This window comes from Tasmannia lanceolata, unplaced genomic scaffold (assembly GCF_043159265.1).
Source record: "Tasmannia lanceolata isolate RefF3 unplaced genomic scaffold, GAP_Taslan_0.1 ptg000029l, whole genome shotgun sequence".
Classification (NCBI taxonomy): Eukaryota; Viridiplantae; Streptophyta; class Magnoliopsida; order Canellales; family Winteraceae; genus Tasmannia; species Tasmannia lanceolata.
The window spans coordinates 8580328-8652416 of NW_027518706.1; the positions used below are offsets into that span (position 1 = coordinate 8580328).

General features: G+C 39.0%; 4 protein-coding genes and 1 long non-coding RNA gene across 5 annotated transcripts in view; 1 reads left to right on the forward strand and 4 right to left on the reverse strand.

Moving 5' to 3' along the window:
• Window positions 1-4500: 4500 nt before the first annotated feature.
• On the forward strand, window positions 4501-8799 carry LOC143859290 (disease resistance protein RGA2-like). Its single transcript, XM_077370002.1, has 2 exons — window positions 4501-7528; window positions 8220-8799. Exon 1 carries the CDS (start codon window positions 4553-4555, stop codon window positions 7514-7516), a length of 2964 nt encoding a protein of 987 aa, XP_077226117.1. The 5' UTR covers window positions 4501-4552; the 3' UTR covers window positions 7517-7528; window positions 8220-8799.
• Window positions 8800-23286: 14487 nt separating this feature from the next.
• On the reverse strand, window positions 23287-29207 carry LOC143859219 (disease resistance protein RGA2-like). The gene is made up of 3 exons (XM_077369914.1): window positions 26238-29207; window positions 24239-24285; window positions 23287-23935 (listed from the first exon to the last, which is right to left on the reverse strand). Exon 1 carries the CDS (start codon window positions 29151-29153, stop codon window positions 26250-26252), a length of 2904 nt encoding a protein of 967 aa, XP_077226029.1. The 5' UTR covers window positions 29154-29207; the 3' UTR covers window positions 23287-23935; window positions 24239-24285; window positions 26238-26249.
• A 9965-nt stretch (window positions 29208-39172) lies between these two features.
• LOC143859153 (disease resistance protein RGA2-like) lies at window positions 39173-42950 on the reverse strand. The gene is made up of 2 exons (XM_077369832.1): window positions 39955-42950; window positions 39173-39469 (listed from the first exon to the last, which is right to left on the reverse strand). The coding sequence occupies exon 1, from the start codon at window positions 42868-42870 to the stop codon at window positions 39967-39969; it is 2904 nt and encodes a 967-aa protein (XP_077225947.1). The 5' UTR covers window positions 42871-42950; the 3' UTR covers window positions 39173-39469; window positions 39955-39966.
• Window positions 42951-46427: 3477 nt separating this feature from the next.
• On the reverse strand, window positions 46428-50669 carry LOC143859272 (disease resistance protein RGA2-like). The gene is made up of 2 exons (XM_077369981.1): window positions 47622-50669; window positions 46428-46931 (listed from the first exon to the last, which is right to left on the reverse strand). Exon 1 carries the CDS (start codon window positions 50595-50597, stop codon window positions 47634-47636), a length of 2964 nt encoding a protein of 987 aa, XP_077226096.1. The 5' UTR covers window positions 50598-50669; the 3' UTR covers window positions 46428-46931; window positions 47622-47633.
• A 20213-nt stretch (window positions 50670-70882) lies between these two features.
• Window positions 70883-72089, reverse strand: part of LOC143859220 (uncharacterized) — a 3623-nt gene continuing 2416 nt past the window's right edge. Inside the window, exons 2-3 of the long non-coding RNA XR_013239194.1 lie at window positions 71847-72089; window positions 70883-71543 (exon numbers count right to left, since the gene is read on the reverse strand). The exon at window positions 71847-72089 is cut by the window's right edge and continues 598 nt beyond it. This is a non-coding gene — a long non-coding RNA (uncharacterized LOC143859220). The remainder of the gene's footprint in view (window positions 71544-71846) is intronic.

Here is a 72089-nt window from a genome sequence, read left to right on the forward strand (position 1 = left end):
AATGATGGAATGTTCTCTTTCAGAAATATCTTGGAATCAGATTCGGAAAAAACATGAAGTGATTCCCTGGACCAAGTCAATCTGGTTCCCCGGTCATAATCCCCGCCATAGCCGTATTGCTTGGCAAGCCCTTCACTATAAGTTGAGTACTATGGATCGTCTTCTCTTCCTTGGTCAATCCAGAAACACTAGATGTCTCCTCTGCAAGCAAAGCGCGGAATCTATTGATCACATCTTTTTCCGTTGCTCTTTTTCCTCCTGGATATGGTGATTCATTCTTGGGAGATTCAATTCTAGGAGAAAACCTCTTGAATCTCTTCTAGCTGAAGAATCTTGGATTAGATCAAAGTTTAGGGGAAAATCTACCATAGCCATGAAGATTGCTTTTTCGGCTTCGATTTACTGCATTTGGATGGAAAGAAACAAGAGGGTACTTTATCACAAAGAGCAGCACAAGTAATCCATTCTCAGGCACATTCTATCCATTGTCAAAGAGAAAATGATTTTCCTTAAGCTCCAAGATTCCCCTTCAGACAGAAATATAGAAATTTCTAAAAACCTTAGAATTTCTTATCAATTCCAGGATATTCAGCCAAAGCAATGCAAATGGGAACCCCCAGACTGTAACTCTCATAAGTTAAATTTTGATGCTTCCCTAACTGTAGACAAAGCAACTTTAGGTAGGCTTATCCGTGATTCATCAAGCACTTCGATCCTCATGTATTCCTTAGATGCTAAGATTCAAAATATTACTGACCTTGAGCTTGATGCCATTGCTCATGGGCTAAGTATGGCATCTGCTACTAGTGTTCAGAATATTTGGGTTGAAGCAGATTCTTTGCTTGCTGCTCAGATTATCAAAGGTGAAATCAGATGCCCCTGGAGGAAACTCAACACTCTAGATAATGTCCTTATTCTTCTTAGATCATTCTCCTCTTGGAAAATTTCCCATACATGGAGGGAAGCTACTAGAGCTGTTGATTTTTGCCTCAGGAAATCCCGCCCCATCTGGGCTCTATCTTGTATGAGGATTCCTCGGGATCTATCTACATCCGTTTGTAATATCAGATGATTCTTCAGAGGAGATGTCTTCTCGAGTGGGATGGAGGTTTGAAGGTCTGACCCCTGCCCGGTGTTCCCTCCACTTATAGCCGCATTTGGACATATATGCTTTGGTGGACTCCCTCTTCTTGGGTCTTATGGATGTTTCATCCTTGTGATAGGAATTGTACTTCCTTGATTTTATGGTTATTTGTATGTCTTTGTTGCCCTTGTGGCCCCCCTATGCAATCCTGTTTTCGTTTCAATATATCTGGTCGGGATTTGCCTAATCCCAGCTTGCCCATCAAAACAAAAGAAGATGTTATATGAGTGTTTGGTAAGATTAAAGGCGTAAGTTTTGTTATAGCGCATAAGATCAATCATTCATTTAAGAAACATCCACTTTTTCAATATAAAGAGTGGACTCTTTTGCTAAGTTAATGGGAGATTAAGAGCATAAATAGTAACGTGGTCTCATATTATAAGAGTAAGATTATCAAAACAGAATAAAGCAAACGTACCTAAAAGCAAATGAAAAAAAGAAAAACAAATACAAAGTGGGAACATAATATAGCAAAAGGAGGGGGGTCTATATAACAACACCTTCTCATATTATAACAGTAAGATTATCAAGTTGGAGACAGAATAAAGCAAACGTATAAGATTATCAAGTTGGGGACAGAATAAAGCAAATGTACCTAAAAGCAAAAGAAAAATAGATAAAAACAAAGACAAAGTAAGTGGGCACATAATAAAGTAAGGGCGCTGACGCTGATATCGCCCCCCCCCCCCCCCCCAAGGCTATGTTCTCCCCTCTAGACGGCTTCCTAACGTTAAACGTTAGGATCTAACGTAAATGTCACTTTCCCACCATTTGACCGGTCTCTCTCTCTCTCTCTCTCTCTCTCTCTCTCTCCACACACACACACAACAGGAACAGTTGGTGGGCCCAACAGAAACCGTTGGTCGAATGGTGGGCCCATCTTTGAACAACGTAGGCCCCGTCCATACCACACCATAGGATAATCCAAACCGTCCATTTGATGGCCCATAAACGTCAAAGGTTGCATCCCAAAATATCGTTTCCATAGGCTGATCCTAGCCCTCCAATCTAAATAGAAACTACATCTTATGCAACCTCTATAGATTGTAGGGTTGATCATCCTATGGAAAAGATTTTTGTGGCACAACCTATTTACATTGTGGCCGATCAAATGAATGGTTTGGATCATTCTATGGAGTTGGTCGTAAAGTAACATTAAGGCCCGTCCACAACATAGGACGATCCAAGCCGTCCATGGTTAGGATAATCCTATGGGTTGGTCGCACAATAACATTAAGGCCAATCGTAGGCCCCACCGATATTTTTTTCAAATTGAAGTGTACCGTCCACAACATAGGATGATCCAAGCCGTCCATGGTTTGGATCATCCCTTGGTGTGGTTCGTACAATCACATTAAGGCCCAATGTAGGTCCCACCCATATTTTTGAAAATGAAGTGTACCGTCTAGACCATAGGATGATCCGAGCCGTCCATTTGATGGGCCATAACGTAAATGGGTTGTGCCCCCAAAAGGTTTGGCCCATCAAATGAATGGTTTGGATCATCCTGTGGTCGTACAGTAACATTAAGGCCCGTCTACAACATAGGATGATCCAAGCCATCCATGGTTTGGATAATCCTATGGAGTTGGTCGTACACTAACATTAAGGCCCAATCGTAGGCCCCACCGATATTTTTCAAATTGAAGCATACCGTCCACAACATAGAATGATCCAAGCCGTCCATGGTTTGGATCATCCTATGGTGTGGTTCGTACCAATTTAGGCCCCACCCATATTTTTAAAAATGAAGTATACTGTCCAGACCATAGGATGATCCGAGCTGTCCATTTGATGGGCCACAATGTAAATAGGTTGTGCCCCAAAAATCATTTCCGTAGGATGATCACAACCCTACAATCTATAAAGGTTGCATAAGATGTAGTTTCTATTTAGATCGGAGGGCTAGGATCAGCCTATGGAAATAATATTTTGGGACGCAACCTATTTACGTTTATAGCCCATCAAATGGACGGTTTGGATTATCTTATGGTGTGGTATGGGCGGGGCCTACGTTGTTCAAAGATGGGCCCACCATCCCACCATCGGTTTCTGTTGGGCCCACCAACTGTTCCTGTTGTGTGTGTGTGGAGAGAGAGAGACCGGTCAAATGGTGGGAAAACGTTAGCCAGCCGTCGGGGGGATATCAGCGCCCTAAAGTAAAGGTACACAAAAGAAATAGAGAGCAAAACAATCAAATTAATAAAGCAAATATATCTTTAAAGTTGAGAAAAGAATAAAGCAAACTTAAAAGAAAAAGAAGAAGTCTATATAACACATACAGCATCTTATCTTATAGGACAAAGCTTGCAAGATATCTTTGTGATTCTACTCGCTCTAGCTCGAGAGAATTTTTTTTTCTGCAACCAAGGATCAAATATGGTGGATGCTATCGTTAATATACTGTTTGAGAATTTGAACTCTCTAATCCAAAACGAGTTTCAATTACTGGGGGGTGTTAAGAAAGATATGGAAAAGCTTAGGAGCAACATAGTGGGATTCAAACTCATATGGCATAATTTTGCACAATATCCTCTGCCTTGTTGTTGTTTTGGCATTGATTTAATCTGAGACATTGATGTTGGCAGTTGGTTTGCATACCCACTCAGCCAGTGATTCCACGCCACTTAAGAAATCAGCAACGGGGGACCAAAACAGAAGAAACAAAATCCATGTTCTAATAGTTGTGTGCCCTTAAAACCTTCTTTGGTCCTCATTGGGGCCATCAATTTTGGGTGATCTAAACCATTCATTTGTTGGGCCCCAACGTAGATAGGGCGTGCCCATAAAATCTTCTCCGTAGGTTGATCCAAATTTGTACCCAGTCCAATTATGTCGGCTCAGTGAGATGAATGTTATATGCAGTGTGAGGAAAAGGGCGTTTGGTAAGATTAAAGGGGTAAGTGTGTAATAGTACATAAGATCATTCATTTAAAAAAAAATTATGATAGCAAAACATGGCCTTAATAACAGTTGATTTCAGCACAATCAAATTCATGGCTGTCTCTCGTGCCAAATTTAGGTATTATCATCAAATTAGGGTTTTGCTTGGCACTCGTTAAGCATCATTTAATTGTTGGGAACATACACTTTTTCAATATAGAGAGTGGACTCTTTTGCTAAGTTAACGGGAGATTAAGAGCATAATAGTACTGTGGTCTCATATTATAACATAAAGATTATCAAGTTGTGGACAGAATAAAGCAAACGTACACAAAAAAAAAAAAAAAAATGCAAAATCTCATCAAATCCATAATCTTTAAAGTTGAGAAGAAAATAAAGCAAACTTAAAAAGAAAAAGAAGTCTATATATATAACACAGCATATTATCTTAAGCTTGGAAGCTATCTGTGTAATTCTACTTGCCCCAGCTCGAGAGAAATTTTGTTCTCCTACCAAGGATCAAATATGGTAGATGCTATCGTTAGTATACTGTTTGAGAATTTGAACACTCAAATCCAAAACGAGTTTCAATTACTGGGGGGTGTTAAGAAAGATATGGAAAAGCTTAGGAGCATCATACAAAGGATTCAAGTTATACTCCCAAATGGAGAGGCTATGGCAGCTAGGAATGAGGAGCTGAAGGATTGGCTCACAAAGCTTTCAGATGCGGCCTATGATGCGGACGATATCTTATCAGACTGGGCTGTGGAAGATCAACGATTAGAAGTTGAAAGCACAAGTGGGTGTGGCAAAATACAAGTAAGCAAAACCTTCTTTCCTTGTTTTCATTTCCAACGTAATACATTTCGCCATAAGATAGGAACTAGGATAAAACAGATCCTCGAGACATTCAACTCAATTGCTGAGGAGAGGCAAAAGTTCAATTTTGAAGTAACACCAATGAGTTCTGAGAGCGAAGAGAGAACACCTACTTTCTCCTTAGTAAATGAAAAAGAAATTTATGGGAGAGATGAGGATAAAAAAAAGATTGTGGAACTATTGCTAGCCGATGTGAGTAATGAAAATGATGTCCCTGTTATTGCCATTGTTGGCATGGGAGGCTTGGGAAAAACCACACTAGCTCAATTGGCCTACAATGACGAGAATGTAAAGGGCCATTTTGAGCTAAGAATGTGGGTTTATGTGTCTCAAGATTTTGTTGTTACTAGAATTGTAAAAGCAATTTTAGAATCTGCAAATGGAAGACCAACTGTTCTTACTCAGTTGGATGAGATGCAGAAAAGCCTCCGAGAAATAATATGTGAGAAGAGATTTTTGCTTGTACTTGATGACGTATGGAATGAAAATTCAAAAAAATGGGATGATCTAAAGAAGATCTTAACATGTAAAGGAAAAGGAAGCAAAATCGTTGTAACTACTCGTAAAGAAACGGTTGCATTGATGATGGGTGCGCTTCACGAATCCCCACACTTGACTGGTTTATCAGACAGTGATTGTTGGTCTCTGTTTGAGAATCAAGCATTTGAACCAGGGAGAAGTGAAGAGCATCCAAACTTGGTTACAATTGGCAAAGAGATCGTCAAGAAATGTGGGGGTGTTCCTTTAGCAGCTAAGGCATTAGGAAGCCTCCTACGTCTCAAAAGGGACGAACCTTTGTGGTCGTCTGTAAGAGACAGCCAAATATGGGAATTACAAGAAGATGACATTTTGCCTGCTCTAAGATTGAGCTACACCAATTTGCCTTCTCATCTAAGGCAGTGCTTTTCTTTTTGCTCTGTATTCCCTAAAGGCTATAGAATTGTGAAAGAAGAACTTATTCTTATGTGGATAGCTAATGGCTTTGTTACCCCTAAAGGAAGAATGGAGTTGGAAGACGTTGGAAATGAGATTTTCAATGATTTATTGTGGAGGTCTTTCTTCCAAGACATAGAAAAAGACTATGAGGGAAATATAAGTTGCAAGATGCATGACTTGGTCCACGATCTTGCACGATCTGTTATTGGGAACAAGTGTTATATCGTGGATTCGGAAAAAACTGATAATATCCCTCCGTCGACTCGATATGTCTATTCATTATTAGAATGTCCTGGCTTATATAAGGCCAAAGCCATACGGACGATGCTATTGGGCTTTGAATATAAATCCGGAGGCATGGAACCTTGGATCCTTAGAGACATCGAGAAATTTAGATACTTGCGATGCCTAGATCTAAGTATGCTAGATTTTAACCCACATTCAATATGCAACTTGAAACAGCTAAGGTACCTCAGCCTCGCCGATACTTACAACGAAACTTTACCTGAATCGATTATCTACCTACAAAATTTGCAAACATTGAAACTAAAAAACTGGTTGAGGCTCTGCAATCTCCCACCACTAGGGCAGCTTCCCTCACTCAAGAATCTTGAGATAGGAATGCCTTTAGTGAAGCAAATCAACAAAGAGTTTTACGGTCACAGCGCATTGAATGGATTTTCATTTCCATCTTTGAAAAGACTATCGCTAAGTAATATGTATAGTTTAGAGTTGTGGGCATCAGTAGAGAAAGGAGGAGCTTTCCCTTGCCTTAATGAATTGAAGATTGAATACTGCCCAAAGTTGATCACCCTGCCATGTTTTCTGCATCTTACCTCCCTTGTTATTAATCATCTTGATGAGATGTCATCCTTTCCAGAAAACTTTCTAAGACACGGTAATGCACTCCAACGTTTAGAAATTAGGGATTGCGACAAGTTGAGGAGTCTTCCTAGGGAGCTGGACAATTTCATTGCTCTCAAGTCATTGGTCATTTTGGATTGTATGGAGCTGGTGTCTTTGCCGGAGGGACTACGAAACCTCACATCTCTCGAAAAGTTGGAGGTTGGAGGGTGTGGGAGTCTAATATCATTGGCCGAGGAAGGGGTACTACGGGGTTTGAAATCTCTTCAGTCATTGGTTATTTTGGGCTGTAAAAAGCTCGTTTCTTTGCCGGATGACTTGCGGTATCTCACTGCCCTCCAAAATCTGGAAATCTGTTATTGTGATGAGTTTGAATCATTGCCAGATGGGCTGCTACGGCATTTGAAATCTCTTCAATCATTGCGTATCTCTAACAGTGATAAGCTCGTTTCTTTGTTGGATGACTCGCAGTACCTCATTGCCCTTCAAAATCTGGAAATCAATTTTTGTGATAAGTTCGAATCATTGCCAGATGGGCTGCAACATGTCACCACACTGCAACACCTATCCATTGGCTACTGTCCGATCATGCAGAATTTGCCAGAGTGGGTCGAAAAGCTCACATCGCTTCGATCTTTGACCATCAGAGGTTGTGGTAATATGACTTCATTGCCCGCCGGACTACAACGCCTCACCTCACTCCAAGAACTGTGTATTCACGGTTGTCGAAATTTGACGAGACGATGCGAGAGGGAGAGAGGAGAGGATTGGCACAAGATAGCTCATGTACCGCATATCACTATTGAATGAGGCGACTATAAGGTTCGTTATTTCCTCTTCCCCTCTTTTATCTTTTAATAACTAGTGTCCTTGCACTCTCTTTCTTTCCTTCATCTATCTAACTTATCTACACCAAATAATTAATGTTAATATACAAGCCAACACCTCAACTTATGTGGAAATGCATATGCTTTATTCCATCATTTATTCTTACAAATTGTCCAATGTATCATTCCTTTTTACTAATTAATGTATTTATCCATCAATTACTAATATCTAAATTATATTCAACACACTTAGAAAGAATCATGCCTTAGATAAAAAAAAACCTTAACTTTTTTAGCTACTCCCTAAATACTACTTATGTTAAGCTTTATTTATTCATATTCGTATGAAAACTTCAATTGTTTTTAACATGATAAAAACAAACAATCTTTTCTGGCAAAACAAATTATATTTTGTTAAAAATAGTTTTTGTCCAAATAAAAAATTCTTGTTTCATGTATGGACTTTTCAAAAACATTTTCCAAAAAAGTTACGGTTTGCCCTGTTTCTTGAGTTCTAACAGACACTATAGTTTGTTAAGGAGGGATTTTCATAAAGATTATAATCTCTTCTTTTATGTCATTTTCGTGAGCTGATCCTGTTATATTGTTTATCTATTTCCATTCCTCTAGTGTCCACTATTTTGTTTTCCTTTTTAATATACAGTTGGTTGTTTCTTGCTTTCAAGGTGTGAGAGTCAAGTAAACCAAAGCCTACTTCTGGGTGCCTCCTTACCTTGCTGTTTGCATTGGTTCTGCTCTCTGTTTGTGTTTGGCTACAATTAGGAGGGTTTTCTACAGCCTTATGGGTGGGTTTTTGGAAGAATTTTTTGTTCAGGATTTACTCTGCTCTTTTGGAAGAGGTCTATGCTGGTTTCTGTATATATGTTCATTCAGGTTATGGTTTGCAACAGCCTTGTGGATAGATTTGGCGTAGAATTTTCTATTCAGGATTGCTGCTTAGTGTTTGCTTCTATTTTCACTTCTGTAATAAAGGCTCTAGTGCGGAAGTTTTAAGGGTGGTCTCCTTGTAATTTGTGCAAGAGTTGTTCTCTTGTTGTTGTGTTCTTTTATCGTGTAATCCCATGTTATGTTCGAGGCAAGGCGTCTAGTGTGGAGAATGTGGTTTGTAAGGGATTTCTTAATTTCTTAATGTATTTCTCATAAACATGAACAATATCTCCAATTGTATTTTTCTAGAGTCTTACTTGTACCACTCAATTATGTTCCTTCTTTTCTTGATGCTTACTACTATCACTACATTTTCTACACTTTGTCTCTTTATTTACGTCCCATTTGGATTGCAAGAAAAGCATTTATGAAGGAAAATTTTTGTTACGTGCAACTTAGGGATAGGTTTGGTTGTTGCTAATTTTTAGGAAATTAAAAAAAAAGATTGAATATTTATTGTTACTAGGATAACCTATGGTGGAACGTTGTGGTAGGATAGGATGTTTGCATGTAATCTTAGTTTCCTATTTTCTAGGTTTTATTACTACTTTGTTCGTAGTTAGGGGAGTGGATTGTAATTGACTTTTTTTGCTTAATGAATGAAAAACTTGTTCCAGAACGTGTCTTGTGCACAAAGGAGGATTGATCCTTCCCTTGAAGTGGATCAAGAGGCCAATCTTCCCTCTGAGAAGATCAATACGTTGCGAACCGATCTAGGTTCGTAACAATTTTTCTTGGGAATTTTTTTTCTTTCCACAATTTAGAGGGAAATGATATGATTATAGTTAATTTATAAGGATATTATAATAACTTGAAGGTCCCTCTGAATAAAAATTCAATAGTGCCGCTTCAAGTTATCTTTTGTTGTGTGCAAATAAGCAAGAAATTATTGAATAATTTTCCTTTCCAAACTTTTCTAGAAAATTCCTGCAATGTGTTGGAAATTCGATTGGATCCTGCTATTGTTTTACCTAATTAAAATCTTTTATAAAGTTATACTTAGTGTGTTTTCAGTGCTATTTGGGCTCTGGCAAACAGGCTTAGGGTTGAACAAGAGAGAGGAGGTTACCTCATTAGATTAATTTGATTCATTCGAATGAGATTTTTTTAGTTTTGTTGTATTAGATGTTATATATTGACAACAACGCCATATGTTTAGCCTTAGGATTTTTATACCTTTACAAAAATATATTCGGGTTTTGGAAAGTGAAATGAACTTTTTCAAAACTGTACACGACCCATCGGATTCAACACGAGCTTTTCGATGTCACACATGATAGACTCCAACAAAACTGCACCATATATCTATGCACCAATCATTTATAATCAGATCCAAAGGATCCGGTAAACTATATGGGTCCGGTGACAATCCTAGTGTCAACGAGAAGGATCCAATAACGATCCGATTGAACCCCAATTCCAATATTCCTCGGACCCTACGTTTGGTGTGCAAATTCACATCCGTTCAAACTCATGCTGTCCATCGGAGCATCCAAGATCCGACAACAAGAAAAACCCAAGATGAACAAAAATCATATCAGGCCCACTATAAAATAATAGGGCTGCAGTGTGATTAACATCTGAGAATAGTTGAATGATAGAATGAAGGGCGCCCTTGCGAAACCAACTTCAAGGGCGTCCCCATTGTTCAGTTTCAGCAAAAATCAAAGTAATTTCTGTTTTTTCCTGCGCCACCTAATTTTTTGGGCACCATCTTAAGTGCACTTTGATGAAACTGACCAATGGGGGCGCCCTTGAAAGTGGTTTTTGCAAGGGCACCCTTCATTCTACCATTCCTCCTGATAACAACCTTGGTAAAGAAATGAGATGGAGTGAGAGACTAGAGAAAGCATAAGTGAAGAGAGCATGAGAAATGGTGAAAAAATAGGCTACTATAAATTGGTTTTCTTCCGTCTTTTAGGGGCTATTCATGCTCCGCTCACACCCACCTCTCTAGTCTCATCTCTCCTGGCCCTACAAATATTCCATGAAATATTTTTTCAGGTTGCCAAACATGCCCTAATATTTTTTTTCAAGGCCAAGGTTTCATCAATTACTTTGTAAGTCTTAATAAGGGTATTTATAGTCAAAATGGCTTTAAGAAATAGGGTTTCTAAGACACCAACAGAAACGACATTCGACAACCATTCTCTTGATTCTATTGTAGATTCAAGAATCAGAATGCATTTTTTAAATGCCCCGGCAACAAAATCGCGTTCAGCGAACTCACTTCCAAGAATGTTTTTTTTTTTTTTGGGAATTGCTAGCGTCCATCGCAAAAGGGTTTTCGCGGCTGGCCTGTCGCACATCGGACCAGCCACCTCGTTAATGAAGACAACAGCTTTTGTCTTCATTCACGAGGTGGTTGGTCTGACGTGCGCCAAAGCCTTTTTTGCTGGACCTTAGCAAATCCCTTTTTTGTTTTGTTACTTCGAGCAGAATGACGTTGAATGAATATCAGCGGAGCGATATTCCCCCCGCCCCGGTGGATATTTTCTGCCCCTTTAAAAGAAATCGTTTACTTTTATGATTTTGGAGTTAACGCTCGCTTCTCCACCCCTTCATACAAGTTAACGAAAACTGTTAAGGGAGGGGGGTGGGGGAGGAATATCCACAAGGGGGGGAATATCATTGCCCTTTTTTTTATAGGATATATCTGCATTAAATCAATCAAATAGCTCAGTAGTATAACATAATGAAGCATATCAATTGCTAAAATATTTCAATCATGGCTCATCGTCTCTTAAATTTTTACTATAACATGAATGTTATTACAAGTTCATAAATTCCCAAGACAAATGTATTGGTTTCCCGCCATGTTTACTGTATTTAAGAAAGAAAGTCCATATGATATTAAAAAAGATAACACTTCAACGTGGTTAAAAGATCTAAAATGTCCAAACTCGTCTAAAAATAACACGCATACTTTTAGTAGCATCTAAAGATTCACGAATATTCGTCTGGGTCCGGTGACAAGCCTAATGTCAACTGGACTGATACAACTAGGATCTGAGTCGATCCAAATTACAATATTCCTCGGATCCTATATTTGGTGTATGAATTCACATCCATTCATATCATACTATCATCAGACCATCCGTGATCCAACGGCAAAAATTTTAGAGTAATGCTAGAGAAACCGAGAGTATGACCTAAAAGGGGACCGAACAAATTGATTGACACCACGTCATCACAAGTGACGTGAGACTAGTAAAAGAAATTTTTTTTTTTAACACATGCCATTTTCTCATTGCAGGTCCACTGCTAGGTGGTACTCTCGGTCTCCATATCATTTTCCTTAAACTTATACTTGCAATTCAGTGTTGGAGAAATTTCTTCATTCGTGGATATGAGAAGAAGAAGAAAAATGAGATGCTTCAAGGCGCGTAGTCGCTTTCCTTAAGACAATATTCGCCCCCCGTCAAATCTGTGCAAGGGGGTCCGCGAATTTGCCTCCAAGATACAATAAAGCTGGTTCCAAACCAATTTGCTTGACGACGTTTTGCACTAACGACACCAAACCGAGAATCATCCTTAGATTTGACAAGTATGTGAGACCCAAGTGTTTGTTTCTCCAGAATAACAAACACTTGACAGATTTTCTAAAACACAAGTAGAAAACACTTTGTTGGGAAAATTACAAGAGAGAATCAAGAAACTAAAAGATCCATGGCTTTCTCAAAATTGAATATATTTAAATCTGGATGTTTTCCCTCTATTTATAGAGAACTTGTGTTCCTTCAAGTAGAAACACCCTTTGGAAACATCTCTTCAAAATTTCAAACCCATGTTTTTTTTATTGTGTCTTTTCACTTCTTGAATGGTCATGAATCCATACAGAGTGGCTTACCCACTCCACTAGCCACCTTGCTGAGATTAGTTGTCGTCCAAAACTTGAGGTGAATCCCAAGCAATCTGATCCAGATGGGTATAGAAGATAGCCTTAATTTCTCAAATGGAACCTCCAATGTCCATTTTCTCATAATTAAGGGCCGACCTCCATAGGAATGATGGGTTTGAAGGATATTTTCACAGTCTTTTGAATTCACAAATTTGAATAGGAAGAAACCTCCAGAGAGAGCTTTGAGTTCAAAATCTCCCTTTAAAATCCAGGATTTTGAAAGGTGCATTTTTAAGGCCGGAAAATAAGGTCTTTTACCTAAGTAATATCCAAGCAAACAATTTGACCATCGAGAAGAAGCTTCGGTGAATTCAGGGCTTTCAAAATCGAAACAGGGAGAGCCATCTTCATAAATTTCAGGAGTAGGATACTCGAGAGGGGGGGAGTTGGCTATAGACAGGTGAGGAGCATTAGAGAAGAGTGAGTTCCATGCCTGATGAACAGGAGGATCTGGCAGAGGGGTAGCAATGGGAGTTTGGTTTTCCCGCCCAATTCCAAGATTTGAATTAGCAGAAGAGAGTAAGTAATATGGGCAGTAAGGGGGGCCTCTGCTAAGTGTGCTCCCTTTGCCATTTTGATCTGCTTGTGGATTATATTATTTGATGTATCTTTTCTTTCTTGGGGCCGCTTTAGGTCCCCTCTATAATCAGGTTTTCTCTATCTATATATCTGGTCGGGGTCCGCCTAACCCTATCTTGCCCATCAAAAAAATATATATGGGCGGTAAGGGGTGAATTCCTTTTTCAATGACCTTTCTAGTAAATCACGATCAGGAGGCTAGGAAAAGATATTTGGTTTAATTCCGGAATATGCCCTTGTCTTCAACCTCATGGTTCTGGAATATGGCCCATCCTCAATCTCAGAATTCCTGGCCTTGGAAACGTTGAGGTCTCCTGAGGGATCCAATTTAGAATCCGAAGAGACTAAGAACTGATTAACGGTAGGTGGGGGAGGAGGTTTGAAAAGTTCAAAAGTTTCACGATCAACCATAGGCATGGTGGGGGGGGGGGGTGTTTGAGGAGGTTTTTTGGGTTTGATCTTTTTCTTTTATTGGATGAACTTCCCTGAGAGTCTTTTGAAGGTGAGTTCTTAGTGTGTGGGGGGGGGGGGGGAAACAGAGTTTGCATCAATCAGCCAATGAGGGATCCCCTCGTCAAGCCAGCATTCCTTAGAAGCATGGATGGCTTCCATAGCTGAGGAGTTCCCCAATACAGATTGTTCCATACCAGGAAGGATCTGTGGGGGGAGAATAGGGGACAAGAAGGGCTTGGGCCCTTGGTTTTCAGCCGGCAGGGGCCGGAGGAAGGAGCGGGTTTAATCAAACACCCATATAACATCCATCTCACTGAGAAGACATATATGGACTGGGTACAAGGAATACATAGACTGTCAAAGATTAGTGCCTCTTACGATTGCTGCACATGTTTTTATCTTTTGTTTATTTATTAAAGTTGTTTTTTGTTCCTAGTTTGAGGCTAAAGAATAGGGCCATACTCATACTTATCTTATCTTAGTGAGCTGTCATCTAGTGAGATGTGTGTGTGAGTTTGTTAGTAAAATAAAGATACATATCATATTAGTATCCAGTTTTTTAGGAGTCAGTTTCTGTATTCTGTTAGTGTTGCTTCTATATATTCTGATATTGATGTAACCGGAAACACACAGAGAGAAATAAAAACAGAGTTTTTTCTTTCTACTTTCAATACTCTTTTATCACATGGTATCAGAGCCACGGTTGAGGTTTTGATTCTTCTTGACTATCAAGTGCAGGTGTTTACTTGTTGGAGAAGATCATCCTTTATTTTAGATTCATCACTCAAAGTTCTTGCTCGTTGAGATGGATCTAAATGGTGGCGGAAACGGCTCAACACAATATGGCGTAGAGAAGCTTGTAAGTACAAACTACAAGTATTGGCGGCTGTGCATGGAAGCGTACCTCCAAGGTCAAGATTTATGGGACCTTACTTCAGGAAATGACAATATTCCTGAAGAGATTCCAGAAAATGTTGAAGCACGAAGGAAGTGGAAGATCAAATGCGGAAAAGCTATGTTTGCATTGAGAACTTCAATTTGTAAGGAATTAATTGATCATGTGCGAGAGATTAATACGCCAAAGGAGGTGTGGGACACGCTTGAAAGGCTCTTCAAAAGGAAGAACACGTCCAGGCAGTAATTACTCGAAAATGAGCTAGCGGGGCTGATTCAAGGTGATATGTCAATCTCACAATATTTTTTGAAAATTAAAAACTTGTGTGCAGAAATTTCAGAATTGGACATGGAAGAACCAGTCAGTGAGGCTCGATTGCGACGTTATCTCATCCGAGGCTTGAGGAAAGAGTACATGCCATTTGTCACTTCACTCCAAGGATGGGCAAACCAGCCACCCATTATTGAATTGGAGAATCTACTCTCCAACCAGGAAGCATTGGCTAATCAGATGGCAGGTCTAAAGGTGTCTGAAACTGATGATGTTCTTTTCTCTAAAGGAAAGGCGTGGAAGGAAAATTCATCAGGTGGAACTTCAGAACATACACCAAAAGACAATTTTAAGCAAAAGAAGTGCTACAGATGCGGGAAGCTTGGCCACGTCAAGAGGTTTTGCCGTGTGAAGCTTGAAGATGGAAACATGAACATTGATTGTGTTGTTGAAAGAGATCAGCCACCACAATGGGATAAATGCTTTTCCAGTGTAGTAGTTGGAAAGCAATTAGATGCAACCCCTCTTTCAGATTCAATTAAAGAATTGGTTGATGCCAATACTTCCATTAATTATGAGAAGGAATGGATCATTGATTCCGGATGTTCGCATCACTTGACCGGAAATGATTCATTATTCTCAAATCTTCATCAATATAATGGAGACCGAGCAATCGTCACAGCAGACAATTCGGTACATCCAGTGGAGAAAGAAGGTAGTGTGAATGTCAAGACTAGTGCTTCTGAGGATGGAGATATTGTTTTGACAAGTGTCTATCTTGTACCGGGGTTAAAGAAAAATCTGGTTTCAGTTTCTCAAATAACTGAATCTGGAAAGTATGTTCTTTTTGGGCTAAATGATGTGAAGGTCCTGGACAAATTGAAGCAGGTGGCTGGTGATGTTCTTTTCGTTGGGCAAAAGAAGAAATCCTTGTATGTAATGTCTGCAAGTGAAGCCTGTGTGGAGAAGACCAGTCAGAACAATGGTGCAACAGTTTGGCATGCTAGATTGGGGCATGTTGGCAACCAAATGTTGAGAGAGATTTCCTCTAAAAGATTAGTGGACGGGATCCCAGCTCTTAAAAATATACAGCAAGATGTAGTTTGTCAAGGATGTCAATATGGCAAATCTCATCGTCTTCCATTTCAGAGATCTTCAAGTCGAAGATCTAATCCACTTGAGTTGATTCACTCAGATTTGATGGGGCCAACCAGAACACCAAGCTATGGTGGGATTCGATACATGATGGTGTTTGTGGATGACTTCTTTAGATTCACATGGGTGTATTTTTTGAAGGAAAAAAAAACGAGGCATTTTCCAAGTTTCTCGAGTTTAAAAATTCTGTGGAAAAGGAGTTCGACTTAAAGATTCGATGCTTGAGGACTGATAATGGAGGGGAGTATATGTTGACTGAGTTCTCTAAATACTGCGACGATCATGGTATTCACAGGCAGATGACTTGTCGTAAAACCCCACAGCAGAACGGGGTTGCTGAACGGAAGATAGCACAACTCTCCGAAGTGAGTTTGTCTTGGCTGCATGACAAGAATCTTCCTCGCGAGTTGTGGGTTGAAGCAATGCGGTGTGCATGTCACGTGGTCAATCGGCTACCCTCATGGCTAGGTAACAATAAATCTCGTTTTGAGTGTTTATATAAAGTCAAGCCAAATGTGAGTTACTTTCGTATATTTGGTTCTATATGCTTTGTTCATGTTCCAAAAACTGATAGAACTAAGTTAGATCCAAAAGCAAAAAGGTGTGTCTTTATTGGTTATGATCCACATCGGAAAGGATGGAAGTGTATGGATCCAGAGACAAAGAAGTTTACTGTTTCTCGAGATGTTGTGTTCGATGAGATTTCGTCATACTATATTACACCAAAGTCCGTTCCAAGAATCATTGAAGATAGCGGTACCTGGGAAAATCAAGAAGTTTCTTCAGAGATACAACCAGCTTCTCATGGTGCATCCTCAATGAATCAAGATGAGTCTACGGAGAGGGGGAGTAATGATTTTCTGCAAAACAGGGTGCTGTCCTCAAATTTAGTGAACAATGAGCAAGATGTGTCTGCTTTACGAAGGTCCAGCAGAGAGAGAAAACAACCTGATTTCTTAAAAGACTATGAGGTACATCTAAATCATTGCTCAGTGACATCTTGTTTCTTTATGGGGCCACTTGAGTGCAATGAGCCTTCATGCTATGATGAAACAAAAGGAGTCACAGAGTGGGAATTAGCGATGCAAGAAGAAGTTTCGGCCTTGATGAAAAACAACACCTGTGATCTAGTTCCAAAACCAAAAGACATTGAGCCAGTCACATGTAAATGGGTGTACAAGCTGAAAAAGAAAGCAGATGGATCAATTGACAGGCATAAAGCTCGCTTGGTTGGTCGTGGTTTTTCACAACATTATGGGCTGGACTACGAGGAGACATTTAGTCCAGTTGCAAAAATGGTGACAGTTAGAGCAATTATTTCCTTGGCTGCACACAAGGGATGGAAGCTTTGGCAACTTGATGTTAAAAATGCATTTCTCTATGGAGAGCTAGATAGAGAGGTTGACATGGAGCATCCCCTAGGCTTTGTTTCAAATGAATTTCCTTATCATGTTTGCCGGCTCAAGAAAACATTGTACGGGCTTAAGCAAGCTCCGCGTGCGTGATACGGTAAGATTGCTCAATATCTTATTTTTTGTGGCTTCAAAGTTTCAAATCCATATTCAAGCATGTTTGTGAAAAAGGAATTGGGGATGCATGTGTTAGTACTTTTGTATGTAGACGACATGATTATCACTGGAGACAATGATGCAGAAATTTCTCGCCTACGGGATGATTTGTCAGTCAGATTTGAAATGAAAAATCTTGGTGAAGTTGCATGCTTCCTTGGTTTAGAAGTTGAGAAGACAGAAAATGGGTTCTTTGTATCTCAAAAGAGATATGCCAATTGTCTGATAGAATGTTTTGGCATGGGGGAGGCGAAGCCAAGAACTACTCCTATGGAACCATATCTGAAGTTGAAGAAAGATGAAGGAAAGCCAGTGAAGGATGCCCAAAAATTCCGACAACTTGTGAGTAGCTTAATTTACTTGATTATTACACGACCGGATATTTCATACTCAGTAAGTGTCATATCTCAGTTCATGGAAAATCCACAGGTTCCTCACTTGGATGCAGCAAGGAGGATTCTACGTTTTTTGAAAGATACTTGTGAGTATGGGCTGATGTACAAGAAAGGTGAAAATTTCATATTGACTGGCTTCACAGATGCTGATTGAGCAGGCAACATCAATGATCGGCGATCAACTACAGGCTATTGTTTTAATATGGGTTCAGCTGTGATTTCATGGTGTAGTAAGAAGCAACCTAGTGTTGCTCTGTCCAGCACTGAAGCAGAGTATGTGGCTGCAACGATGGCTGCCCAAGAATGTGTTTGGTTGAAGCGGATGATTGGTGATATCTATTGTGAAGCTGACTATGATGTTCCTATTCGGTGTGGCAATGAAAGTGCTGTCAAGTTGGCAGCAAACCCGGTGTTCCACGCTCGCACAAAACATATTGAAGTCCAACATCATTTTGTTAGGGAGAAAGTGCTTGAGCATCAGATAACATTAGAAAACATTCGGACAGGTGAACAGGCTGCAGATATTTTCACAAAGGCACTAGCAAAACCGAAGTTTGAGTTCTTTAGAGCTGCACTTGGTTTGATTGATCATAAGCAAGCACTAAGGGGGAGTGTCAAAGATTAGTGCCTCTTACGATTGCTGCACATGTTTTTATCTTTTGTTTATTTATTAAAGTTGTTTTATGTTCCTAGTTTGAGACTAAAGAATAGAGCCATACTCATACTTATCTTATCTTAGTGAGTTGTCATCTAGTGAGATGTGTGTGTGAGTTTGTTAGTAAAATAAAGATACTAATCCGATTAGTATCCAGTTTTTTAGGAGTAAGTTTATGTATTCTGTTAGTGTTGCTTCTATATATTCTGATATTGATGTAACCGGAAACACACAGAGAGAAATAAAAACAGAGTAATAAAAACAGAGTTTTTTCTTTCTACTTTCAATACTCTTTTATCACATAGACCCTATCTTTATGTCTCTCTCACAGGAAATAAAGATAACCCTTTCACGTGACGTGTCCAACACAAAAGATTAGATGCCCACTTCTTTTTATAAAGGGCTAGGGACCATTGCAAATGGCATTTTGCAGATCGACCTTATGTTGCGTGAGAGCAGCCACCACACATGAATCAAATGGCAAATCCCTTCTATAAAATAAGGATTTTGCTAACGAATAAGGGCACTCGTAAACATCATATAATTGCTCTAGGGATCATAGATTTATACATACTTTTAGAGGAAAATCTCAAAACATGTGTAAAAGTATGTGTAAAATCAAGTTCCCAACAAATAAATGATGCTTAACGAGTGCCAATCAAAAGCGAAATTTTATGATAATACCTAAATTTGGCACAAGCTACGACCATGAATTTGATTCCGCTGAAATCAATTTTTACTAAGGCCATGTTTTGCTATCATAATGTTTGTTTTTAAATGAATGATCTTATGCACTTTTACAAACTTACCCCTTAAATCTTACCAAACGCGCCTTTCGTCACAATTGGATATGGGCTGCTTTAATTAGGGGTGTTCATTCGGTTATAACCGAACCGAATAGACCAAAATTTGATAACCAAAATAATTTCAATTATCAAATTTCGATAACCGAACCCAAATTTCTAAAAACCGAACCGAAACCGAACCGATTAAAAATTCGGTTATTCGATTATAACCGAATAACCGAATAGTGGGAGAAAAAGAGGGAAAAAGCAAATTCTCGGTTTGGATCGGAGGGCTAGGATCATCCTATCGAAATGATTTTTTAAGCACAACCTAACTAAGTTGTGATCAATCAAATGGACGGTTTTGATCATCCTACGGAGTGCCCATATAGCACTTTTTAAAAAAGAAATAATGGTTTTTATCATAATTTCGGTTATTCGGTTAACCGAATTTTTTTTTAAGATAACCAAAACCGAATAACCGAATTTCCAAAAGAAAATAACCGAAACCGAACCAAAAAGGAAAAAAACGAACCGAACCGACCAAACCAATTCGGTTATAACCGAATAATGAACACCCCTAGCTTTAATAGTTATTTTGGTCATTTACTAAATTAAATTTCTAACTTGATGTAATGGCTACCAAATTTAGTTGGTGAGAAGGTTGTAAATGGGATGACTACGCCAGAAATAATACGGGTGAATATATCAGCTCCCCATCAATAATTGTTAAAGGGTCCAAAAACTAACACACTTATTGTGGTAGGACCCACAACCCATGTCCCACACATTGAAAATGTTCTCTCAGCGGCTTGGGTTAATATCATTTTCCATAATCTTTTTTTTTTCCGAGGGATTAGTCCCTTCCTAGATAGGGCATGCACACTATAGACCATTCATTTGTTGGGCCTACATTGTTTGTGTGATCTAAACCATTCATTTGCTAGGCCTCAAAGTCGATAGGGCACGCCCATAAAATCTTCTCCATAGGATTATCCTAATATTCCTAACAATAGGAAATATACAAAATTCTGCCCTAGCAGTTCATTAGTAGCAACACTTGGCAATGTGTATAAATACATAGTGACTAATATTCCACTAGGAAATAGCATTAGGCAGAAGTTTAAACTCACCCTGATTTCAAAGCTTTGTAGAAGGGCAACCAGTCTGTTCCAATTGTTAGGAATTAGTGGTAAAAACTGTCTAGATTAAAGAGAGATCTTAGGAAATGGATTAGAGAAAGTTTTGGTGTTCCTATAACGAAGCTGAATCTCACTTGAAAACTTACAATGAACTTGAAGCCATGATTTCTATAGACTAAATCTCCACCACCTTTGGCAGAAGAGCTTCACAGGAAGAAGGAGCAAAGTCAAGATGGCTCAGATAGGGTGATTGCAACTCCAAGAGGCTGTTTGGATGAGTGGATTTTAGAATCCAAGTTTTAGTTCGAAGGCGGTGTAAAATTCAGGATTTTACAATCCGTTATGTTGGATTTTAAGTAAGAAGTCCGTGTTTTAGAAATCTCTCTCTCCATCATGAGATTTCTAAAACATGAAAACACGAGAGACGATCTCCTACTCTCTCGCTCAATGAAAACTAAGATTTCTAAAACCTGGAAACACGGGGGACGATCTCCTACTCTCTCGCTCAACGAAAAGAGGGGGGAGAAACCAGAAAATGACGGACGGTCTCCTTCTCTGCTCTCCCATCCAGGATTTTGAGGAAATCCAAGATTTTAAAATGTTGATATCCAAACAGCCCCTAAATTCTTCCACTCTAATAACCAAATTTCAGCAAGCTCCAAACTACACCCATTAAATTTCTTCCCCTATAAGAATCATCTATTGAAGAAAGTATTCAAAAGGCATTTATAGATCATATCTATGTTATCCTTAACTCATCAGTCTGAGCTTGCTAGCCACACTAGGAGACCCTGCCATTGCTACAAGGCCATCTACCTTCAGTCTTGGCCGAAGAAAATGCTTTCCACACTAGCCAACGACCAGATTCAGAAACCCAACAATTCAGATGGAACTATGGAAGTACTCAGCTGACCTCCATTCAAATTACAGAAGAAAAAAAAAATGTTTCTCATTGATGAAGTAAAATCACTCAAAAGCATATGAATCCTCATTAACTCAAAATGAGAGTGGTAGATAATTAAATGTGAAACCCAAAATTTCAAACAAATCAAGCCAAACCCAGAAATCAAAAACTATCTAAAACAGCTAATTATGCTCATATTCCAATCGCACCCCTATGGTGGCCGAAATTGCGCGAAATTTCAAACTCAAACCATTCATTATCTCCTCAATACTCACATCCAAAATTGGGTATTTACAGATCAATTCCTCCATCTGTTTAATGTTCTTCTGAACCCTAGACGAGATGAAATTGGGATCGATTTTAATGGCTGGATTCCAAATGTCAATAAAACCATGATAAAACCCTAATTCTTCTCCTATTTCAAACCCATGTTTTTGTTTTAGACCCACTTCTCTTCCTTCTTCCTTTCCTGATATAAAACCGTCGTTAAATCTGTCTTTGAAACCCTCGTTCAAATGGGTCTTTTTTAGGTTTAGAACTGAATCTAAGAAGTCCTCGTTATTGATAAGAGATTCCATACTCGTAATAGAAATTGGTAATTGGTATGAAGTAGAGGGGGAAAGAAAAAGTACCTTATCTTTTCTCAAGGGTTTTTTTCTTTTTTTGGTGTAAGCCCTTAGTAATCCCTTATTTTATATGGTGCAAGCCCTTATGATCGCGTATTTTCCAGAAAGTACTGTACGGAACACACCATAGGATAATCCAAACCGTCCATGTGATGGGCCTAGGTTGTGCCCAAAAAATCATTTCAATAGGATGATCCTATCCCTCCGATCTATGTAGGAATTGCATAATATGGAACCTCTATAGATCGGAGGGTTAGGATCATCCTACGGAAATGATTTTTGGCAAAACCTATTTTTTTTAAGACTTCTATGGGTCCAGATCAGTACATGTCAAAAAATAAATAAAGAACGAAAGAAAAAGATACAAGAGATTTCTAGTTTTTCTTATCTTTGAAGAAAGGTGAAAAATTACACTGAAATTGCAAGGTTTCTCCTTGTATCACTACAATTTGGAGTTGGAGCAGAAGATGAGTGAGAGGCAAGGCCACAATGCCCACTTTGAACGTTCCATTTCTTAGTATTCTATTTCATTTTCCATAAAGTTTTAATTCAGAAGATGATCGAATAATGGTTTACTATTCATTTTGGTTGAGAATTTTATAATCCAATTATCTTTCTCTAGCTTAACTCTTAAATTTTAGACTTGGACGTTGAAATCACTACAAGAAAAATAGCCTATAGCGACGGCATTTTTTCTGTGTCGCCGGTTAACCGTCGCTACAAAATAAAAATAGCGACAACAAATTATATCTTCGCCAATTAATCGTAATCAGCTACGATTGATTTTAAACCGACACTGTATGTTGATGAGTTTGAAACTACAGGGTTATCGTTGAATATGTCAGAAAGTTAAGAGGGTGTAAATTCATGAAAAATTAAGGTACAAATGGCAAGTTGGCAGCAATGTGCAGGAACACAAAGATTATAAAATTGAGAAGATACTTAGAAAGTGGAACAAAGAAATTATAGGAAGTAGCCCCAAGAAAAAAAAAAACCAAAGCTGAACTTCGATGGTTGCTCCTTTAGCAAGACTGGTGGGTATTGGAAGAGTATTTCGAAATAAAATGGGAACATTTTGATGTCATATTCAGGACCCATTAGACAAAATGATTCTATAAAGGTGGGAGAGCTGTGTTCACCGAAATTAAGAAATGTTACAAAGGAATGGATGGATGATTGGTGGTAGAGAGGAAGACTTGATATAACCGTCATCTTTTTTCAAAAAATAAATTGCAATCTTCATTACTTATAAAATCTACTCTACCAAATCTTTGAGAATTTATCACTTATTAGTAGTAAGAACCTCGTTGGATTGGCCATGGCCCAAACAACTCCAGTCAGACACAATCTAACCAAAGCAATCTTGGCTATTAAATGTTAACTATTGCCAATAATCCTGGCCACTGATTAGCAACTCTTGGTCAGATTGTCAGAATTATCCAATCATAGCAGATTTTGGGCCATAAGCAACCCAATGGACAGGCCACATTGGATATTCCTCTTCGTGAAATATTTCACTCTTTTGAAACTTCAAACTTATTATCATAGTCAAAACCACTTTTTAAGAACTCGAACGAGAACTCAGCCTAGATAAATGAGTTGATGGACTTGGGAAGACAAATGTCAGAATTGGGTGAGAACTTGGCCACAGTAAAACAGAGTAGACTCGGGCGAGTAGAGATGGTTGACACAGGAAGTTTTTAAAGTGTCTAAAGGGATCACTTTGTAGTTTCTTTAAAAAAATAGAGGTCAAGTCTGATCCTTGGGAGTTTATAAGTCACATAAGAAATCATAGGTAGAACTTTGCACAGACCAGCTGCCCTTTTTCTGATAAAAGTATATCATTCTCGATGAAATTGTTAAGAAAAAATAACAGAATAAATTAACAATCCATGCGCCAATGATGTGTTTCCAAGTCACAAGTACGCTTGGTGCTAATCAACTGGCTGGTATAAATTAAAAGATGACAGAAACTTATTATATCAAAAGAAAAATTATTACCAGATATTTGGCATCGGACTCGAACCCAACATCTAGAATAGCCAGGATGTCTGGTTTCTCGCTCCAAAACCATCCATCCATGTCTGATGCATGTGGACCCAAATAAACCCGTTTTGTGTCTCAGGCTGCAAAATTATAGTTCACCCATGTCAATAATAATATTATTATTAGAGGTATGCTAAACTCAAGGGCGCCCTTGCAAAACTGGGCTGAAAGGGGGCCGCCATTGGCTACAAGTCACCAAAGTGCATTTAATAATCTTTGGCCTGCAGCCATCATAAATGCTAGATGGTGACGTGCAGCCAATTGGGGCGCCCTTTCAGCCCATTTTAGCAAGGATGCCCCTGAGTTTAGCATTCCTCTTATTATTATTATAAATGGTTTTTTTTCTTAATGAAATATCTGGACAAATACACCAAATCTCTTACCTTTGAACTCAGTAAAACAGTGGCAAGACAACAATGATTCCCTTCATCTGCAAGAAGAGTTCATTGAAAGCAGTTAGAAAAAGACAGAAAAGCAGCTCCAAAATAATAAAAATCAATAGCCATAGAGAAGGATGCTCCATTTAATGTCCTATAATGCTATTGTGTACATTACATAAAACATTAGCTTGGCGTTTTAATGTCCTATAATGCTATTGTGTACATTACGGTGAGCACTAGTGCAGCTGCATTTGGAGCAAAAAGTACAGTGAGGCCCATATGAATGGATGTGTTGGACCCCACCATAGATATGCCGTGCTCCAAAAATGAGGATGATCCTAACCCTTTGATTTGTGGAGGTTTAAAATGGACGACTGGGTATAGAAACCTCCACAAATCGAAAGATTATGATTTTCCTTCAGGGCCCAATTTTAGAGCACAGCATGTCTATGGCAGGGATGAATACCTGAATGGTTTAGATCATCCATACATGTGGGCCCGATGTGCTTTCAAGCTGCAAGTGCACCATATAAAAACTCACATTTCTATCTATCATATACTTTCATCATATATCTATCAACAACTAAGTTCAAGTTCTCTCCAGTTCGGGTTCCAAGAAATCTTATAGATTTATGCCATGTAACAGGGACACAAATTTGTTAAGAAATTTTCATGCTAGAGATGTGTGGGCATGCCCGTCTAATATTCCATGGAAGAAATAGGATACCATTATATAGTATCCTATTTTTTCACCATTTTTAGGAATTTCTCATGCTCTCTTCACTTATTCCTTCTCAAGTCTCTCCCTCTCCTTCCTTCTCCAACCATTTCTCACAATTAGGCCCACTAATATTCCATGGAAAAAATTTTCACCGGTGCCAAGCATGCCCTTAATGACTTTAACTTGGTAGTTTATGACAAATTCAGGTGTTGCTTATTGTAGAGACGGTTAGTTGCCCAAAATATCAAGGGCTCCCTGTACTTCGGTGATGTGCAGCCAATGGGAGAGCCCTTTCATCTCATTTTTTCAAGGGCTCCCTTCATTCTACCATTCCTCACTGTATATAGATCATTTCATTTCTTTACCAAGGTTATTATCAGATGTTAATCACACTGCAGCCCAATTTTTAACATTATATGGTGAAGAGATTTAATCTTTATGAAAATCCCTCATTTACAAACTATAGTGTCGATTAAAACTCAAGAAAAAGTCAAAACGTTAACTCTTTTGGAAAATGTTTCTGAAAAGTCCAACATAAAACAAGAATTTTTTATGTGGAAAAAAACTATTATTTAACAAAATATAATTTGTTTTGCCAGAAAAGATCGTTTATTTTTATCATGTTAAAAACAATTGAAATTTTCATAGGAATATGAATAAATAAATCTTTGGGACGGCAAAAAAAGAAAAAGATGTGCATGTAAAATTACCCACATTGTTGGTTTGATCCAAAGTATTCATTTGAAAGGCACCATTATGGATGGGGTGAGTACCAAAAATCAGCTCCAATGGATCATCTTAGGGTGTCCATTTAGGGGGTGAAAAATGGGCAGATTAGTGGACAAACAGTATCTGTCCATTTTCACCCCCACAAATGGACATCCTATGATAATCCAATGAAGTTGATTTTTGGTGCACACCCCATCCATGATGGAGCCTTTAAAATGAATGCTTAGGATCACCCCAACAACGTGGCCCCACCCTTATTTTATTCAAACGTTAGCAGCTAAGCTAGCTGCTAACATTAGCAGGAACCCTTTCCTATATTAGTAATTGATGGTAAATACATTAATTAGTAAAAAAGAATGATACATAGGACAATTTGTAAGAATAAATGATGGAAAAAAACATATGCATTTCCACATAAGTTGAGAAAGCAAAACCTAAAGGAAGGAGGTGTTGACTGTATATTAACAATATTTGGTGTAGATGAAGGAAAGAAAGAGAATGCAAGGACATTGGTTATTAAAAGATAAAAGAGGGGACGAGGAAATAACGAACCTGGCAATGGCATCATGTAATGGTGATATGCGGTACATGGGCTATCTTGTGCCAATCCTCTTCTCTCTCCCTTTCGCATCGTCTCCTCAAATTTGGACAATTGATAATAGACAGTCTTTGGAGTGCGGTGAGGCGTTGTAGTCCCGCGGGCAATGAAGTCATATTATCACAACCACAGATGGTCAAAGATCGAAGAGATGTGAGCTTTTCGACCCACTCTGGCAAATTCTGCATGATCCGACAGTAGCCAATGGATAGGTCTTGCAGTGTAGTGACATGTTGTAGCCCATCTGGCAATGATTCAAACTTATCACAAAAACTGATTTCCATATTTTGGAGGGCAATGAGGTACTGCGAGTCATCCAACAAAGAAACGAGCTTATCACCGTGAAAGATATCCATTGATTGAAGAGATTCCAAATGCCGTAGCAGCCCATCTGGTAATGTTGCCAACTCATCACAATAACCGATTCGCAGATTTTGGAGGGCAGTGAGATACCGCACGTCATCCGGCAATGATATTAGACTATCACACAGTCCAATCTCCAACTTTTCGAGAGATGTGAGGTTTCGCAATCCCTCCGGCAAAGACACCAGCTCCTTACAATGCCAAATGATCAATGACTTGAGAGCAACGAAATTGTCCAGCTCCCTAGGAAGACTCCTCAACTTGTTGCAAGCCCTAATTTCTAAATGTTGGAGTGTATTACCTTGTCGTAGAAAGCTTTCTGGAAAGGATGACATCACACCAAGATTATAAATCACAAGGGAGGTAAGATGTAGAAAACATGGCAGGGTGATCAACTTTCCGCAGTCTTCAATCTTCAATTCATCAAGGCAAGGAAAAGCTCCTCCTTTCTCCACAGATGCCCACATCTCTAAATTAGACATACGACATAGTAGTAGTCTTTTCAAAGATGGAAATGAAAATCCATTCAATGTGCTGGTACCGTAAAACTCTTTGTTGATTTGCTTCATTGAAGGCATTCCTCCTATCTCAAGATTCTTGAGTGAGGGAAGCTGCCCTAGTGGTGGGAGATTATGGAGCCTCCAACACTCTTGTAGTTTCAATGTTTGCAAATTTTGTAGGTAGATAATCGATTCAGGTAAAGTTTTGATGTTAGTATCGGAGAGGCTAAGGTATCTTAGCTGTTTCAAGTTGCATATTGAATGTGGGTTAACATCATATCTACTTAGGTCTAGCCATCGCAAGTATCTAAATTTCTCGATGTCTCTAAGGATCAAGTTTTCCTCGATCTCTTCAGGGATCCTGCATTGAAATTCAAAGCCCAATAGCATCGTTCGTATGGATTTGGCCTTATACAAGCTCGGACATTCTGATAATGAATAGACATATCGAGTCGACGGAGGGATATTATCAGGTTTTTCTGAATCCACGATATAACACTTGTTCCCAATAACAGACCGTGCAAGATCGTGTACCAAGTCATGCATCTTGCAACTTATTATATTTCCTCCATCGTCCTTTTCTATGTCTTGGAAGAAAGACCTCCATAATAAATCATTGAAAATCTCATTTCCAATGTCTTCCAACTCCATTCCTCCCTTAGGCGTAACAAAGCCATTAGCCATCCACATAAGAATAAGTTTTTCTTTCACAATTGTAGAGCCTTTAGGGAATATAGAGCAAAAAGAAAAGCACTGCCTTAGATGAGATGGTAAATTGGTGTAGCTCAATCTTAGAGCAGGCAAAATGTCATCATCTTGTAATTCCCATATTTGGCTGTCTCTTACAGACGACCACGAAGGTTCCTCCCTTTTGAGACGTAGGAGGCTTCCTAATGCCTTAGCTGCTAAAGGAACACCCCCACATTTCCTGACGGTCTCTTTACCAATTGTAACCAAGTTTGGATGCTCTTTACTTTTCCCTGGTTCAAATGCTTGATTCTCAAACAGAGACCAACAATCAGCGTCTGATAAACCAGTCAAGTGGGGGGATTCGTGAAGCGCACCCATAATCGATGCAACCGTTTGTTTACGAGTAGTTACAATGATTTTGCTTCCTTTTCCTTTGCATGTTAAGATATTCTTTAGATTATCCCAGTTTTTTTTATTTTCGTTCCATACGTCATCAAGGACAAGCAAAAATCTCTTCTCACATATTATTTCTCGGAGGCTTTCTTGCATCCCATCCAACTGTGTAAGATCAGTTGGACTTCGAGTTGCGGATTCTAAAATTGCTTTTACAATTCTAGTAACATCAAAAGTTTGAGACACATAAACCCACATTCTTAGCTCAAAATGGCCCTTAACACTCTCGTCATTGTAGGCCAATTGAGCTAGTGTGGTTTTCCCCAAGCCCCCCATGCCAACAATGGCAATAACAGGGACATCATTTTCATTACTCACATCGGCTAGCAATAGTTTCACAATCTTCTTTTTATCCTCATCTCTCCCATAAACTTCTTTTTCATTTACTAATGACACAGTAGGTGTTCTCTCTTCGCTCTCAGAACTTGTTGTTGTTTCTTCCAAATTGAACTTTTGCCTCTCCTCTGCAATTGAGTTGAATGTCTCGAGGATCTGTTTTAGCCTAGTTCCTATCTTATGGCGAAATGTATTACGTTGGAAATGAAAACAAGGAAAGAAGGTATTGCTTACTTGTATGTTGCCACACCCACTTGTGCTCTCAACATCTAATCGTTGATCTTCCACAGCCCAGTCTGATAAGATATCGTCCGCATCATAGGCCGCATCTGAAAGCTTTGTGAGCCAATCCTTCAGTTCCTCATTCCTGAATGCCATAGCCTCTCCATTTGGGAGTATAAGTCGAATCCTTTGTATGATGCTCCTAAGCTTTTCCATATCTTTCTTGACACCCCCAACTAATTGAATCTCGTTTTGGATTAGAGAGTTCAAATTCTCAAACAGTATTTTAACGATAACATCCACCATATTTGATCCTTGGTGGGAGAAAAAAAATTCTCTCGAGCTAGTCCGAGTAGAATCACACAGACTTCTTCTTTTTCTTTTTAGTTTGCTTTACTCTCTTCCCGACTTTAAAGACATACTTTCTTTAGGGAAATGTTATCAGCACTACTGTATTTTGATGAGGGCACTCTCACTTTATTAAAAGTACGGTATGGTCCGCACCATAGGATGATCCAAACCGTCCAGTGGATGGGTCACAGCCTAAATAGGTCATGTCCCAGAAATCATTTACATAGGTTGACCCTAACCTTCCGATCTGAATGTTAGAGGGTTGATCCTAACCCTCTATAGATCGGAGGGTTAGGATCAACCTATGAAAATAATTTTTGTGGCACGACCTATTTAGGCTGTGGCCCATCTAGTGGACGGTTTGGATCAGCCCTATTTACTAAGGCCATGCTTTGCTATCATAATTTTTTTTCCCACTAAATATTAGCTTAGGGTGGGAATGGGACAGAAGAGGGGGAGAAAAGGCTGGAAAAAGGGGAAACTGACTCTAATAAAAATCCAATTTTTTTTTTTTTTCCAAATTTGGGTGTGAGGCTGGTTATAGGCGACTAACAGAGAAGATTGGATATGGGCTGCTTTAAGAGGTATTTTGGTCATTTACTAAATTTCTAACTTGATGTAATGGCTACCAAATTTAGTAGGTGAGAAGATCTTAAATGGGGTGACTGCCTACTTTAGTAGGTGTGAAGGTCCTAGAAGGGGTGTCTCCAGAATTAATAGGGGTGAATACGTCAGCTCCCCATCAATAATTGTTGGTAGGGCCCACAACCCATGTGCCACACATTCAAAATGTTCTGGGCGATTGTGTTAATATCATTTTCCAGTATCATATTTTTTTTCCGAAGGATTAGTCGCTTCCTAGATTGGGCGTGCACAATATAGACCATTCATTTGTTGGGCCCACATTGTTTGGGCTAAACCATTCATTTGCTGGGCCTCAACGTAGATAGGGCATGCCCATAAAATCTTCTCCATAAGATTATCCTAACCAGTGATCCGTGGAGGTATAAAACCGACGGCACAATATAGAAACCTCCACGGATCAGTCAGGGTTAGGATCATCCTAAGGAGAAGATTTTATGGGCACGACCTATCTACGTTGGGGCCCAACAAACGAATGGTTTAGATCACCCGAAATTGTGGTGCCCAATGAGGACCAAAGAAGGTTTTAAGGGCACGCAACTATTAGAACATGTATTTTGTTTCTTCGGTTTTGGTCCCCATTGCAGTTTGCAAATGATGCGGCAATCACTTATTATGATATTGGCACTCCTGACACTATTAAATTTAGAGAAATTATATGGTGCACGGTCGCGCATGCACGTGCAGCCTAAAAAAAAAAAATGAAACATTGTTGATTTACTGGCTGAGTTGGGTATGCAAACCAACTGCCAACATCAATGTCTCAGATTAAATCAACGCAACAACATGGCAGATGATATCACCACTACCGTATTTTGAAGAGCATACTCCTCACATTAGAGGGTTGATTCTAACCCTCTATAGATCGGAGGGTTAGGATCAACCTATGGAAATCATTTTTGAGGTACAACCTATTTAGGCTTTGGCCCATCTAATGGACTGTTTGGATCATCCTATGGTGAGGTCCATGTGCAATCATCAAAATATGGTAGTGTTGATGTCATTTCTCTTCTTAAATGAATGATCTTATGCACTGTTTGGATCATCCTCTGGTGCGGCCCATATAACATCCATCTCACTCACAATACATAAATGGACTGGGCACAAGGCATAAATAGACCCTATCTTTATGTCTATCTCACAGGAAATAAAGATACCACTTTCACGTGACATGTCCAACACAAAAGATGCCCACTTCTTTTTATAAAGGGATTTGCTAGGGGCCATTGCAAATGGCATTTTGAGGACCTGATGTTGCGTGAGAGAACCCACATCACATGAATCAAATGGCAAATCCCTTCTATAAAATAAGGATTTTTATGCTAACGAGTGCCCTTACCCAAATAAGGGCACTCGTAAACATTATATAATTGCTCTAGGGATCATGGATATATACATACTTTTAGGGGAAAATCACAAAACATGTGTAAAATCATGTTACCAACAATAAAATGATGCTCAAGGAGTACCGAGAAAACAATAATGTTATGATAATACCTAAATTTGGCACTAGCGAAGACCATGAATTTGATTGCGCAGAAATCAATTTTTATTAGGCCATGTTTTGCTATTTTTGGGCGATGATATTTTCACTCTCCCTGCATTACGCGCACGCTCCCCTTGTAACATTATTTAACGGAAAAGTGGGCAACTTTAGGGTGTGTTTGGCGTACCGTTTGAAATAGCGTTTAAAACACCGTTTTGCAAAACGGCGTTTTAGTTCAAAACAGCGGTTTGCCAAATGGCGTTTTCATGTTTGGTTGGCCAAATCAAAACGGTGTTTTAAACAGCAAACGGAGGTATTGTGTGTTTGGTTGCAAATGCCCTAAAACGGAGTTTTAGTAGTAAAATGACCAAAAAGGGCAATGTTTGGTTGCCCTCAATGTACTCAACTACTCTCTCATTAGGCCCAATATTAAAAGGTCATTAGGATCTTATTCAAACACTATTAAAATTAAACATCATTGCCAACAAAAAAAAATCGCTTTACCTTTGGGGTTCTTCTCCTTCTTCTTCTTAATGGACGGATTTGCTGGATTTGACGGACGAGTGGAGGCGCTGAGGCAGTGAGGAGTGAGAGGGTTTGCAACTTTGCAAAGTAGATGAAGAAAGTAAGAAACTAGGGTTTCTTTTAATTCTTTTGTCTTTAAAAAATCAAAATTAAGAGATCCTACAATGATATCAGCAGCCCCTTGTTTTGAATTAAATATTAACAATTTAACAAATTTGTGTCCTCAAGAATGATATTAACACCTCCACTTTTTTTGTATTTGACGCATAAAATCGCACTCATATACATAAAAATAGGTTTTGGTGAGGGCAAACACGTAAAAACCCACAGCCTAACAACTCCGTTCAAAACGGCGTTTTGCAAACGGACCTCCCCCCCTCCGTTTGCAAAACACCGTTTTGAGGGTTCAAAATGGTGTTTCAAACAATGGCTGCGCACCCAAACACTACTAAACGGCCATTTGGCCCCAAAACGGTGTTTCAAACGCCAAACGGTGTTTTAAACGGTACGCCAAACACGCACTAATGCTTTTTTACGTCAAATCACGTTAAAAGGGGAGCGTGCAAGTAATGCAGGGGGAGTGAAAATCTCATCTCCCTAATTTTTTTTCCCATTAAATATTAGCTTAGGGAGGGAATGGGAGAGAACCGGGAGAGATCGAGTGATAAGAGGGCAAGAAAAGGCTGAAAATAAGGGACACAAACCCTAATGAAAATCCAATTTATTTTTTCAAATTTGGGCGAGAGGCTGATTATGGGCGACTAACAGAGAAATATTGGATATGGGCTGCTTTAATAGTTATTTTGGTCTTTTACTAAATTAAATATCTAACTTGATGTAATGGCTCCCAAATTTAGTCGGTGAGAAGGTCTTAAATGGGGTGACTATGTACTTTTTTTTTGATAGGTTTTAAAGCGGCGGAGGTGCAACACGAGGACTTCCCAGGTAGGCCACCCATCTTAGTACTATTCTCGCCCAAGCACGCTTAACTTCGGAGTTCTGATGGGATCCAGAGTGACTATGTACTTTAGTAGGTGTCAAGGTCTTAGAAGGGGTGTCTCCAAAATTAATAGAGGTGAATTTATCAGCTCCCCATCAATAATTGTTAAAAAGTAACACACTTATTGTGGTAGGACCCACAACCCATGTGCCACACATTGAAAATGTTCTCTCGGCTGTTTGGGTTAATATCATTTTCCATTATCTTTTTTTCCCGAGGGATTAGTGCCTTCCTGGATAGGGCATGCACAATATAGACCATTCATTTGTTGGGCCCACGTTGTTTGTCTGATCTAAACCATTCATTTGATGGGCCTCACCGTAGATAGGGCATGCCCTAAAATCTTTTCCATAGGATTATCCTAACCACTGAAAAGTGGAGGTATAAAAGGGACGGCACATTATAGAAACCTCCACGGATTAGTCAGGGTTAGGATCATCCTAAGGAGAAGATTTTATGGGCACGCAATATCTACGTTGGGGCCCAACAAATGAGTGGTTTAGATCACCCAGAAATTGTGGGCCCCAATGAGGACCAAAGAAGGTTTTATGGGCACGCAACTATTAAAACATGGATTTTGTTTCTCCGGTTTTGGTCCCTATTGCAAATGATGCCCCACTTATTATGACTACTTGCAGACCCGTGCGATGCACGGGGCGAGGAACAAAATATGCTTTAAAACTGTTTTAAAATTAAAGATGCATTCTTAAAAAAATCCATGAGGATAAATGTTGACAACCCTATAAAAATAAAAGAAAGAAAAGCTAAATGTACAAACAAATTAGTAATTAAAAATAAAAGAAAGAAAAGATAGAATTATCAATTCTTTAGTTTTGAAGCAACACTACCAATAAAAGAATGAAATTGATAAGATTATAGATGCAACCATAAAAAATAGACCAAACCATCTTTGGATAGAAGCAAAACTGATCATTAGTTGAAATCTATTGGTAAAGATGTATATTCCAATAAAAATGAGAAAATGAACATTGAGTTCACAATTTACCTACACCGGGTGCACATGCAGGCTAAATCGACGATATATAATCAAGCTTATCATTATCGGCCGGGGCCATTTCAACAGCAATATAAAGAGAAAGCCATTTCAACTGCAATATACAAAAACATGGAAATAGACATTCAAAAGTGCCAATCTAAAACGGCGCTACTCCCAAATCTCGCCACGTGTCGTCCATGCACCAATGGAGCCTAACCATCATGAAGAAAGGTGCTGATAAACGGCATGACCATACGATTACGACACGTGTCACCTTCTTGCCGTCCAAGTGTGGGACCCGAAGGACATAGGCGAAAATCATGTTGTATATACCACTAAATTTTAGAAGCGTAGGAATATGAAAAGGAAGGGAAACGTGGGCGTTGGAATAGGAAGGGTTGCTTCCTTATTCCAAAGAAACTCTTGCTAAAAAATCTTTCCTTTCACTGAATAGGAAACATAATAGCTGTATTAAAACCTTTTGCTATAATTGCAAATTTATAGCAGCAATGAAAACGGAAAAAGAAACATTATTGAAGAAACGTTTGAAAAAGGAATAAGTGGCTTTTTTAATATTCTGAGTAGAGAGAGAGAGAGGGGTGACACGTGGCACCACCACGGCTTAGAGGATTCCGCTTTACTTTTATATATATATATATATATATATATATATATATATATATATATATATATATATATATATATATATATATATATATATGATAACAGCGCTCCAGACATTATTAAATTTAGAGGCGGTATGCAACCAACTGCCAAGATCAATGTGATTAAATGAATGGGGGAGTGCCTCAGGAGCCAAAACATCAAGGCAAAGGATATTGTGCAAATTATGCCATATGAGTTTGAATGATACTATTTGTTAGTCGGGATTTGCTAGCATCTAGCGCAGAAGGCATCTCGTGGATGGGCTGTTGCATTTGAGAGCAGAGGACAAAATATGCTGAAAAGTAAGCTCGTGTGGCTGTTCTCACATGCAAAAGCCCATCCGCGAAATGCCTTCTCCAATGGACGCTAGGAAATCCCTTGTTAGTCATGAGAAGTTTTTTTTTAAATGGTAACAATGTAAAGTTTGTTACTCGCTTTTCTTGGGTTAACATTGAGTGATAAAGGACTCTTTAAGCAAATGGGGGAAATTTGATTTTTTCTTTTTCTATTTTTGGTAGGTGCTAATATTCCTAACAATAGGAAATATACAAAATTCTGCCCTAGCAGTTCATTTAGGGCTGCAAACAGGGTCGGGTTGGGTCGGGTCTTTCAAAACCCTAGCCCAACCCTCGAAGCCATTATCTCAGCCTTGACCCGTCATGACCCTGAGTCAAGGCCGAAAAACCTCAACCCATTGCCTGCCCTACAGGGCTCAGCGTGGCCCTGGCCCGTCCTGATTGGGCTGGGCCGGGCCAGGCTGGCTCTGATTGACCCTACTACAAATACCTGTTAAGAGTGCCAAAAATAAAGCAACCACATATCATATAGGACAAAATTTTCAATAAACCGAGAAGGGAAACAAAATAAGACTATGAATTCAACAACATGACGGGCAGCAGAGACAACTAACAATAATAATCTAAAGAAACATCAATACAAGATAATAGAAAACATTAGCAAAAGAAACATGCACAGATGGTTCAATTATATAATAGAAAACTTAGGGTTGGGCTGACCCGAGGCATGAACCATGAACCCGACCCGACCCGACCCTGAGTCAGGGCCTAAAAATGAACCCTGACGCGCCCTCAGGGTTGGAAAATCCAGCCCATACCCTATTTTCCCTGTTTTTTTTAACCCTTTCTTATGTCACTGATATAACATACAATAAGACCCGTTTGGATTCCAGGAATTTCCGGAGAAGTTTGGGAAGGAAAAATATTTCTAAAATTTCCTACTTTTTGAACCAACCTTAATTTATAGAGGAATGCCAAACTCAAAGGTGCCCGTACAAAAGAGAGATGAAAGGGCACCTCCATTGGTTAATGTCAAAGAACATTAAGGGAAGTGATACATCTGCCCCTTTTGATTACTTGGGAGACTCAGCAGCAGTGTAAGTGGCAATTAGCCCCATTGATAAATCTCATATGAAGTACATCCAGCCCCTCTGCAGTCGTTGATACACTGCTGATGCCTGATGGGTATCCCAAGTAATCAAAAGGGGCGTATATATCACTTCCCAACATTAATTGCACTTTGGTGGCATTCAACCGACAGGGCCGCCCTTTCATCTTATTTTTGCAAGGGCACGACTGAGTTTAGCATTCCTCTAATTTATAATAATTTGATTAAAGGTAGCAATGCGCCTGGGGACGGGCCATGTGTATAGTAGCTGGCCGTTCTAGGCATAACCCAGTGGTTTGGGCAGGCTTGGGCTAGAGGTCTGCCCATGAAACACGTCCTACGATTTTTGTTATTTTTACCAAAATATCTCTAACAATTATATAGCAGCTAGTTTTGGGGATATTTTGGTAAGCTGAACAATTTTTATCAAAATACGCCCTCAAAAAATAGTTTTGGGGGTATTTTTTAATATTGCATACTTTATTATTCAATTAGGGAGATGATTTTTTTCACCCACATGTAAGATCTTGAAATCAATAGACTACAAGAAAAAGGGTCTATATAGGACGGCATTTATTCTGTGTCGCCTGTTGCTACAACATAAAAATAGTGACAGCAAATTATACCTTCGCCAATTAATCGTAATCATCGATTGATTTTAAACCGACATTGTATGTTGATGGGTTTGAAATAACCCGTTGAATGTGTCAGAAAGTTGAGGGAGTGTAACTGCATTTTTCCCAATTTTTATTAATTTTTTGATAATTCATGAATTCTAGATCTATAATTGCTCCAATCAACTTTAATTCAAAAAACCTAAAAATTATAGAAAATCTTTCAGATAGATAGGAGGTTATGAAATTAGATAGAGAGAGGCTCTAGGGCTTGGTGGTCAATGTCTAATAGTCAAGTCATTTCAAATGGTAGTAGGGAAATGTTTGGAGAATGACAGAGTGAGGTTTGAGGTTTTGGCAAGATACTTGGTTAGGTAAAGTCTAGAACCAAAATGCCAAGATAATCTAAATGCTACGAAAAGGTAGTGGAACATGTGCATGTCTTTTACAACAATTGTGATGTCAAGGTTAAGTCATTCTACTTTTCACTTCTCCCACATGAGGATTCAACATACCTTTTGGTGAAGGTGTTGAAATCCCTACAAGAGTTTAAGCATTCGTATGGACACCTATGCTAATGAATATTAACACTCAGAGATGGTTTTAAAAGAAAGGAGTTTCAGTAGGCAAATATATGTAGCATATGCAGAGAAGAAGGGGAATCAGCAAACCATCTCCTGCTACATTGTAAACGTGTAACATTCATATGGACAAAGGTAGGTCAATGGTTCAAAATCAAAGGTATTGCTAACTAAAATTAGAGCTGATGGAAGGATGAAGTTGCTCTTGTAAAGATAGTGTGATTTAACTTTTATAGCTTAGATGGACTGAATTTGACGCATAAACATTTTAAGTGATACGTTTATGGGCTAAATGCATGAAAATTCAAAGATTGTACAATTGAGAACATACTTATGCCATGTTCGTTCGGATTATGACGAAAGATTGTTAGTCCAAAACCTATTATTGTACTCAAGATTACATTTAAATTTGAGTCCAATAATAGGTTTAGGGCTGACAATCGGTTGGATTATGATAGATGGAAACCACCTCCCACAAACCTAATCAACCTGAACTTCAATGGTTGCTCCTTTAGCGAGATTAGTGGGTATTGAAAGCGTATCACCTCAAAACCTAATCAAGCTGAACTTCGATGGTTGTTTCTTCGCAAGACTAGTGTATATTGGAAGGGTATCTCGAAATAAAAATGTGAACATTTTAATGTCATATTCAGGACCAATTAGACAAAATGATTCAACAAAGGCAGAGGTGAGAGCTCTGTTCACCGAAATCAAGTTATGTTACAAAGAAATGGATGGAAGATTGGTAGTAGAGAGGAAGACTTAAAATAACTGTCATCTTTTTCAAAAAAATACATTGCAATTTTCTTTACTTATAAATTCTATCCTTCCAAATCTCTGAGAATTCATCACTTATTAACAATAAGAACCTCATTGGATTGGCCATGGCCCAAAACTACTCCAGTCGGACTATCCCAACCATCCAACCAAATCAATCTTGGCTATTAAATGTTAACTATTGGCAAGGATCCTGACCACCAATTAACAACTCTTGATCAGATTGTTAGAATTATCCAACATGGCAGATTTTGGGCCATAAGCAATCCAATGGAAAGGCCACATTGGACATTCCTCTTCATGGAATATTTCACTGTTTAAACTACATACAAACTTATTATCATAGTCAAAACCAGTTTTAAGAACTCGGACTCGAACCAGATCTGAGCCTACATAAATATGAGTGGGTTGACTTCGTAAGGCAAAAGTCGGACTTGGGTGAGAACTCGGCCACACTAAAACAGAGTAGACTCGGGCGAGTAGAGAAGGTCGACACAGGAAGTTTTTAAAGTGTCTAGAGGGATCATTTTGTAGTTTCTCTAAAAAAATAGAGGTCAAGTATTCTGATCCTTGGGAGTTTATAAGTCACACAAGAAATCATATGAAGAACTTCGCGCAGACCAGCTGCCCTTTTCTGATAAAATAACAGAATAAATTAACAATCCATGCGCCTTTCAGCCCATTTTAGCAAGGGTGCCCCTGAGTTTAGCATTCCTCTTATTATTATTATCAATGGTTTTTTTTTCTTAATGAAATACTTGGACAAGTACACCAAATCTCTTACCTTTGAACTCAGTAAAACAGTGGCAAGACAGAAAAGCAGTTCCAAAATAATAAAAATCAATAGCCATAGAGAAGGATGCTCCATTTAATTTCCTATAATGCTATTGTGTACATTACATAAAACCTTACCTTGGTGTTTTTCTAGTTTTCTGGCATTACATATACACTATTAATTTATTTCTATTTATTTAGTTGCATTTTCTGAGTTCTATACGGTGCAGCAAAAAGTACAGTGAGGCCCATATGAATGGATGTGTTGGACCCACCATAGATATGCCGTGCTCCAAAAATGAGGATGATCCTAACCCTTTGATTTGTGGAAGTTTAAAATGGACGACTGGGTATAGAAACCTCCACAAATCGAAAGATTAGGATTTTCCTACGGGGCCCAATTTTGGAGCACAGCATGTCTATGGCAGGGATGAAAACCTGAATAGTTTAGAGCATCCATACATGTGGGCCCGATGTACTTTCAAACGGAGATACTGTTAATGTTCATGAGAAATACATTTTACTAGATTTTGATGAAGAAATCAAGAAAGCACTTTCAAACCACATTCTCCACACTAGAATCCACATCTGAAATCTATTTAAAAATCCAAGAGGAGGACTAGAGTCCTTGCCTCGGACATAACATGGGATAACACAATACAAGAACACAACAATCACAGAACAGCTCTTGCACAAATTACAAGGAAACAACCCTTAAAACCTCCACAACAGAGCCTTTAGTACTAAACTGAAAATAGAAGCAAACACTAAGCAGCAATCCTCTTCTCCAAGAGCAGACCATAACCTGAATGAACATATAGAAATCAGCATAGACCTCTGCCACCAGAGCAGAACAAATCCTGAACTGAAAATCCTCCTAATCTCATCAACATATGCTAACACCATGGGATGGAGGCACCCAGAAGTAGGCTTTGGTTTACCCACAACGGGCATCTTTTTATTTTCGTTAAAAAAAATAAAAAGTTAGAGGTTTTTTTTAGCTAGATCACGATTCTTTCTAAGTTGAATAAAATTTAGATATTAATAATTGATGGATAAAGACATTAATTAGTAAAAAAGAATGATACATTGGACAATTTGTAAGAATAAATTATGGAAAAAAACATATGCATTTCCACATAAGTTGAGAAAGCAAAATCTAAAGGAAGGAGGTGTTGACTGTATATTAACATTATTCGGTGTAGATAAGTTAGATAAATGGAGGAAAGAAAGAGAGTGCAAGGACACTGGTTATTAAAAGATAAAAGAGGGGATGAGAAAATAACGAACCTTGCAGTGGCCTCATTCAATAGTGATATGCGGTACATGAGCTATCTTGTGCCAATCCTCTCCTCTCTCCCTTTCATATCGTCTCCTCAATTTTGGACAATCGCTAATATACAGTCTTTGGAGTGCGGTGAGGCGTTGTAGTCCGGCAGGCAATGAAGTCATATTAGAACAACCATAGATGGTCAAAGATCGAAGCGATGTGAGCTTTTCGACCCACTCTGGCAAATTCTGCATGATCCAACAGTAGCCAATGGATAGGTCTTGGAGTGTGGTGACATGCTGTAGCCCATCTGGCAATGATTCCAACATATCACAAAAACTGATTTCCAGATTTTGGAGGGCAATGAGGTACTGCGAGTCATCCAACAAAGAAACGAGCTTATCACTGCGAAAGATATCCAATGATTGAAGAGATTTCAAATGCCGTAGCAGCCCATCTGGCAATGTTGCCAACTCATCACAACAACCGATTCGCAGATTTTGGAGGGCAGTGAGATACCGCACGTCATCCGGCAATGATATTAGACTATCACACAGTCCAATCTCCAACTTTTCGAGAGATGTGAGGTTTCGCAATCCCTCCAGCAAAGACACCAGCTCCTTACAATGCCAAATGATCAATGACTTGAGAGCAACGAAATTGTCCAGCTCCCTAGGAAGACTCCTCAACTTGTTGCAAGCCCTAATTTCTAAATGTTGGAGTGTATTACCTTGTCGTAGAAAGCTTTCTGGAAAGGATGACATCACACCAAGATTATAAATCACAAGGGAGGTAAGATGTAGAAAACATGGCAGGGTGATCAACTTTCCGCAGTCTTCAATCTTCAATTCATCAAGGCAAGGAAAAGCTCCTCCTTTCTCCACAGATGCCCACATCTCTAAATTAGACATACGACATAGTAGTAGTCTTTTCAAAGATGGAAATGAAAATCCATTCAATGTGCTGGTACCGTAAAACTCTTTGTTGATTTGCTTCATTGAAGGCATTCCTCCTATCTCAAGATTCTTGAGTGAGGGAAGCTGCCCTAGTGGTGGGAGATTATGGAGCCTCCAACACTCTTGTAGTTTCAATGTTTGCAAATTTTGTAGGTAGATAATCGATTCAGGTAAAGTTTTGATGTTAGTATCGGAGAGGCTAAGGTATCTTAGCTGTTTCAAGTTGCATATTGAATGTGGGTTAACATCATATCTACTTAGATCTAGCCATCGCAAGTACCTAAATTTCTCGATGTCTCTAAGGATCAAGTTTTCCTCGATCTCTTCAGGGATCCTGCATTGAAATTCAAAGCCCAATAGCATCGTTCGTATGGATTTGGCCTTATACAAGCTCGGACATTCTGATAATGAATAGACATATCGAGTCGACGGAGGGATATTATCAGGTTTTTCTGAATCCACGATATAACACTTGTTCCCAATAACAGACCGTGCAAGATCGTGTACCAAGTCATGCATCTTGCAACTTATTATATTTCCTCCATCGTCCTTTTCTATGTCTTGGAAGAAAGACCTCCATAATAAATCATTGAAAATCTCATTTCCAATGTCTTCCAACACCATTCCTCCCTTAGGCGTAACAAAGCCATTAGCCATCCACATAAGAATAAGTTTTTCTTTCACAATTGTAGAGCCTTTAGGGAATATAGAGCAAAAAGAAAAGCACTGCCTTAGATGAGATGGTAAATTGGTGTAGCTCAATCTTAGAGCAGGCAAAATGTCATCATCTTGTAATTCCCATATTTGGCTGTCTCTTACAGACGACCACGAAGGTTCCTCCCTTTTGAGACGTAGGAGGCTTCCTAATGCCTTAGCTGCTAAAGGAACACCCCCACATTTCCTGACGGTCTCTTTACCAATTGTAACCAAGTTTGGATGCTCTTTACTTTTCCCTGGTTCAAATGCTTGATTCTCAAACAGAGACCAACAATCACCGTCTGATAAACCAGTCAAGTGGGGGGATTCGTGAAGCGCACCCATAATCGATGCAACCGTTTGTTTACGAGTAGTTACAATGATTTTGCTTCCTTTTCCTTTGCATGTTAAGATATTCTTTAGATTATCCCAGTTTTTTTTATTTTCGTTCCATACGTCATCAAGGACAAGCAAAAATCTCTTCTCACATATTATTTCTCGGAGGCTTTCTTGCATCCCATCCAACTGTGTAAGATCAGTTGGACTTCGAGTTGCGGATTCTAAAATTGCTTTTACAATTCTAGTAACATCAAAAGTTTGAGACACATAAACCCACATTCTTAGCTCAAAATGGCCCTTAACACTCTCGTCATTGTAGGCCAATTGAGCTAGTGTGGTTTTCCCCAAGCCCCCCATGCCAACAATGGCAATAACAGGGACATCATTTTCATTACTCACATCGGCTAGCAATAGTTTCACAATCTTCTTTTTATCCTCATCTCTCCCATAAACTTCTTTTTCATTTACTAATGACACAGTAGGTGTTCTCTCTTCGCTCTCAGAACTTGTTGTTGTTTCTTCCAAATTGAACTTTTGCCTCTCCTCTGCAATTGAGTTGAATGTCTCGAGGATCTGTTTTATCCTAGTTCCTATCTTATGGCGAAATTTATTACGTTGGAAATGAAAACAAGGAAAGAAGGTACTGCTTACTTGTATGTTGCCACACCCACTTGTGCTCTCAACATCTAATCGTTGATCTTCCACAGCCCAGTCTGATAAGATATCGTCCGCATCATAGGCCGCATCTGAAAGCTTTGTGAGCCAATCCTTCAGTTCCTCATTCCTGAATGCCATAGCCTCTCCATTTGGGAGTATAAGTCGAATCCTTTGTATGATGCTCCTAAGCTTTTCCATATCTTTCTTGACACCCCCAAGTAATTGAATCTCGTTTTGGATTAGAGAGTTCAAATTCTCAAACAGTATTTTAACGATAACATCCACCATATTTGATCCTTGGTGGGAGAAAAAAAATTCTCTCGAGCTAGTCCGAGTAGAATCACACAGACTTCTTCTTTTTCTTTTTAGTTTGCATTACTCTCTTCTCGACTTTAAAGATATATTTTCTTTTGGGAAATGTTATCAGCACTACTGTATTTTGATGAGGGCACTCTCACTTTATTAAAAGTACGGTATGGTCCGCACCATAGGATGATCCAAACCGTCCAGTGGATGGGTCACAGCCTAAATAGGTCGTGTCCCAGAAATCATTTACATAGGTTGACCCTAACCTTCCGATCTGAATGTTAGAGGGTTGATCTAACCCTCTATAGATCGGAGGGTTAGGATCAACCTATGAAAATAATTTTTGGGGCACCACCTATTTAGGCTGTGACCCATCTAGTGGACGGTTTGGATCAGCCCTATTTACTAAGGCCATGTTTTGCTATCATAATTTTTTTTCCCACTAAATATTAGCTTAGGGTGGGAATGGGACAGAAGAGGGGGAGAAAAGGCTGGAAAAAGGGGAAACTGACTCTAATAAAAATCCAATTTATTTTTCGAAATTTGGGTGAGAGGCTGGTTATGGGCGACTAACAGAGAAAGAAATTTCTAACTTGTTGTAATGGCTACCAAACTTAGTTGGTGAGAAGGTCTTAACTCTTAAATGGGGTGACTACGCACTTTAGTAGGTGTGAAGGTCTTAAAAGGGGTGTCCCCATCAATAATTGGGTCCAAAAAGTCACACACTTATGGTGGTAGGACCCACAACCCATGTCCCGACATTTTATAACGGATGAAATATTAGTCTATTTTATTTCGACGAATTTCGAACGAAATTTCAAAATTTCGCCTGAAATTTCGGTTTCGGTCCGAAACCGAAATTTAAAACCTTGGACAAAATATGCTGAACAGTGAGCCCGTGTGGCTGTTCTTACATGCAATTGCCCATCCACAAACTGCCTTCTGCGATGGACGCTAGCAAATCCCTTGTTAGTCATGTAAAGGTTTTTTTTAAAATGGTAATCATGTAAAGTTTGTTACTCACTTTTCTTGGGTTAACATTGAGTGATAAGGGACTCTTTAAGCAAATGCCGGAAATTTTTTTTTTTTTTTTTTTTGTAGGTGCTAATATTCCTAACAGTTCATTAGCAGCAACACACACAAAGAAAAAGCACGATTCTCTTCTCTGACTCTAACTAAGGTTTTAAATTTTGGCCGGATTTAGGTCAAGACCGAAACCGAAATGCACCGGAACCGAAATTGACGAAATGTACAAAATTTCAGTCGAAATTTCGTCAATTTTGGCAAAATATTAAAAAAATATTAATTTTGTAATCCTTTACCGAATTTCAACTGAAATTTCGGCGAAAACTAGGGCATGTTTGGCAACCTGAAAAAATATTTCATCAAATATTCATAGGGCAGGAGAGAGGAGACTAGAGACGTGGGTGTGAGCGGAGCCCCTACTCTGTTTGGTTGCCGGGTTTTTTTTGTTCATGGGAGTAATGTGGAAGAAAAAAATACCCTGGGAGATAGGTGGGAAAAAAAAGTCCTAGAAGTATCCTGGTAAAATAAAAATCCCATGTTTGGTTGACCGGATTATGGTGGGAAAAAAAAAACCTTTTGTTTGGTTGCTTGAAATGTTGGGTAGAAAAAAAATCTTCTCAAGCTTATTTTTGGTACCTGAGTTTATTTTTGTTCCTGGGGTTATCTTGGGATGGGATGAAAAGGCAATCATTACAAAAGTAGGATTAAAAAATTCACCCCACAAGTAATCATTACAAGAGTGGGATTAAAATAAACCTAGTGCTAAAAGGTAACCAAACATGGGATGGGACCAAAATTTAACTAACTCTCTCACATAACTCCCAGTAACAAAAAAAACCCGGCAACCAAATAGAGCAAAGACAGAAGAAAACCAATTTATAGTAGCCTATTTTTTACCATATTTATGGATTTCTCATGTTCTCTTCACTTCTGCCTTCTCAAGTCTCTCTCTCTCCCTCTCATTTCTTTACCAAGGTTATTATCAGGAGGATTGGTAGAATAAAGGGTGCCCTTGCAAAAACCACTTTCAAAGTGCACTTAAGATGGTGCCGAAAAAATTAGGTGGCGCAGGAAAAAACAGAAATTACTTTGACTTTTGCTGAGACTGAACAATGGGGGCGCCCTTGAAGTTGGTTTCGCAAGGGCGCCCTTCATTCTATCATTCATCTATTCTCAGATGTTAATCACACTGCAGCCCTATTATTTTATAGTGGGCCTGATATGATTTTTGTTCATCTTGGGTTTTTCTTGTTGTCGGATCTCGGATGATCCGATGGACAGCATGACTTTGAACGGATATGAATTTGCACACCAAACATAGGGTCCGAGGAATATTGGAATTGGGGTTCAATCGGATCGTTATTGGATCCTTCTCGTTGACACTAGGATTGTCACCGGACCCATATAGTTTACCGGATCCTTTGGATCTGATTATAAATGATTGGTGCATAGATATATGGTGCAGTTTTGTTGGAGTCTATCATGTGTGACATCGACAAAAGCTCGTGTTGAATCCGATGGGTCGTGTACAGTTTTGAAAAAGTTCATTTCACTTTCCAAAACCCGAATATATTTTTGTAAAGGTATAAAAATCCTAAGGCTAAACATATGGCGTTGTTGTCAATATATAACATCTAATACAACAAAACTAAAAAAATCTCATTCGAATGAATCAAATTAATCTAATGAGGTAACCTCCTCTCTCTTGTTCAACCCTAAGCCCGTTTGCCAGAGCCCAAATAGCACTGAAAACACACTACGTATAACTTTATAAAAGATTTTAATTAGGTAAAACAATAGCAGGATCCAATCGAATTTCCAACACATTGCAGGAATTTCTAGAAAAGTTTGGAAAGGAAAATTATTCAATAATTTCTTGCTTATTTGCACACAACAAAAGATAACTTGAAGCGGCACTATTGAATTTTTACTCGGAGAGACCTTCAAGTTATTATAATATCCTTATAAATTAACTATAATCATATCATTTCCCTCTAAATTGTGGAAAGAAAAAAAATTCCCAAGAAAAATTGTTACGAACTTAGATCGGTTCGCAACGTGATTGATCTTCTCAGAGGGAAGATTGGCCTCTTGATCCACTTCAAGGGAAGGATCAATCCTCCTTTGTGCACAAGACACGTTCTGGAACAAGTTTTTCATTCATTAAGCAAAAAAAGTCAATTACAATCCACTCCCCTAACTACGAACAAAGTAGTAATAAAACCTAGAAAATAGGAAACTAAGATTACGTGCAAACATCCTATCCTACCACAACGTTCCACCATAGGTTATCCTAGTAAAAATAAATATTCAATCTTTTTTTTTAATTTCCTAAAAATTAGCAACAACCAAACCTATCCCTAAGTTGCACGTAACAAAAATTTTCCTTCATAAATGCTTTTCTTGCAATCCAAATGGGACGTAAATAAAGAGACAAAGTGTAGAAAATTTAGTGATAGTAGTAAGCATCAAGAAAAGAAGGTACATAATTGAGTGGTACAAGGCTCTAGAAAAATACAATTGGAGATATTGTTCATGTTTATGAGAAATACTTTAAGAAATTAAGAAATCCCTTACAAACCACATTCTCCACACTAGACGCCTTGCCTCGAACATAACATGGGATTACACGATAAAAGAACACAACAACAAGAGAACAACTCTTGCACAAATTACAAGGAGACCACCCTTAAAACTTCCGCACTAGAGCCTTTATTACAGAAGTGAAAATAGAAGCAAACACTAAGCAGCAATCCTGAATAGAAAATTCTACGCCAAATCTATCCACAAGGCTGTTGCAAACCATAACCTGAATGAACATATATACAGAAACCAGCATAGACCTCTTCCAAAAGAGCAGAGTAAATCCTGAACAGAAAATTCTTCCAAAAACCCACCCACAAGGCTGTAGAAAACCCTCCTAATTGTAGCCAAACACAAACAGAGAGCAGAACCAATGCAAACAGCAAGGTAAGGAGGCACCCAGAAGTAGGCTTTGGTTTACTTGACTCTCACACCTTGAAAGCAAGAAACAACCAACTGTATATTAGAAAGGAAAACAAAATAGTGGACACTAGAGGAATGGAAATAGATAAACAATATAACAGGATCAGCTCACGAAAATGACATAAAAGAAGAGATTATAATCTTTATGAAAATCCCTCATTAACAAACTATAGTGTCTGTTAGAACTCAAGAAACAGTCAAACCGTAACTTTTTTGGAAAATGTTTTTGAAAAGTCCATACATGAAACAAGAATTTTTTATTTGGACAAAAACTATTTTTAACAAAATATAATTTGTTTTGCCAGAAAAGATTGTTTGTTTTTATCATGTTAAAAACAATTGAAATTTTCATACGAATATGAATAAATAAAGCTTAACATAAGTAGTATTTAGGGAGTAGCTAAAAAAGTTAAGGTTTTTTTTTATCTAAGGCATGATTCTTTCTAAGTGTGTTGAATATAATTTAGATATTAGTAATTGATGGATAAATACATTAATTAGTAAAAAGGAATGATACATTGGACAATTTGTAAGAATAAATGATGGAATAAAGCATATGCATTTCCACATAAGTTGAGGTGTTGGCTTGTATATTAACATTAATTATTTGGTGTAGATAAGTTAGATAGATGAAGGAAAGAAAGAGAGTGCAAGGACACTAGTTATTAAAAGATAAAAGAGGGGATGAGGAAATAACGAACCTTGCAGTGGCCTCATTCAATAGTGATATGCGGTACATGAGCTATCTTGTGCCAATCCTCTCCTCTCTCCCTCTCGCATCGTCTCGTCAAATTTCGACAACCGTGAATACACAGTTCTTGGAGTGAGGTGAGGCGTTGTAGTCCGGCGGGCAATGAAGTCATATTACCACAACCTCTGATGGTCAAAGATCGAAGTGATGTGAGCTTTTCGACCCACTCTGGCAAATTCTGCATGATCGGACAGTAGCCAATGGATAGGTGTTGCAGTGTGGTGACATGTTGCAGCCCATCTGGCAATGATTCGAACTTATCACAAAAATTGATTTCCAGATTTTGAAGGGCAATGAGGTACTGCGAGTCATCCAACAAAGAAACGAGCTTATCACTGTTAGAGATACGCAATGATTGAAGAGATTTGAAATGCCGTAGCAGCCCATCTGGCAATGATTCAAACTCATCACAATAACAGATTTCCAGATTTTGGAGGGCAGTGAGATACCGCAAGTCATCCGGCAAAGAAACGAGCTTTTTACAGCCCAAAATAACCAATGACTGAAGAGATTTCAAACCCCGTAGTACCCCTTCCTCGGCCAATGATATTAGACTCCCACACCCTCCAACCTCCAACTTTTCGAGAGATGTGAGGTTTCGCAGTCCCTCTGGCAAAGACACCAGCTCCATACAATCCAAAATGACCAATGACTTGAGAGCAATGAAATTGTCTAGCTCCCTAGGAAGACTCCTCAACTTGTCGCAATCCCTAATTTCTAAACGTTGGAGTGCATTACCGTGTCTTAGAAAATTTTCTGGAAAGGATGACATCTCATCAAGATGATTAATAACAAGGGAGGTAAGATGCAGAAAACATGGCAGGGTGATCAACTTTGGGCAGTATTCAATCTTCAATTCATTAAGGCAAGGGAAAGCTCCTCCTTTCTCTACTGATGCCCACAACTCTAAACTATACATATTACTTAGCGATAGTCTTTTCAAAGATGGAAATGAAAATCCATTCAATGAGCTGTGACCGTAAAACTCTTTGTTGATTTGCTTCACTAAAGGCATTCCTATCTCAAGATTCTTGAGTGAGGAAAGCTGCCCTAGTGGTGGGAGACTGCAGAGCCTCAACCAGTTTTTTAGTTTCAATGTTTGCAAATTTTGTAGGTAGATAATCGATTCAGGTAAAGTTTCGTTGTAAGTATCGGCGAGGCTGAGGTACCTTAGCTGTTTCAAGTTGCATATTGAATGTGGGTTAAAATCAAGCATACTTAGATCTAGGCATCGCAAGTATCTAAATTTCTCGATGTCTCTAAGGATCCAGGGTTCCATGCCTCCGGATTTATATTCAAAGCCCAATAGCATCGTCCGTAGGGCTTTGGCCTTATATAAGCCCGGACATTCTAATAATGAATAGACATATCGAGTCGACGGAGGGATATTATCATTTTTTTCCGAATCCACGATATAACACTTGTTCCCAATAACAGACCGTGCAAGATCGTGGACCAAGTCATGCATCTTGCAACTTATATTTCCCTCATAGTCTTTTTCTATGTCTTGGAAGAAAGACCTCCACAATAAATCATTGAAAATCTCATTTCCAACGTCTTCCAACTCCATTCTTCCTTTAGGGGTAACAAAGCCATTAGCTATCCACATAAGAATAAGTTCTTCTTTCACAATTCTATAGCCTTTAGGGAATACAGAGCAAAAAGAAAAGCACTGCCTTAGATGAGAAGGCAAATTGGTGTAGCTCAATCTTAGAGCAGGCAAAATGTCATCATCTTGTAGTTCCCATATTTGGCTGTCTCTTACAGACGACCACAAAGGTTCGTCCCTTTTGAGACGTAGGAGGCTTCCTAATGCCTTAGCTGCTAAAGGAACACCCCCACATTTCTTGACGATCTCTTTGCCAATTGTAACCAAGTTTGGATGCTCTTCACTTCTCCCTGGTTCAAATGCTTGATTCTCAAACAGAGACCAACAATCACTGTCTGATAAACCAGTCAAGTGTGGGGATTCGTGAAGCGCACCCATCATCAATGCAACCGTTTCTTTACGAGTAGTTACAACGATTTTGCTTCCTTTTCCTTCACATGTTAAGATCTTCTTTAGATCATCCCATTTTTTTGAATTTTCATTCCATACGTCATCAAGTACAAGCAAAAATCTCTTCTCACATATTATTTCTCGGAGGCTTTTTTGCATCTCATCCAACTGAGTAAGAACAGTTGGTCTTCCATTTGCAGATTCTAAAATTGCTTTTACAATTCTAGTAACAACAAAATCTTGAGACACATAAACCCACATTCTTAGCTCAAAATGGCCCTTTACATTCTCGTCATTGTAGGCCAATTGAGCTAGTGTGGTTTTTCCCAAGCCTCCCATGCCAACAATGGCAATAACAGGGACATCATTTTCATTACTCACATCGGCTAGCAATAGTTCCACAATCTTTTTTTTATCCTCATCTCTCCCATAAATTTCTTTTTCATTTACTAAGGAGAAAGTAGGTGTTCTCTCTTCACTCTCAGAACTCATTAGTGTTACTTCAAAATTGAACTTTTGCCTCTCCTCAGCAATTGAGTTGAATGTCTCGAGGATCTGTTTTATCCTAGTTCCTATCTTATGGCGAAATGTATTACGTTGGAAATGGAAACAAGGAAAGAAGGTATTGCTTACTTGTATTTTGCCACACCCACTTGTGCTTTTAACTTCTAGTCGTTGATCTTCCACAGCCCAGTCTGATAAGATATCGTCCGCATCATAGGCCGCATCTGAAAGCTTTGTGAGCCAATCCTTCAGCTCCTCATTCCTAGCTGCCATAGCCTCTCCATTTGGGAGTATAACTTGAATCCTTTGTATGATGCTCCTAAGCTTTTCCATATCTTTCTTAACACCCCCCAGTAATTGAAACTCGTTTTGGATTAGAGTGTTCAAATTCTCAAACAGTATACTAACGATAGCATCTACCATATTTGATCCTTGGTAGGAGAACAAAATTTCTCTCGAGCTGGGGCAAGTAGAATTACACAGATAGCTTCCAAGCTTAAGATAATATGCTGTGTTATATATATAGACTTCTTTTTCTTTTTAAGTTTGCTTTATTCTCTTCTCAACTTTAAAGATTATGGATTTGATGAGATTTTGCTTTTTTTTTTTTTTGTTTTTTTGTGTACGTTTGCTTTATTCTGTCCACAACTTGATAATCTTTATGTTATAATATGAGACCACAGTACTATTATGCTCTTAATCTCCCGTTAACTTAGCAAAAGAGTCCACTCTCTATATTGAAAAAGTGTATGTTCCCAACAATTAAATGATGCTTAACGAGTGCCAAGCAAAACCCTAATTTGATGATAATACCTAAATTTGGCACGAGAGACAGCCATGAATTTGATTGTGCTGAAATCAACTGTTATTAAGGCCATGTTTTGCTATCATAATTTTTTTTTAAATGAATGATCTTAGATTAAATCAATGCCAAAACAACAACAAGGCAAAGGATATTGTGCAAAATTATGCCATATGAGTTTGAGTCCCACTATGTTGCTCCTAAGCTTTTCCATATCTTTCTTAACACCCCAAGTAATTGAAACTCGTTTTGGATTAGAGAGTTCAAATTCTCAAACAGTATATTAACGATAGCATCCACCATATTTGATCCTTGGTTGCAGAAAAAAAAAATTCTCTCGAGCTAGAGCGAGTAGAATCACAAAGATATCTTGCAAGCTTTGTCCTATAAGATAAGATGCTGTATGTGTTATATAGACTTCTTCTTTTTCTTTTAAGTTTGCTTTATTCTTTTCTCAACTTTAAAGATATATTTGCTTTATTAATTTGATTGTTTTGCTCTCTATTTCTTTTGTGTACCTTTAATTTAGGGCGCTGATATCCCCCCCGACGGCTGGCTAACGTTTTCCCACCATTTGACCGGTCTCTCTCTCTCCACACACACACACACAACAGGAACAGTTGGTGGGCCCAACAGAAACCGATGGTGGGATGGTGGGCCCATCTTTGAACAACGTAGGCCCCGCCCATACCACACCATAAGATAATCCAAACCGTCCATTTGATGGGCCATAAACGTAAATAGGTTGCGTCCCAAAATATTATTTCCATAGGCTGATCCTAGCCCTCCGATCTAAATAGAAACTACATCTTATGCAACCTTTATAGATTGTAGGGTTGTGATCATCCTACGGAAATGATTTTTGGGGCACAACCTATTTACATTGTGGCCCATCAAATGGACAGCTCGGATCATCCTATGGTCTGGACAGTATACTTCATTTTTAAAAATATGGGTGGGGCCTAAATTGGTACGAACCACACCATAGGATGATCCAAACCATGGACGGCTCATTCTATGTTGTGGACGGTATGCTTCAATTTGAAAAATATCGGTGGGGCCTACGATTGGGCCTTAATGTTAGTGTACGACCAACTCCATAGGATTATCCAAACCATGGATGGCTTGGATCATCCTATGTTGTAGACGGGCCTTAATGTTACTGTACGACCACAGGATGATCCAAACCATTCATTTGATGGGCCAAACCTTTTGGGGGCACAACCCATTTACGTTATGGCCCATCAAATGGACGGCTCGGATCATCCTATGGTCTAGACGGTACACTTCATTTTCAAAAATATGGGTGGGACCTACATTGGGCCTTAATGTGATTGTACGAACCACACCAAGGGATGATCCAAACCATGGACGGCTTGGATCATCCTATGTTGTGGACGGTACACTTCAATTTGAAAAAAATATCGGTGGGGCCTACGATTGGCCTTAATGTTATTGCACGACCAACCCATAGGATTATCCTAACCATGGACGGCTTGGATCGTCCTATGTTGTGGACGGGCCTTAATGTTACTTTACGACCAACTCCATAGAATGATCCAAACCATTCATTTGATCGGCCACAATGTAAATAGGTTGTGCCCCAAAAATCTTTTCCATAGGATGATCAACCCTACAATCTATAGAGGTTGCATAAGATGTAGTTTCTATTTAGATTGGAGGGCTAGGATCAGCCTATGGAAACGATATTTTGGGATGCAACCTTTGACGTTTATGGCCCATCAAATGGACGGTTTGGATTATCCTATGGTGTGGTATGGACGGGGCCTACGTTGTTCAAAGATGGGCCCACCATTCGACCAACGGTTTCTGTTGGGCCCACCAACTGTTCCTGTTGTGAGAGAGAGAGAGAGAGAGAGAGAGAGAGAGAGAGAGACCGGTCAAATGGTGGGAAAGTGACATTTACGTTAGATCCTAACGTTTAACGTTAGGAAGCCGTCTAGGGGGGAGAACATAGCCTGGGGGGGGGGGCGATATCAGCGTCAGCGCCTTTACTTTATTATGTGCCCACTTACTTTGTCTTTGTTTTTATCTATTTTTCTTTTGCTTTTAGGTACATTTGCTTTATTCTGTCCCCAACTTGATAATCTTATACGTTTGCTTTATTCTGTCTCCAACTTGATAATCTTACTGTTATAATATGAGAAGGTGTTGTTATATAGACCCCCCTCCTTTTGCTATATTATGTTCCCACTTTGTATTTGTTTTTCTTTTTTTCATTTGCTTTTAGGTACGTTTGCTTTATTCTGTTTTGATAATCTTACTCTTATAATATGAGACCACGTTACTATTTATGCTCTTAATCTCCCATTAACTTAGCAAAAGAGTCCACTCTTTATATTGAAAAAGTGGATGTTTCTTAAATAAATGATTGATCTTATGCGCTATAACAAAACTTACGCCTTTAATCTTACCAAACACTCATATAACATCTTCTTTTGTTTTGATGGGCAAGCTGGGATTAGGCAAATCCCGACCAGATATATTGAAACGAAAACAGGATTGCATAGGGGGGCCACAAGGGCAACAAAGACATACAAATAGCCATAAAATCAAGGAAGTACAATTCTTATCACAAGGATGAAACATCCATAAGACCCAAGAAGAGGGAGTCCACCAAAGCATATATGTCCAAATGCGGCTATAAGTGGAGGGAACACCGGGCAGGGGTCAGACCTTCAAACCTCCATCCCACTCGAGAAGACATCTCCTCTGAAGAATCATCTGATATTACAAACGGATGTAGATAGATCCCGAGGAATCCTCATACAAGATAGAGCCCAGATGGGGCGGGATTTCCTGAGGCAAAAATCAACAGCTCTAGTAGCTTCCCTCCATGTATGGGAAATTTTCCAAGAGGAGAATGATCTAAGAAGAATAAGGACATTATCTAGAGTGTTGAGTTTCCTCCAGGGGCATCTGATTTCACCTTTGATAATCTGAGCAGCAAGCAAAGAATCTGCTTCAACCCAAATATTCTGAACACTAGTAGCAGATGCCATACTTAGCCCATGAGCAATGGCATCAAGCTCAAGGTCAGTAATATTTTGAATCTTAGCATCTAAGGAATACATGAGGATCGAAGTGCTTGATGAATCACAGATAAGCCTACCTAAAGTTGCTTTGTCTACAGTTAGGGAAGCATCAAAATTTAACTTATGAGAGTTACAGTCTGGGGGTTCCCATTTGCATTGCTTTGGCTGAATATCCTGGAATTGATATGAAATTCCAAGGTTTTTAGAAATTTCTATATTTCTGTCTGAAGGGGAATCTTGGAGCTTAAGGAAAATCATTTTCTCTTTGACAATGGATAGAATGTACCTGAGAATGGATTACTTGTGCTGCTCTTTGTGATAAAGTACCCTCTTGTTTCTTTCCATCCAAATGTAGTAAATCGAAGCCGAAAAAGCAATCTTCATGGCTATGGTAGATTTTCCCCTAAACTTTGATCTAATCCAAGATTCTTCAGCTAGAAGAGATTCAAGAGGTTTTCTCCTAGAATTGAATCTCCCAAGAATGAATCACCATATCCAGGAGGAAAAAGAGCAACGGAAAAAGATGTGATCAATAGATTCCGCGCTTTGCTTGCAGAGGAGACATCTAGTGTTTCTGGATTGACCAAGGAAGAGAAGACGATCCATAGTACTCAACTTATAGTGAAGGGCTTGCCAAGCAATACGGCTATGGCGAGGATTATGACCGGGGAACCAGATTGACTTGGTCCAGGGAATCACTTCATGTTTTTTCCGAATCTGATTCCAAGCATTTCTGAAAGAGAACATTCCATCATTTGATGGTTCCAAATAGCAGTAGATTCAGAACAGCCTGAGAGATAAATGCCCGAGTCCAAAATATCAGCAAGATTGTGAGGAGGAGCATAGATAGCAGGGTCCCATATACCACCAGACCTTAGATCAGCAATAGTAGCATTTCGAGGAATGATGGAAGTGAGGTTTCCTATGGAACTTTGGGAGTTGATAGGGTCATTTGGATGCCATGGAAAATTTCAGAAGTTGATCCCCTCTCCATTGCCAATAGCATAGCAGATCAAGGGACGGATTTCATCTCGGATTTTCAAAATATGTCTTTGCCGCCCAAGAGGGATTAGAAGGCATGGGAAGATCCCAGAAGTTTCTTCCCCTAATATATTTCATACAGAACCAAATTACCCAAGGAGTGTTTTTCTTTACCCAAGGAGTGTTCTTCTTTTGGATAATGTGCCATAGAATTTTGAACTGAGAAGCCTTGTTAGGGTCGGAAAGACAACGAATGCCCATCCCTCCTTCTACCTTTGGCCTACATATGAGATCCCAAGCAACCAAGTGGTACCTGTTTTGGAGGGAGCAACCGGCCCAAAGGAAATCTCTAAATTTCTTTTCAATAGCGTTGAGTATGCCAATAGGAAGGGAAAATGCAGCAGACCAGAAAATTTGATAAGAGTTGAGCACAGTTTTTATCAACTCAATTCTGCCAGCACGCGAAAGCAGATGATTGGACCAGAATGTGATTCTCTTTCTGATTTTGGAGACAAGCGGTTGGCAGTCAGTAGCAGAGATTCGTACAGAAAACAGAGGCAAACCCAGGTACTTCATAGGAAGAGTGTCTTTCTTCATTTGGAGGATACGGATACTAATTCTTTGGATTTGAGATCCAACCCCTGCAAAGAAGCACTCAAATTTGTCTAGATTGGGGATTAAACCAGAGAATTCGAAAAATGATTCCAGGCAATGAAGGATTCCTATGGCTGACAGAATGGATGCATCAGTAAATAGCATAACATCGTCTGCGAAAAGTAAGTGAGAGATATCTAGGTTTCCCCTATGAAAAGGGGTGGATTGAAGATTTTGATCCATGGCCTTTTCTATGGTTACTGAAAACATCTCCATGATAATACAAAATAACAGAGGAGATAGGGGATCTCCCTGCCGGATTCTATTGGAAGATTGGAAATATCCCTTGGGCACACCATTAATCAGAACAGAGAAACCAGGGGTAGAGATACACTGATGTATCCAATTTCTCCATTTACCATTGAAGCCGATTTTCTTTAAGAACTCCAGCAGAGTATCATGCCTGATGTTATCGAAAGCTTTCCGAAGGTCAATTTTTACACACATACTATTCCTCGAATCTTTACGATGAAAATTATGGCACAAATCATGGGTTAGGAGGATGTTATCCTGAATAACTCTCCCCTTCACAAATGCTGATTGAGATGGGCTGATGATTTTACTCATGAGAGGCTTTAGTCTATTTGCCAAAATCTTAGTGATGACCTTGTAAATGAAATTGCAAAGAGAGATTGGCCGATACTGATCAGGGGAAGATGCTCCTGCACATTTGGGGATCAATGAGATGAAGGTAGCATTCATCTGGGTGAGAAGTTTACCTGATTTGAAGAAATTCTGAATGGCCGCCACAGTGTCCTCGCCCACCAAATACCAGAAACGTTTAAAGAATATACCATTAAATCCATCGGGCCCAGGAGCTTTGTCTCCATCCATGGATTTAATGACATTTTCAATCTCCTCTTTAGTACAATCAGAGGATTGCTGAAGAGCTTCGAATTCATCAATCATATGAATGGGGTCAGAGGTTGTACATGATTGTAATGGCCCTGAAATAATCAACAAAAGAGTCTTCAATATTCTGCTGATTGGATGAAATTTCTCCATTTCGATCGATAATCGCACAATATTATTAAAGTTCCTTCTAGTATTGATGGCCGAATAGAAGAATTTGGTGTTTGCATCACCCAGATTTAATCAATCAATCCGAGATTTTTGGCGATAGAGAGTTTCCTCCAGTTTAGCAATATGGATATATTTTTCTTTTACCCTTGATTCTTCGGATCTGAGAATTATATCTAACGGGTTAACAACAATATTTTCCTGAATTTCTTCAAGTTGTTGGCGAACCAGAGGGAGCCGAATGTCAATCCTACCAAAGAGTTGATGGTTCCACATTCTGATCTTATTTTTGACAGATAAGAGCTTGCAGGAGAGACGAAACATTGGGTTTCCTTGCACTTTGATATTCCAGGCTTTCTCAACAATTGCAAAAAGAGATTGATCTTCCAACCACATGTTATGAAACTTAAATCATTTTTTGCCCTCAGAAACATTATTTTCAAGGCACACCATCAAGGGGGAGTGATCAGAAAGATTTGGGAGCAAGTACCTAGCAAAAGAGTGGGTAAATTGATTGATCCAATGATGGTTGACAAGAGCTCTATCAAGACGGCAGAGTTTAACTTCTTCATTCTCAGCTCTTCTACACCAGGAGAGATGTTGACCAAGCAATCTAATCTCAGAGAGAGAACAATCAAGAATACATTTATTAAAGTCTACCACGTCCGTCCAGATTGGAGGAGCACCTCCAACTCTTTCATCAGAAGATCTGGTAGTATTAAAATCACCAATGGTGATCCAAGGAATGGAAATGCCAGCAGCGATTAAGCATAGGTCAGACCAGAGCATTTTCATGTCTCTACCAGTATTGTGGGCATATATAGCAGTTAGCATAAATTTATGAGAGGATTGGAGGAAAAGAACTTCCCCATGGATGAATTGAGAAGATTCTTGCAGAAAATTAAAGAATACAAAAAGAGGATCCCAAATGATCCAGATCCTGCCAATGTCTGAATTGGTGTAGTTAGCAACAAATTGCCAATCAGCACAAATACTAGAAACATAGTCTCTTAGCTTATCTTGAGTGGCTCTGGTTTCAATGAGGCACATAATAGGCATTTTTTCTTTAGAGATAAGATTTTTGATATTATCCCTCTTTGTTGAGGTTCCAAGCCCTCTAACTTTCCATGCTCCGAGTCCGATCATCATTAACAGAGTTTGGAATGGGAGAATGCCTTGTGAGGCTTTTGAAGCTTGTTGAAGCAAATTCAGTTTCTGAACAATGGGGAGAATCCCCTGGATCATTCAGATCAAGAAGAACAGAGTAAGGAAATACAGAGATCAGGTTCGGCATCATATTTTGAGAGGATGGGGTTTTTTGAATTAGATGAGTTATCGGAGAGGAAGGTCTCGACATCTCGAGGGGTGGTAGAGAAGACTTCAATTGGGACGAAGAGATGTGAAGGGCATTCTTTTCTTTCAAGGCAAAATCAATGGGTGGGGGTGGAAGAATAGGGGAACTAGATTCATTGAGGGGCATTTGGTTTCTAACAACAGGTCTCCATTCTTTTTCTCTAATTTTCCTACCACATTTGGAGTGGATGAAAGAGGGCATGAATTTGGGGTGTGGCTGAAAGTATTGCATGCATGACAAGGGGTAGGTTTCCAATCGTATTCCACAGGCTGCTTGATAATTCCAGTGGGAGTTTTTAGGGTGATATGGGTAGGAAGGGTAGAACTAGCTTCCACTTCAACACAGATTCTTGCATAGGTTAACCGAGTAGCATCCAAAGTTTGGGAATCCGTACAGAGTGGCTTACCCACTCCACTAGCCACCTTGCTGAGATTAGTTGTCGTCCAAAACTTGAGGTGAATCCCAAGCAATCTGATCCAGATGGGTATAGAAGATAGCCTTAATTTCTCAAATGGAACCTCCAATGTCCATTTTCTCATAATTAAGGGCCGACCTCCATAGGAATGATGGGTTTGAAGGATATTTTCACAGTCTTCTGAATTCACAAATTTGAATAGGAAGAAACCTCCAGAGAGAGCTTTGAGTTCAAAATCTCCCTTTAAAATCCAGGATTTTGAAAGGTGCGTTTTTAAGGCCGGAAAATAAGGTCTTTTACCTAAGTAATATCCAAGCAAACAATTTGACCATCGAGAAGAAGCTTCGGTGAATTCAGGGCTTTCAAAATCGAAACAGGGAGAGCCATCTTCATAAATTTCAGGAGTAGAATACTCGAGAGGGGGGGAGTTGGCTATAGACAGGTGAGGAGCATTAGAGAAGAGTGAGTTCCATGCCTGATGAATAGGAGGATCTGGCAGAGGGGTAGCAATGGGAGTTTGGTTTTCCCGCCCAATTCCAAGATTTGAATTAGCAGAAGAGAGTAAGTAATATGGGCAGTAAGGGGGGCCTCTGCTAAGTGTGCTCCCTTTGCCATTTTGATCTGCTTGTGGATTATATTATTTGATGTATCTTTTCTTTCTTGGGGCCGCTTTAGGTCCCCTCTATAATCAGGTTTTCTCTATCTATATATCTGGTCGGGGTCCGCCTAACCCTATCTTGCCCATCAAAAAAATATATATGGGCGGTAAGGGGTGAATTCCTTTTTCAATGACCTTTCTAGTAAATCACGATCAGGAGGCTAGGAAAAGATATTTGTTTTAATTCTGGAATATGCCCTTGTCTTCAACCTCATGGTTCTGGAATATGGCCCATCCTCAATCTCAGAATTCCTGGCCTTGGAAACGTTGAGGTCTCCTGAGGGATCCAATTTAGAATCCGAAGAGACTAAGAACTGATTAACGGTAGGTGGGGGAGGAGGTTTGAAAAGTTCAAAAGTTTCACGATCAACCATAGGCATGGTGGGGGGGGGGGGGGGGGGGGGTTTGAGGAGGTTTTTTGGGTTTGATCTTTTTCTTTTATTGGATGAACTTCCCTGAGAGTCTTTTGGAGGTGAGTTCTTAGGGGGGGGGGGGGGGGGGGGCTGAGGGAGGGGAAACAGAGTTTGCATCAATCAGCCAATGAGGGATCCCCTCGTCAAGCCAGCATTCCTTAGAAGCATGGATGGCTTCCATAGCTGAGGAGTTCCCCAATACAGATTGTTCCATACCAGGAAGGATCTGTGGGGGGAGAATAGGGGACAAGAAGGGCTTGGGCCCTTGGTTTTCAGCCGGCAGGGGCCGGAGGAAGGAGCGGGTTTAATCAAACACCCATATAACATCCATCTCACTGAGAAGACATATATGGACTGGGTACAAGGAATACATAGACTGTCAAAGATTAGTGCCTCTTACGATTGCTGCACATGTTTTTATCTTTTGTTTATTTATTAAAGTTGTTTTTTGTTCCTAGTTTGAGGCTAAAGAATAGGGCCATACTCATACTTATCTTATCTTAGTGAGCTGTCATCTAGTGAGATGTGTGTGTGAGTTTGTTAGTAAAATAAAGATACATATCAGATTAGTATCCAGTTTTTTAGGAGTCAGTTTATGTATTCTGTTAGTGTTGCTTCTATATATTCTGATATTGATGTAACCGGAAACACACAGAGAGAAATAAAAACAGAGTTTTTTCTTTCTACTTTCAATACTCTTTTATCACATGGTATCAGAGCCACGGTTGAGGTTTTGATTCTTCTTGACTATCAAGTGCAGGTGTTTACTTGTTGGAGAAGATCATCCTTTATTTTAGATTCATCACTCAAAGTTCTTGCTCGTTGAGATGGATCTAAATGGTGGCGGAAACGGCTCAACACAATATGGCGTAGAGAAGCTTGTAAGTACAAACTACAAGTATTGGCGGCTGTGCATGGAAGCGTACCTCCAAGGTCAAGATTTATGGGACCTTACTTCAGGAAATGACAATATTCCTGAAGAGATTCCAGAAAATGTTGAAGCACGAAGGAAGTGGAAGATCAAATGCGGAAAAGCTATGTTTGAATTGAGAACTTCAATTTGTAAGGAATTAATTGATCATGTGCGAGAGATTAATACGCCAAAGGAGGTGTGGGACACGCTTGAAAGGCTCTTCAAAAGGAAGAACACGTCCAGGCAGTAATTACTCGAAAATGAGCTAGCGGGGCTGATTCAAGGTGATATGTCAATCTCACAATATTTCTTGAAAATTAAAAACTTGTGTGCAGAAATTTCAGAATTGGACATGGAAGAACCAGTCAGTGAGGCTCGATTGCGACGTTATCTCATCCGAGGCTTGAGGAAAGAGTACATGCCATTTGTCACTTCACTCCAAGGATGGGCAAACCAGCCACCCATTATTGAATTGGAGAATCTACTCTCCAACCAGGAAGCATTGGCTAATCAGATGGCAGGTCTAAAGGTGTCTGAAACTGATGATGTTCTTTTCTCTAAAGGAAAGGCGTGGAAGGAAAATTCATCAGGTGGAACTTCAGAACATACACCAAAAGACAATTTTAAGCAAAAGAAGTGCTACAGATGCGGGAAGCTTGGCCACGTCAAGAGGTTTTGCCGTGTGAAGCTTGAAGATGGAAACATGAACATTGATTGTGTTGTTGAAAGAGATCAGCCACCACAATGGGACAAATGCTTTTCCAGTGTAGTAGTTGGAAAGCAATTAGATGCAACCCCTCTTTCAGATTCAATTAAAGAATTGGTTGATGCCAATACTTCCATTAATTATGAGAAGGAATGGATCATTGATTCCGGATGTTCGCATCACTTGACCGGAAATGATTCATTATTCTCAAATCTTCATCAATATAATGGAGACCGAGCAATCGTCACAGCAGACAATTCGGTACATCCAGTGGAGAAAGAAGGTAGTGTGAATGTCAAGACTAGTGCTTCTGAGGATGGAGATATTGTTTTGACAAGTGTCTATCTTGTACCGGGGTTAAAGAAAAATCTGGTTTCAGTTTCTCAAATAACTGAATCTGGAAAGTATGTTCTTTTTGGGCCAAATGATGTGAAGGTCCTAGACAACTTGAAGCAGGTGGCTGGTGATGTTCTTTTCGTTGGGCAAAAGAAGAAATCCTTGTATGTAATGTCTGCAAGTGAAGCCTGTGTGGAGAAGACCAGTCAGAACAATGGTGCAACAGTTTGGCCTGCTAGATTGGGTCATGTTGGCAACCAAATGTTGAGAGCGATTTCCTCTAAAAGATTAGTGGACGGGATCCCAGCTCTTAAAAATATACAGCAAGATGTAGTTTGTCAAGGATGTCAATATGGCAAATCTCATCGTCTTCCATTTCAGAGATCTTCAAGTCGAAGATCTAATCCACTTGAGTTGATTCACTCAGATTTGATGGGGCCAACCAGAACACCAAGCTATGGTGGGATTCGATACATGATGGTGTTTGTGGATGACTTCTCTAGATTCACATGGGTGTATTTTTTGAAGGAAAAAAAAACGAGGCATTTTCCAAGTTTCTCGAGTTTAAAAATTCTGTGGAAAAGGAGTTCGACTTAAAGATTCGATGCTTGAGGACTGATAATGGAGGGGAGTATATGTTGACTGAGTTCTCTAAATACTGCGACGATCATGGTATTCACAGGCAGATGACTTGTCGTAAAACCCCACAGCAGAACGGGGTTGCTGAACGGAAGATAGCACAACTCTCCGAAGTGAGTTTGTCTTGGCTGCATGACAAGAATCTTCCTCGCGAGTTGTGGGTTGAAGCAATGCGGTGTGCATGTCACGTGGTCAATCGGCTACCCTCATGGCTAGGTAACAATAAATCTCGTTTTGAGTGTTTATATAAAGTCAAGCCAAATGTGAGTTACTTTCGTATATTTGGTTCTATATGCTTTGTTCATGTTCCAAAAACTGATAGAACTAAGTTAGATCCAAAAGCAAAAAGGTGTGTCTTTATTAGTTATGATCCACATCGGAAAGGATGGAAGTGTATGGATCCAGAGACAAAGAAGTTTACTGTTTCTCGAGATGTTGTGTTCGATGAGATTTCGTCATACTATATTACACCAAAGTCCGTTCCAAGAATCATTGAAGATAGCGGTACCTGGGAAAATCGATACAACCAGCTTCTCATGGTGCCTCCTCAATGAATCAAGATGAGTCTACGGAGAGGGGGAGTAATGATTTTCTGCAAAAGAGGGTGCTGTCCTCAAATTTAGTGAACAATGAGCAAGATGTGTCTGCTTTACGAAGGTCCAGCAGAGAGAGAAAACAACCTGATTTCTTAAAAGACTATGAGGTACATCTAAATCATTGCTCAGTGACATCTTGTTTCTTTATGGGGCCACTTGAGTGCAATGAGCCTTCATGCTATGATGAAGCAAAAGGAGTAACAGAATGGGAATTAGCGATGCAAGAAGAAGTTTCGGCCTTGATGAAAAACAACACCTGGGATCTAGTTCCAAAACCAAAAGACATTGAGCCAGTCACATGTAAATGGGTGTACAAGCTGAAAAAGAAAGCAGATGGATCAATTGACTGGCATAAAGCTCGCTTGGTTGTTCGTGGTTTTTCACAACATTATGGGCTGGACTACGAGGAGACATTTAGTCCAGTTGCAAAAATGGTGACAGTTAGAGCAATTATTTCCTTGGCTGCACACAAGGGATGGAAGCTTTGGCAACTTGATGTTAAAAATGCATTTCTCTATGGAGAGCTAGATAGAGAGGTTGACATGGAGCATCCCCTAGGCTTTGTTTCAAATGAATTTCCTTATCATGTTTGCCGGCTCAAGAAAACATTGTACGGGCTTAAGCAAGCTCCGCGTGCGTGATACGGTAAGATTGCTCAATATCTTATTTTTTGTGGCTTCAAAGTTTCAAATCCATATTCAAGCATGTTTGTGAAAAAGGAATTGGGGATGCATGTGTTAGTACTTTTGTATGTAGACGACATGATTATCACTGGAGACAATGATGCAGAAATTTCTCGCCTACGGGATGATTTGTCAGTCAGATTTGAAATGAAAAATCTTGGTGAAGTTGCATGCTTCCTTGGTTTAGAAGTTGAGAAGACAGAAAATGGGTTCTTTGTATCTCAAAAGAGATATGCCAATGGTCTGATAGAACGTTTTGGCATGGGGGAGGCGAAGCCAAGAACTACTCCTATGGAACCATATCTGAAGTTGAAGAAAGATGAAGGAAAGCCGGTGAAGGATGCCCAAAAATTCCGACAACTTGTGAGTAGCTTAATTTACTTGATTATTACACGACCGGATATTTCATACTCAGTAAGTGTCATATCTCAGTTCATGGAAACCTCACTTGGATGCAGCAAGGAGGATTCTACGTTTTTTGAAAGATACTTGTGAGTATGGGCTGATGTACAAGAAAGGTGAAAATTTCATATTGACTGGCTTCACAGATGCTGATTGAGCAGGCAACATCAATGATCGGCGATCAACTACAGGCTATTGTTTTAATATGGGTTCAGCTGTGATTTCATGGTGTAGTAAGAAGCAACCTAGTGTTGCTCTGTCCAGCACTGAAGCAGAGTATGTGGCTGCAACGATGGCTGCCCAAGAATGTGTTTGGTTGAAGCGGATGATTGGTGATATCTATTGTGAAGCTGACTATGCTGTTCCTATTCGGTGTGACAATGAAAGTGCTGTCAAGTTGGCAGCAAACCCGGTGTTCCACGCTCGCACAAAACATATTGAAGTCCAACATCATTTTGTTAGGGAGAAAGTGCTTGAGCATCAGATAACATTAGAAAACATTCGGACAGGTGAACAGGTTGCAGATATTTTCACAAAGGCACTAGCAAAACCGACGTTTGAGTTCTTTAGAGCTGCACTTGGTTTGATTGATCATAAGCAAGCACTAAGGGGGAGTGTCAAAGATTAGTGCCTCTTACGATTGCTGCACATGTTTTTATCTTTTGTTTATTTATTAAAGTTGTTTTATGTTCCTAGTTTGAGACTAAAGAATAGGGCCATACTCATACTTATCTTATCTTAGTGAGTTGTCATCTAGTGAGATGTGTGTGTGAGTTTGTTAGTAAAATAAAGATACTAATCCGATTAGTATCCAGTTTTTTAGGAGTCAGTTTATGTATTCTGTTAGTGTTGCTTCTATATATTCTGATATTGATGTAACCGGAAACACACAGAGAGAAATAAAAACAGAGTAATAAAAACAGAGTTTTTTCTTTCTACTTTCAATACTCTTTTATCACATAGACCCTATCTTTATGTCTCTCTCACAGGAAATAAAGATAACCCTTTCACGTGACGTGTCCAACACAAAAGATTAGATGCCCACTTCTTTTTATAAATGGCATTTTGCAGACCGACCTTATGTTGCGTGAGAGCAGCCACCACACATGAATCAAATGGCAAATCCCTTCTATAAAATAAGGATTTTGCTAACGAGTGCCCTTAGCCAAAAATAAGGGCACTCGTAAACATCATATAATTGCTCTAGGGATCATAGATTTATACATACTTTTAGAGGAAAATCTCAAAACATGTGTAAAAGTATGTGTAAAATCAAGTTCCCAACAAATAAATGATGCTTAACGAGTGCCAATCAAAAGTGAAATTTTATGATAATACCTAAATTTGGCACAAGCTACGACCATGAATTTGATTGCGCTGAAATCAATTTTTACTAAGGCCATGTTTTGCTATCATAATGTTTGTTTTTAAATGAATGATCTTATGCACTTTTACAAACTTACCCCTTAAATCTTACCAAACGCCCCTTTCGTCACAATTGGATATGGGCTGCTTTAATTAGGGGTGTTCATTCGGTTATAACCGAACCGAATAGACCAAAATTTGATAACCAAAATAATTTTAATTATCAAATTTCGATAACCGAACCCAAATTTCTAAAAACCGAACCGAAACCCAACCGATTAAAAATTCGGTTATTCGATTATAACCGAATAACCGAATAGTGAGAGAAAAAGAGGGAAAAAGCAAATTCTCGGTTTGGATCGGAGGGCTAGGATCATCCTATCGAAATGATTTTTTAAGCACAACCTAACTAAGTTGTGATCAATCAAATGGACGGTTTTGATCATCCTACGGAGTGCCCATATAGCACTTTTTAAAAAAAGAAATAATGGTTTTTATCATAATTTCGGTTATTCGGTTAACCGAATTTGTTTTTAAGATAACCAAAACCGAATAACCGAATTTCCAAAAGAAAATAACCGAAACCGAACCAAAAAGGAAAAAAACGAACCGAACCGACCAAACCAATTCTGTTATAACCGAATAATGAACACCCCTAGCTTTAATAGTTATTTTGGTCATTTACTAAATTAAATTTCTAACTTGATGTAATGGCTACCAAATTTAGTTGGTGAGAAGGTTGTAAATGGGATGACTACGCCGGAAATAATACGGGTGAATATAGCTCCCCATCAATAATTGTTAAAGGGTCCAAAAACTAACACACTTATTGTGGTAGGACCCACAACCCATGTCCCACACATTGAAAATGTTCTCTCAGCGGTTTGGGTTAATATCATTTTCCATAATCTTTTTTTTCCGAGGGATTAGTCCCTTCCTAGATAGGGCATGCACAATATAGACCATTCATTTGTTGGGACTACATTGTTTGTGTGATCTAAACCATTCATTTGCTGGGCCTCAACGTAGATAGGGCACGCCCATGAAATCTTCTCCATAGGATTATCCTAATATTCCTAACAATAGGAAATATACAAAATTCTGCCCTAGCAGTTCATTAGTAGCAACACTTGGCAATGTGTATAAATACATAGTGACTAATATTCCACTAGGAAATAGCATTCAGGGTAGGCAGGAGTTTAAACTCACGCTGATTTCAAAGCTTTGTAGAAGGGCAACCAGTCTGTTCTAATTGTTAGGGATTAGTGGTAAAAACTGTCTAGATTAAAGAGAGATCTTAGGAAATGGATTAGGGAAACTTTTGGTGTTCCTATAACGAAGCTGGTGTTCCTATAACGAAGCTGAATCTCACTTGAAAACTTACAATGAAACTTGAAGCCATGATTTCTATAGACTAAATCTCCACCACCTTTGGCAGAAGAGCTTCACAGGAAGAAGGAGCAAAGTCAAGATGGCTCAGATAGGGTGATTGCAACTCCAAGAGGCTGTTTGGATGAGTGGATTTTAGAATCCAAGTTTTAGTTCGAAGGCGGTGTAAAATTCAAGATTTTACAATCCGTTATGTTGGATTTTAAGTAAGAAGTCCGTGTTTTAGAAATCTCTCTCCCCATCATGAGATTTCTAAAACATGAAAACACGAGAGACGATCTCCTACTCTCTCGCTCAACGAAAACTAAGACTAAAACCTGGAAACACGGGGGGACGATCTCTACTCTCTCGCTCAACGAAAAGAAGGGGGAGAAACCAGAAAACGACAGACGGTCTCCTTCTCTGCTCTCCCATCCAGGATTTTGAAGAAATCCAAGATTTTAAAATGTTGATATCCAAACAGCCCCTAAATTCTTCCACTCTAATAACCAAATTTTAGCAAGCTCCAAACTACACCCATTAAATTTCTTCCCCTATAAGGATCATCTAAATTGAAGAAAGTATTCAAAAGGCATTTATAGATCATATCTATGTTATCCTTAACTCATCAATCTGAGCTTGTTAGCCACACTTGGAGACTCTCTCATTGCTACAAGGCCATCTACCTTTTAGTCTTGGCCGAAGAAAATGCTTTCCACACTCGCCAACGACCAGATTCAGAAACTCAACAATTCAGATGGAATTATGGAAGTACTCAGCTAACCTCCATTCAAATCCACTCAAAATTCAATCTCCTTAATTTCAGAAGCTTTTGGGTACCCCTCATGTTCCAATCGCAACCCCATGGTGGCCGAAATTGCGCGAATTTTCAAACTCAAACCATTCATAATCTCCTCAATACTCACATTTTCCGGATCCAAAATCGGGTATTTACAGATCAATTCCTCCATCTGTTTAATGTTCTTCTGAACCCTAGACGAGATGAAATTGGGATCGATTTTAATGGCTGAATTCTAAATGTCAATACAACCACGATAAAACCCTAATTCTTCTCCTATTTCAAACCCACTTCTCTTCCTTCTTCCTTTCCTGATATAAAACCGTCGTTAAATCTGTCTTTGAAACCCTCGTTCAAATGGGTCTTTTTAGGTTTAGAACTGAATCTAAGAAGTCCTCGTTATTGATAAGAGATTCCATACTCGTAATAGAAATTGGTAATTGGTATGAAGTAGAGGGGAAAAGAAAAAGAACCTTATCTTTTCTCAAGAGGGTTTTTTTATTTTTTTGGTGTAAGCCCTTACTAGTCCCTTATTTTACATGGTGCAAGCCCTTATGATCCCGTATTTTTCAGAAAAGACTGTACGGACAACACCATAGGATAATCCAAACCGTCCATGTGATGGGCCATAACTTAAATAGGTTGTGCCCAAAAAATCATTTCCATAGGATGATCCTATCCCTCCGATCTATGTAGGAATTGCATAATATGGAACCTCTATAGATCGGAGGGTCAGGATCATCCTACGGAAATGATTTTTTGGGCAAGACCTATTTACGTTGTGTTCAATCACATGGACGGTTTAGATCATCCTACAGTGTGGTCTGTACAGTACATTCTGCAAAATACGTACACCATAAAAAATCTCATTTTTATAATTGCCAAATGGCCTGTTTGGGTAATCTATGACCTTTTGAGTTTGGAAAATGAGAAGATGCAATGGTTGTGCTGAAATCATTTCCCTTTTTTCTTTAAAGGAAATGATATCTGCGCCCACTTGTTTTGATAAACATGCGATCCACTTGTCTGTCGGTTCTCAAAAAGCTCTTAAAGCCAAGTGGAGCGCATGTTTATCCACTGGCTCTGTTTGGATTCCAAGAATTTCCGGAGAAGTTTGGGAAGGAAAAATATTTCTAAAATTTACTACTTTTAAATCAACCTTAATTTATAGAGGAATGCTAAACTCAAGGGCGCCCCCTTTGGTTGAAGGAAAAGAACACAAATTGCACTTTGGTGGCATTCAACCAATGGAGGCGCCCTTTCATCGGATTTTTGGAAGGGCATACCTGAGTTTAACATTCCTCTAATTTATAATAATTTGATTAAAGGTGGCAATGCCCCAGGGCACGGCTTGTTAACAGTAGCGGCCCGTGCTAGGCATGATCCAGTAGTCTCCGCAGCCTTGGGTTATAGGTCTGCGTACATCTAGCCCTCGCCAGACCCCGCATTGGCGGGAGCCTCGTGCACTGGGCTGCCCTTTTTATAAAAAAAAAAAATGTTTTTATTGCAATCCAAACAGAGACAATGTTATTTCTATATAAAATTATCCGAGCATGATATGATATCCAATCGCTTGAACAGCTTATCCAAGGATTTCCATCCTCATGAGAACAACCCAATAGAAGTAAAATAGGGGGGGAAATCGAAGAAATGCTACAAAGAAACCACACTTAAAATAAAGAAAAGAGAAACACAGGTATTTTATCTTGCAACCTTGTAAGCTCTAGACAGATTGCGACCATAAATCATAAACTGTAAACATTCGAAAATTTGATAGAATTGTGCAAAACTCATTCAAATCTTTTAGCTCGAATAATGGCTTCCTATTCATTTGGGTTGAGAATTTTATAATCCAATTATCTTTCTCTAGCTTAACTCCTTAAATTTTAGACTTGACCTTGAAATCACTACAAGAAAAATAGCCTAGAGCAACGGCATTTTTTCTGTGTCGCCGGTTAACCGTCGCTACAAAATAAAAATAGCGACAACAAATTATACCTTCGCCAATTAATCGTAATCAGCTACGATTGATTTTAAACCATCACTGTATGTTGATGAGTTTGAAACTACAGGGTTATCGTTGAATGTGTCAGAAAGTTGAGGGGGTGTAACTGTATTTTTCCCTATTTTTTATTAATTTTTTGAGAATTCAAGAATTTAATTCAAAGAAACCCAAAAATTTTAGAGAATCTTTGAGATAGATGGGAGGTTATGAAATTAGATAGAGAGATGCTGTAGGGCTTGGTAAAGCCATTTCAAATGGGAGTGGGGATATGTTTGGAGAGTGACAGAGTGAGGTTTGAGGTTTTGACAAGATACCTGGTTAGGTAAAGTCTGCGTATTGCAAGCTTTCTCGAGAATCTAATGGGCCAGTCTAGAACCAAAATGCCAAGATAATCTAAATGCAACAAAAAGGTAGTGGAACATGTAGTTTGGGTAGAAACCTAAAAGAGTCAGAATGTGCATGTCTTTTACAACAATTGTGATGTCAAGGTTAAGTCATTCTACTATTCACTTCTCCCACATGAGGATTCAACATACCTTTTGGTGAAGGTGTTGAAATCCCTACAAGAGTTTAAGCATTCGTATGGATAGCTATGTTAATGAATATTTTTTTATTTTATTTTTTTTGAATATTTAATGAATATTAACACTCCAAGATTGTTTGGAAAGAAAGGAGTTTCAGTAGGCAAATATTTGTAGCATATGCAGAGAAGAAGGGGAATCAGCGAACCATCTCCTGCTACATTGTAAACGTGTAACATTCATATGGACAAAGGTAGGTCAATGGTTCAAAATCAAAGGTATTGCTAAGTAACATTAGAGCTGATGGAAGATGGAGTTGCTGTGGTAAAGGTACTGAGGCTTATAGCTCCGTTCACTTTTATGTGGAGTAGATGGACTGAATTTAACACACAAACATTTAACGTGTTGCATTTATGGGCTAAATGCATGAAAAATTAAGGTACAAATGGCAAGTTGGCAGCAATGTGCAGGAACACAAAGATTATAAAATTGAGAAGATACTTAGAAAGTGGAACAAAGAAATTATAGGAAGTAGCCCCAAGAAAAAAAAATCAAACCTGAACTTCGATGGTTGCTCCTTTAGCAAGACTGGTGGGTATTGGAAGAGTATTTCGAAATAAAATGGGAACATTTTGATGTCATATTCAGGACCCATTAGACAAAATGATTCTATAAAGGTGGGAGAGCTGTGTTCACCGAAATTAAGAAATGTTACAAAGGAATGGATGGATGATTGGTGGTAGAGAGGAAGACTTGATATAACCGTCATCTTTTTTCAAAAAATAAATTGCAATCTTCATTACTTATAAAATCTACTCTACCAAATCTTTGAGAATTTATCACTTATTAGTAGTAAGAACCTCGTTGGATTGGCCATGGCCCAAACAACTCCAGTCAGACACAATCTAACCAAAGCAATCTTGGCTATTAAATGTTAACTATTGCCAATAATCCTGGCCACTGATTAGCAACTCTTGGTCAGATTGTCAGAATTATCCAATCATAGCAGATTTTGGGCCATAAGCAACCCAATGGACAGGCCACATTGGATATTCCTCTTCGTGAAATATTTCACTCTTTTGAAACTTCAAACTTATTATCATAGTCAAAACCACTTTTTAAGAACTCGAACGAGAACTCAGCCTAGATAAATGAGTTGATGGACTTGGGAAGACAAATGTCAGAATTGGGTGAGAACTTGGCCACAGTAAAACAGAGTAGACTCGGGCGAGTAGAGATGGTTGACACAGGAAGTTTTTAAAGTGTCTAAAGGGATCACTTTGTAGTTTCTTTAAAAAAATAGAGGTCAAGTCTGATCCTTGGGAGTTTATAAGTCACATAAGAAATCATAGGTAGAACTTTGCACAGACCAGCTGCCCTTTTTCTGATAAAAGTATATCATTCTCGATGAAATTGTTAAGAAAAAATAACAGAATAAATTAACAATCCATGCGCCAATGATGTGTTTCCAAGTCACAAGTACGCTTGGTGCTAATCAACTGGCTGGTATAAATTAAAAGATGACAGAAACTTATTATATCAAAAGAAAAATTATTACCAGATATTTGGCATCGGACTCGAACCCAACATCTAGAATAGCCAGGATGTCTGGTTTCTCGCTCCAAAACCATCCATCCATGTCTGATGCATGTGGACCCAAATAAACCCGTTTTGTGTCTCGGGCTGCAAAATTATAGTTCACCCATGTCAATAATAATATTATTATTAGAGGTATGCTAAACTCAAGGGCGCCCTTGCAAAACTGGGCTGAAAGGGGGCCGCCATTGGCTACAAGTCACCAAAGTGCATTTAATAATCTTTGGCCTGCAGCCATCATAAATGCTAGATGGTGACGTGCAGCCAATTGGGGCGCCCTTTCAGCCCATTTTAGCAAGGATGCCCCTGAGTTTAGCATTCCTCTTATTATTATTATAAATGGTTTTTTTTCTTAATGAAATATCTGGACAAATACACCAAATCTCTTACCTTTGAACTCAGTAAAACAGTGGCAAGACAACAATGATTCCCTTCATCTGCAAGAAGAGTTCATTGAAAGCAGTTAGAAAAGGACAGAAAAGCAGCTCCAAAATAATAAAAATCAATAGCCATAGAGAAGGATGCTCCATTTAATGTCCTATAATGCTATTGTGTACATTACATAAAACATTAGCTTGGCGTTTTTCTAACTATTAATTTATTTCTATTTATTTAGTTGCACTTACTGAGTTT

Coding starts and splice junctions, on each gene's coding strand:
- LOC143859290 (XM_077370002.1), top strand. CDS start 4,553: ATGGTAGATGCTATCGTTAGTATACTGTTTGAGAATTTGAACACTCAA.
- LOC143859272 (XM_077369981.1), bottom strand. CDS start 50,597: ATGGTAGATGCTATCGTTAGTATACTGTTTGAGAATTTGAACACTCTA.
- LOC143859153 (XM_077369832.1), bottom strand. CDS start 42,870: ATGGTGGATGTTATCGTTAAAATACTGTTTGAGAATTTGAACTCTCTA.
- LOC143859219 (XM_077369914.1), bottom strand. CDS start 29,153: ATGGTGGATGTTATCGTTAAAATACTGTTTGAGAATTTGAACTCTCTA.